Source organism: Mchenga conophoros, linkage group LG15 (assembly GCF_057382185.1).
Source record: "Mchenga conophoros isolate Kocher_MC1m ecotype Shallow Benthic linkage group LG15, M_conophoros_male_GT1.1, whole genome shotgun sequence".
In the NCBI taxonomy this organism is placed as follows: Eukaryota; Metazoa; Chordata; class Actinopteri; order Cichliformes; family Cichlidae; genus Mchenga; species Mchenga conophoros.
In genome coordinates, this window is record NC_140540.1 from 584763 (window position 1) to 656851 (window position 72089).

A 72089-nucleotide genomic window follows, 5' to 3' on the forward strand; every position below is an offset into this window, starting at 1 on the left:
GTTACCCAGCAAAACGCATTACTCATATCAGTTCAATTCAATTCAATTTTATTTACACAGCGCCAAATCACAACACAGTCGCCTCAAGGTGCTTTATATTGTAAGGTAGAGCCTAGAATAATAGATACAGAGAAAAACCCAACAATCATATGATCCCCTATGAGCAGCACTTTGGCGACAGTGGGAAGGAAAAACTCCCTTTTAACAGGAAGAAACCTCCGGCAGAAGCAGGCTCAGGGAGGGGCGGGGCCATCTGTTGTGACCGGTTAGGGGAGGGGAGGAAGACAGGATAAAGACATGCTGTGGAAGAGAGACAGAGATTAATAACAGATATGATTCAATGCAGAGAGGTCTGTTAACACATAGTGAGTGAAGAAGAAACACCCAGTGCATCATGGGAATCCCCAGCAGCCTATTGCAGCATAACTAAGGGAGGATTCAGGGTCACCTGGTCCAGCCCTAACTATATGCTTTAGCAAAAAGGAAAGTTTGAAGCCTAATCTTGAAAGTAGAGATAGTGTCTGTCTCCTGAATCCAAACTGGAAGCTGGTTCCACAGAAGAGGGGCCTGAAAACTGAAGGCTCTGCCTCCCATTCTACTTTTAAATACTCTAGGAACAACAAGTAGGCCTGCAGAGCGAGAGCGAAGTGCTCTAATAGGGTGATATGGTACTACAAGGTCATTAAGATAAGATGGGGCCTGATTATTTATTTATATTAAAAATGAAAAAGTAAAAACATTTGCTAATGTTTTGAACATGTTGTTAGAGTTCTGTGCCTGTTTATCTTTTACATAATATCTCAATGCATCATTGGCACCTGCTGATCCAGGAAATACTATTGGTAGGAATGTGTCAGATTGTGCACAAGCATACCTGGGGCTCATTATTTAAATGCATATGGTAAACAAACAGTTCCACACTGAAAAATACACAATACAGAGGTCCAAATGTTGCTTTAGTTCAGGAGAAAACAGATGAAAAGTCTGTTGTCTTTCCTGTGCAGCCAGATGCCCACAACTGGCCATAGTTTTCCACAGAGCTTTACTGATGCTCTGAGTAAAGGGTAAGCCGGCTGCTTTGTGTATAGTGCTTTTGTACCTGAGCACTCAAAGTGCTTTAAAGCCTGCATTCATTTTCTCAACAAAATCTTTACATACAGTAATCTGGCTAACATGCTGACTCCCTGACAAACCAGTCTACTAGTTCACTGGATTTTCAAGATCCAGAACATACATCTCAACTTCTTGTTAAATACACAGCTGCCCGCAGTCTTCCTTCACAGGCTCATGATGTGTTATTTGTCCTTTGGACAAGATCGAAGCCTTTCAGTCTGTGGCACCAGTGTTTTGGAATAGTTTTCCTTTCAGTCGACTCCTTCAAAAAGCAGTTCAAAACGTTTGTGCTCAACCAGGTCTTCTGTTGACCTTCTTTATTTATGTATTTTTATGTTATCTACTCTTTATTCTGTTTTAACGAGGTTTTGTGTTGCAACAATTGTGGTTTATTTTTGTTTTATATCTTTTGTAATAATTCGTTTTTACTTTCCTGGCTTTGTGTCTGTGAAAAGAGCTACATAAATCAGCTTTACCTACTTACTTACTTAAAGGGCATTTTTAAAATGCAGTCACTGCTGCTAAATTATTATAGCAAAATATTCATGAAAAAACAGTTTTTTACTTTTGAGGTGTTGTGAGCAAAAACGATCAGGCTGAGATTTACAAATATGGAGGAAACCCAAAAGCTTTTTTCACACAGGACAAACTGTCCAATAAGAGATAAATACGGTTAAATAAATGTTACGAAAGAAATAAAAAAGAGAAATAAATGTGAACTAGTATTTAGTATTTAGTATTTATTTATTTATTTATTGTCATTGTCAAGAACAATGAAATTGCGTTTGGGGCTTCCATACAACCCAAAAAAAAGAAGAAAATAATAAATACCCCTTAAAACCCAAGTGTACATATTTAACCCAGTGTGACTCCAATGCAATAAGACAATCCTTAGCAATAATGTTCGTAGAAATTCAGACAAAGACCTGAGAAACATGACAAAATACAACAATGCAACCCATTCAATATTATTGTACTGTGAGATATGATATCAGATATGATAGTTATCTATTTAAGAAAGAGGGGGGGGGGGGGCAGGAGGGGGAAGAGAATAAAGATATGATACTCTGGTTTAGCCAAGAAAAAATGCAAGCAGGTGAACATCAGCCTAACGGCACGCTTTGATCGAGACTCTGCTGACACTGAATGACTTCTTCTGTCCTCCTCTCCACCCAGTTCCTGACGGACAGAATTTACTTCTACTTAAACAGCAGATGTATGCTAAAATATTTCAGTTTTTGATTATAAAGGATCAATTTGTCCTCTCAATGTGTGTGTGGTGTTTACAGAAAGTCTAGCCACTCTCTGGAGAACAGGAAAAGTCTTCTGGGTGGTCATGGGCACCATATCTGCATGTGTGCTCCGCGGGGCAGACCATCACATAGCAGAGCTTAGTCAGTTCCTCGGGGTACTGACTAAGCTCTGGGTGTGGCTGGAACAGGACGACAGATAAATGAAAGTGGCATGTGTGTGTACACAAATATACACATTCACTGTCTCTCACACACACACAGTAAGTGACTATGTCCTTATGTTTAGATAAGATTACATGCATGTAGGTGTGGGTGAACTAACCTCAGCACTCCTTCCTTTCATCTTCATCCCGGACATGGAAACAGTTTCCTTTTCCTCTGCGATATGAGCGAGCAGCCACCCGCTGCCCACTCACACCTACTGAGTTGGGGATGAAAGTCTGGGAAGCAGTGTGCTGATGTTAAGATGAGGGCAGCCACTGTAGTGTGTGTGATCACTGGACAAGAAGATGAGCTTTGAAGGCAGACACAGGGTTTGAGTCAAGTATCATTAATGAAGTTGACATCCACGACCACTCAGGTGTGATAAAAGTGCAGGACAAAAAACTTTAAGTTTTTTGTCCTGCACTTTTAGTGTGTACTCTGATCCAAAGTCGGAGACAAAAAGTAGGTTTTATGACCTCTTGCTCATTTCATTTAGAAACTGGTTAGGTTCTTAGCTACTTTATCTGAACATTTTTAATTTTTGCATCACACTGAAATGATTGCACTCTTATTATGAGCTGCTTTACATATATTTACATATATTGTTAGGACTGTAAACCTTTATTTATTCCGTATAAATAAATAGGACCTGAGAAATGACCTGAGAAATGGTCAACCAGCGGCAGCTCAGGGTTAGTTGACCCCTTACACTGACCACAGGAGCCCCTTAAACAACTATGCCCCAAGTGTGGTCCTTTGCTGGGCCTGACAACCTTGTCAGTTTGAGAACCACGACTGACTTTTCTCAAAGCAGGCCCTTTTTGCTTTGAGTGCGCTTTCTGTTTGAGTTTCAGCTTCAAACAGTTAGCAACAAGGTGTCCAGGTTTGTGGCAGAAGAAACAAAGCTTCCTTTTGGGTCTTGAAACCACAACTTTTTCAGCCTTGTTAACTGGCCCACTCTTACCTCTCCAAGATGTATTATGGTGAGAAAGGATGTCTCATTCTACAGCATTTGTTTTATGAGTTAGGGTAAACTCATCTGCCAGCGTGGCAGCCTGCTGTAAAGTGATAGCCCTTTGTTCACTTAAATAAAGAGCAATACACTCAGGCACCGCGTTCTTGAAATCCTCCAACCGCACAAGCTCACGTAACGACCCCATATTGTTAACCTGGCTTGCAGAACACCACCTATCAAAAAGCTTTGCCTTCTCCCTATAGCAAAGTCAAGGTAGGACTGACCCTGCGCCAACTCCAAACCTCTAAAATGCTGCCTATAGGCTTCAGGTACAAGTTCATAGGCTTGGAGGACGGCACTGTTAAGCTTCTCATAAACTAAGCAGTCATTTATAAATGCATGTAAGAAATATCTTAAGAAATATCTGTAAGAAATACCTTGCAATTTCTGAAAGTATGGGTCTAAAGCAGTGGTCCCCAAACATTTTTGCCCCACGGACGGTTTAATATCAGACAATATTTTCATTTGAAGGTGTGGCGGATAAATGCAACAAAATAAAATCATCATCATCATCGTTTATTTATATAACACTTTAAAAACACACAAGGCTGACCAAAGTGCTGAACAACAGAAACATAATAGATACCATAAGAATAATAAATATGATAAAATAATAAACATAGCGAAAACAATAAAATACAGGTCAGTCAACCACTGAATCAAAACCCAGTGAATAAAAATGCGGTTTCAATCTGGATTTGAAAACCAGCACTGATGTCGATCGCCTAATGTGAAAAGGAAGATTATTCCAAAGCTCAGGAGCCATGATAGAAAACGTTCGGTCTCCTCTCAGTTTCAACCGTGATTTGGGGACTGAGAGCAACAGCTGCTCAGCTGACCGGAGCGAACGAGTGGGGACATAGGGCTTCAGCAAATCAGACAGATACGCAGGTGCCAGACCATTTAAAGATTTAAAAACCAATAAAAGAACTTTAAAATGAATCCTAAATTCAATTGGAAGCCAGTGCAGGGAGGCCAGGACCGGAGTAATGTGCTCAAATTTCCTTTTACCAGATAAAAACCGTGCCGCAGCATTCTGGACTAGTTGCAGGCGTGTCAGAGTGCCCAGTCCAACCCCTATTAAAAGGGAGTTACAATAATCCAAGCGTGAGGTTATAAAAGCGTGGATAACAGTCTCCAAGTCACGCCTTGAAAGAAAAGGTTTAACCTTCGACAGACGCCTGAGTTGATAGAATGATGATTTCACCACCGCATTCACGTGGCCATCAAAGGTAAGTGCAGAGTCGATTTTTAACCCAAGATTGGTAATCGAGCTCTTCAGGTGAGGGGTCAGAGCAGCAAGGTCATCATCAGGGATATCAGAGGAACGATTCGGGCCGAACAGAATTGCTTCCGTTTTACGTTCATTAAAATTTAAAGTTTTGAGCCATCCATGACTTAACATCACTAAGGCAATCAAGCAGGAGTCTAAGTGGGGAAGTATCAGAATGACTGAAAGGAAAATAAAGTTGGCAATCATCAGCATATAGATGAAATGAAACTTTATGTTTACGAAAGATCGCACCCAGTGGCAGGAGATGAAAACAGTAATGGCCCAAGAATAGATCCCTGTGGGACACCCCATGGCAGAGGGGCCACAGAGGACGTTGACGAGCCCAGCTTAACACAGAAGCTCCTGTTTGACAAATATGATTTTATCCACAGGAGTGCAAAGCCAGAAATGCCCACACAATGCTGTAAACGAGAGATCAGCAGGTCGTGATCCACTGTGTCAAATGCAGCAGTCATATCTAGTAAAATGATACGACCAAGACAAAAACTGTGGTATTTTGTTAATATAATGATAAACACGAATTCACTGTGCAACTTTATTAGCAGCGTCCTCCTGAAATGCACCAACAACACTGACAGTAACATCCTCCTCTCTGTCCCTTAATGCTCTCTGGTCGCTATGGTAACACGTAAATATTTCTTTCAAAATAAGACGCACAACTACAACACGGGAACGACCCAGGGAAACCGATTTAACCATAACAACCCCGAAAACCATAAATTTCACACCCGAATTGCAGAAGAACTCAAAGAATGAGTTTTGATAAAATCCATTAAGATTTACTTCATACCCACTTGAGGTCTTTAAGGCCAGTTTGATGATTGACTGGTGCTTTACACGTGTGGTGTGTCAACATAGAAAGCACTGAATCAAGATTTAAAATATCATATTTGACCTGTGACCTCTCATTCAGTGTCAGCAGATTAATCCTAATACCTTAGGTATTGTCACTTTGACCTTAAGATAATATAATATCTTGGTAGAGCCATTTAAAACTATGTTTCTTGTTGCCGTTATTTGCATTGACAGCACGCAGACGTAAGGGGGAATGATGTATGTGGATCTTAAATATCACATTATAGTTTGCATCCAAATATCATGAGCATATTTGACCCCTAACCTCACTTTTCCATTTCTCCAAAATACATTACATATTTAGAAATAACTAACTAATGTTTCTTTAACTAACTAGCCTAGTTAGTTGGAAATACACTGTAATATTAAACTGGATTATTAGTTTAAGTTTTTCATGTCCAGTTGTTTGCAAATCAGTTCCTGTGATTCATTACCTTCTCCTACATACTGTTCATTTGCAAAATACAACACTATTCCCTTAAAAGGAAAAACTGCACAGACACTGAGCTCGTAGTATCCAGGGACTGTTTTTTTCACCCCAGCCCTCGCCCCCATCACCCTCTCACCCCCTCAGGCATGCTCGTACCCATTAGTGCCTGTACCTATGTATGACCCTCTGTACCAGGCACTTGTTTGATCTGCACACCGTCGAGGTGGAGGATCATTGGTGAGCCGTCGGTGGTCAGGACTTTGGTCTTCTCGGCGTTAACCTTGAGGCCGTACAGTTTGGAGTAGAAAGTGGCATCATCAGTGGAGATACGCTCCAGAATTGGGCAGGCGGCGGCAGCATTCGCTTCCCTGCGCTGGTGCGTCTGGAAGAAGAATAACATCTCATTGGCGACAAAGATCCGCCTTTACCGAACCCTGATCCTGCCCATTCTACTTTACGGCGCGGAGACGTGGACAATGCTCAAACACGACCTGAGCAAGCTCGAAGTTTTCCAAATGCGTTGCCTTAGATGCATTCTCGGCGTTTCCCTTCGCGACCGTCATTTGAATGACACCATCCTCACCAGCTGCGGCAGCCAACCGACGATCGGCGACCTAATCCAGCACCGTTGGTTTGGCCACATTTGTCGAATGGACCCGAGCCACTACCCCCATGGCCTACTCTGGTTGACCCCCCCCCCCCCCACCAATTGGAGGGTGCATCAAAATGCATCAAAGAAGACATGGATGAAACAAATCCAGGATGATTTGAAGGCCCTTCGACTTGACCTCGAGCAGGCAAGAACCATCGCCTTAGATCGAAAAGCGTGGAAGATAATCGTTGGTCAAGCAAAAGAACCTGCGGCACCTACAGCAGCGTACTGGTTGCGCGGCAGACCACCGCCGCTGGTCGCCTGCTAAGGACAAGAAGAAGAAGAAGAAGAAGAAGAAGAAGTACCAGGCACTTTTCTAGTTCTCATGTGCTACCACCTTCTGGGAGGTAACGACTCCTCCTAGGGAGCAGGATTTACGGGATGAGCACAGGTTTACCTGACAGGTACCTGTCTGTGGGGTTTTTTACTATTTTTTTACTATTTACTATTTTCCTGAAATACCGACACATCAAACCTCAAATACACATCGTATCCAACCATGTTGGGCTTCCCTAACTTCACATCCGCCTCCGAAGCTCTAGGTAGACTGCAGGTAGTCTAGAGACTGTGGAGACTGAATTTAAGTTATGATATCAAGGCGTCTGTGGGTAGGTGTATACCGTTACATACAGTTATGGTAGGGTCACACTGAGTTTAGATTCTGGTGAGGAAGGGTTGGGGTATTAATGGAACACATTGTCTGTCTACAAAAACTGGAAACTGTTCCACACAGTTGTCTGTCCAGACTTGGATCAGCCCGGATGCTGTTTATGGGTTAGCCTCACCGGTTCTGAGCTGCGTCGTGTTGAAGCAGATGGTTTCAACGGGCCGTGTGATGATTTTATTTCTCTCAGTGTCTCTAAAGACAGGGAAAGTTTAACCGGAGGTCTTCATTGGACAGAAAGTATGCTGTGGTTTAAGGACTTGTTCTTTTATACAGTGGGGGTACTGGAGACCACTGTGATGTCTGTTTAGCGAGATTGATGAGGTCATCAAGAGAGACAGCATCAACGCTGTTTATATAATGGATCTGTCTGAGGATACAATAATTATAAGTGTAACAGGTCGCCTGCTATAAAACAACACAAGAGTAGAGGCTAGAAAGCAGCACCATGATGAATATTAAGTTGACTGCATATTGCTTTCCCACACACTTTGTAATATTCCATCACATTATGGCTTGTTTTCCTGCACTCCTCCGACAGGATGAAGAAGCTGACCTGGACATTTGACCGGCAGTGGGGAGCAGAAAGTCTGTCGCTGCCATCAGGAAACAAACAAGGCCTTAACGGTGCAGTTAAGGCCAAACTGCTCTCGCTAGTTTTAAATAGACTACTGGGCAGAGCAGCAATGGAAGAAGTGCTCACTTAATGAAAACTTTAGTACCACACACCATTCAGCAGTACAGTTTCTTATATTACTGGATGGATGCATCTAGAAGTGCATGAATGCTAATCTCTAACAATTTCAGACAGAAATGTCTTGAACTTTTGCAATGAGGGAATCAGGTTTTATTTATTAGACCCTGGATACACTGATGAACGTCCCTTTAATGTTGCAGCTGGTAAAGGTGGAGCTAAAGTATTGACTCAATACTGTGTAGTGCAGTGGCGGATCTAAGAGACTTTACATGGGGGGCAAAGGAGGGGCAAGAGGTCTAGGCACGATGGCACATACCTCTTCAGAGAAGTATGTGAAAATCCCCTACATGTAAATGGAGTCATCAAAATATCCACAAAATACTTAAAAATGATTTGTTGTATCATAACCAATTGGTTATCATGATCTGTCTATGATTTTCTTCCAGTGCATCACAGAATCATCCTGATAACACCATTATTATGGGAGATATATTGAGATGGAGCTGTATCGTGATTGTAATTATATGGGATTTAATATATGGGAATTACATAGAATATGGAAAACACCGACCTGTGAGCAGGACATTGGTCAACAAGGACAAACTGAAATGGTCAGACTGAGAAAACAAAATCAAAGCCAAGAGCTCCCTTTGATTGAGACAAAACAAAACAGGTTTCGGGCCATATCAGCTATCAACAGGGCTGAGTTCCCTGATTTTTCAAAGCTGACGGAGCGCCTACCTCTTGTTGGACTAAATGCCTGCTGCCCACTGCTGGCAAAGGTCAGCATCTGTGAATTAAATGTCCAGAACTTCAATGAAAATACTCCACAGGTTTTAATTTTTTTTCCTATGGTGTGAACAAAGAAGTTTGGTCACGTCCCCTCCACCCATCCCACCACACCCCTTTCACAGGGGAAATAAGGAGCCGCTGAAATAGCATTATGCTTACAACCTCTGTGGATTGCACATAGTTTTATAATGTGTCATATACTCCTCCTGCTGTCAGAACGATAAGTCAGAGCTCATGTTTCCACATTGATTTCCTCATAACTCTAAACTGTCCTGCACTGATATATATATCATCCATATTTGCATCAGCTAAATCACTCTGCATCGCTTCAGTGGGGGCATCATTCTAATCCCTGTGACTGATACTCCACCTAGAAACCAAGCAGCTCAACCAACAACATAGCGCATACATGTAATGCAGTCACATTTTGTTTCTGCATCCTGTCACAGTATGGGAAGTTTATTCAACCCTCCTGTTCCTATTTCCTCTGCAAGCACCATCCACTCTAAGGAAAAGCCTGCCTATCTGAGGGAATACCAGCTTACGACTGATGACTGATTTATTCTGACCATAAATAAGACAATTGCCTCTCAGCCTCTGAGGCTATTCTTGAACCTAAGGGTGTTCTCCTGGCTTCAAGGTGCATGAGTCAGTGTCTCTCCTGGAAGGTTTTTTTAAAGAGTATTCAATTGAATTGAATTCAATTTTATTTACACAGCGCCAAATCACAACATAAGTCGCCTCAAGGCACTTCATAGATACAGAGAAAAACCCAACAATCATATGACCCCCTATGAGCAAGCACTTTGGCAACAGTGGGAAGGAAAAACTCCCTTTTAACAGGAAGAAACCTCCAACAGAACCAGGCTCAGGGAGGGGCGGGGCCATCTGCTGCAACCGGTTGGGGTGAGAGAAGGAAGACAGGATAAAGACATGCTGTGGAAGAGAGACAGAGGTTAATAACAGGTATGATCCAATGCAGAGAGGTCTGTTAACACATAGTGAGTGAGAAAGGTGACTGGAAAGGAAAAACTCAATGCATCATGGGAATCCCCGGCAGCCTACGTCTATTGCAGCATAACTAAGGGAGGATTCAGGGTCACCTGGTCCAGCACTAACTATATGCTTTAGCAAAAAGGAAAGTTTGAAGCCTAATCTTGAAAGTAGAGATAGTGTCTGTCTCCTGAATCCAAACTGGAAGCTGGTTCCACAGAAGAGGGGCCTGAAAACTGAAGGCTCTGCCTCCCATTCTACTTTTAAATACTCTAGGAACAACAAGTAGGCCTGCAGAGCGAGAGCGAAGTGCTCTAATAGGGTGATATGGTACTACAAGGTCATTAAGATAAGATGGGGCCTGATTGTTTAAGACCTTGTATGTGAGGAGCAGGATTTTGAATTCTGGATTTAACAGGAAGCCAAAACAGGAGAAATCTGCTCTCTCTTTCTAGTCCCTGTCAGGACTCTTGCTGCAGCATTTTGGATTAGCTGAAGGCTTTTCAGGGAGTTTTTAGGACTTCCTGATAATAATGAATTACAGTCGTCCAGCCTGGAAGTAATAAATGCATGAACTAGTTTTTCAGCGTCACTCTGAGACAGGATATTTCTAATTTTAGAGATGTTGCGCAAATGGAAGAACGCAGTCTTACATATTTGTTTAATATGTGCATTGAAGGACATGTCCTGGTCAAAAATGACTCCAAGGTTCCTCACAGCGTTACTGGAGGCCAAGGTAATGCCATCCAGAGTAAGAATCTGGTTAGATACCATATTTCTAAGCTTTTCAGGGCCGAGTACAATAACCTCAGTTTTATCTGAATTAAGAAGCAGAAAGTTAGCGGCCATCCAGGTCTTTATGTCTTTAAGACATTCCTGCAGTTTAACTCATTGGTGTGTGTTATCTGGCTTCATGGACAGATAGAGCTGGGTGTCATCAGCATAGCAGTGTAAATGTATGCTATGTCTTCTGATGATGCTGCCTAAGGGAAGCATGTATAGTGTAAACAGAATTGGTCCTAGCACTGAACCCTGTGGAACTCCATAATTAACCGCTAACTTTCTGCTTCTTAATTCAGATCAAACTGAGGTTATTGTACTCGGCCCTGAAAAGCTTAGAAATATGGTATCTAAGCAGATTCTTACTCTGGATGGCATTACCTTGGCCTCCAGTAACGCTGTGAGGAACCTTGGAGTCATTTTTGACCAGGACATGTCCAGGTGACCCTGAATCCTCCCTTAGTTATGCTGCAATAGACATAGGCTGCCGGGGGATTCCCATGATGCATTGAGTTTTTCCTTTCCAGTCACCTTTCTCGTTCATTATGTATTAACAGACCTCTCTGCATTGAATCATATCTGTTATTAACCTCTGTCTCTCTTCCACAGCATGTCTTTATCCTGTCTTCCTTCTCTCACCCCAACCAATCACAGCAGATGGCCCCGCCCCTCCCTGAGCCTGGTTCTGCCGGAGGTTTCTTCCTGTTAAAAGGGAGTTTTTCCTTCCCACTGTTGCCAAAGTGCTTGCTCATAGGGGGTCATATGATTGTTGGGTTTTTCTCTGTATCTATGAAGCGCCTTGAGGCAACTTATGTTGTGATTTGGCGCTATATAAATAAAATTGAATTGAATTGAATTGTATATAATAACATCTTATAAAAAAACTGTAAGTTTGGATATTTACCATTAAATATCGTGGCGATTGTGGCTCAAAGAGTTGGGTGTTCGTCTTGTAACCGGAAGGTTGCCGGTTCGAGCCCCGGACAGTCTCGGTCGTTGTGTCCTTGGGCAAGACACTTCACCCATTGCCTACTGGTGGTGGTCAGAGGGCCCGGTGGCGCGATATGGCAGCCTCGCCTCTGTCAGTGCGACCCAGGGTGGCTGTGGCTACAATGTAGCTGCCATCACCAGTGTGTGAATATGTGTGTAAAGCGCTTTGGGGCCCTTAGGGACTAGTAAAGCGCTATACAAAATACAGGACATTTACTTCACCTACCGCCTACTGGTGATGGCCAGAGGGGCCGATGGCATGATATGGCAGCCTCGCCCCAGAGCAGCTGTGGCTACAACTGTAGCTGCCTCCACCAGTGTGTGACTGTGAGAGTGAATGAATAGTGGAATTGTAAAGCGCTTTGAGGGCCCTGAAAAGCGCTATATAAATCCAATCCATTATTATTATTATTATAAAATAGTTAAAGATCAGTTTATAAAGAAGTATCAATTATGTTGTTTTCTTTACATATTTATAAATATTTATTAAACTGACAGTATACTCAAAGCAGATGGAGGTAGATAAGGCTAATGCTTTTTCATTGGAAAACTGTCAACTTTTTTTTTCATGTGAATGTGATGGCCTTCTTTGAATTAATATTCATTTGTTTTTTATGTGTATTAAAACTTGTTACTTATATGTTGGAAATACAGATTTGATTGATTGATTGATTGATTGATTGATTGATTGATTGATTGATTGATTGATTGATTGATTGATTGATTGATTCTTCTTTCAGACGAACCAAATTCTGACAGCTGGATGTCTGTTACTGAAAAAAATCAGATAATGTGGGGGTGGCTGCGTTTCAGTCTGAGGTGGTCACGGCCACCTTCAGCTCTGGCCCTGTTCCTGTAGGAAATATCTGCTTCTTTAACAGCTACATGTACAACCACCAAGTCACTATTTTTTTCCTGTGCTACACTGTATGAGCCTCCTGTGTTGGAAGACCAGCTGCTGATGGGGTCTGCGATGACGCAGAAGCAGAAAAGTAAAGTAAAATATAATAATTAAGATTTGAATAACAATACTGTTTATCATTTACACTAATAAATCTCTATTTATCCTGAGTAAATAGCGTTTGAATGACTCATGTTGATTATAAGCCTTAATTCCATCGGTTCGTTTAGATTTCTTCAAATATATCGTGTTAAAATATTTAAGAACAATTTGCAATCAGCCTTTCTAAGACGCTTATTTTATTTTATTTTATTTTATTTTATTTTATTTTATTTTATTTTATTGATTGGTAAGGTACTGAGCCCAGGATCTCTTTATTTCGAACTTTTCTCTTGTTTTTTTGCCTTGGTACTTACTTTAACTGCCTCCACCTAAAGAATTCTTATTTAGATATCACACAATCATTTAAAATACAAACATGGCATTTTACGTTAAATTCAACATGCGTAATCGCAAATACAACATGTGATGTCCGTTTCTGAGGGGCAGATTTTCGAGTCGTTTCAGAGATTTAAACTTCCCGTTTTTGTACAAATCGAGAGAGAGAAGAGTCACCGGTGGGAGGAGAGTGCGGGGTTTAATTCACCTTATTCAAAGTTCGTGAGCGCGTGTTTTGATGGGCAAGCCTTTTGGAGAGCGTGGGGGCTGCGCAATCAGACGGACCCGACTGAACTTCCTTCCTCGCCTGGACCTGAGGGGAGGAAAAAAACGAAGGAGACGAGAAAAAAAGAGGTCGACGCTTTTATAAATGGGGACTATGCTCAGCTTTCAGCCGCTGTATCAGCTTCAGGTCGTCAAACACAGACGTTCACGCCACCGGAGTCACAATCGGAGGCCTTTTTAAGATCGGCACCATGATTCCGAGAATGCTTCTTTTCTCTCTGCTTTTCCTCTGCGGGCTGCAGGAAGCTCTCCTCTCTCCGCTCGTACGTTGTTCCAAGAATGCATTTTGTGCTTTCGACGTTCCCGTGGATCTTCGAGGCGCCAAAGAAACGTGTGAGAAATATTTTGGAAGCTTATATCAGTTCAACTCCAAGGAAGAACTTGGTGATTTAACGACTCTAACCAGACTCAGCGGTAAATACTGGCTCCAGAGCAGCGACGAGACGGGTCCGAACTGCCCCGTGGTCTCCATGATGGAGGGACAGGGCGCCACAGTGGTGAGGGTTCCGTGTCAAGACCAAAAGCTGGACGGATTTTTCTGCCAGATGACCCAGTATTGCAGTCCGTTGAATGCGTCGCCAGGCACAGCTGTGAACTACACCTTAGAGACCTTTAAGTTCGGTTATTCGGAGGTTTTTCCACTGGGAACCACGGCTGAAGAACGAAAGCTCGGTGGTAAATATCCAGACTCGAAGCACTTGTGCTACGACAAGTGGCTGAAAGCTCCGTGGAAATGTGAGGTGATGGGTGGAGGCTGCGAGCACGAGTGCGATTCTTCAGTACCCGGCTGCGTCTGTCCCACCGGGCTCGTCCTCCATCGTAATAACGTCTCTTGCTCCACGGGCCCGTGCACAGAGTGCGCGCAAGGATCCCAGCGGGAGGGTGACAGCTTCCAGTGCAAGTGCAACAAAGGCCACGACCTGGGCCAGGGGGGGAAGAGCTCCGTGGAGGCGGATGAATGTAAGGCATGCACAGCTGATCAGATGTGTGTGAGTACGCGCGAGGGCCATGAGTGCAGGTGCAGATTTCGCGGCTTCGTTTTGGAGGAGGGAGAGTGCCTAAATCTAACGATCTGTAAATCCTGCGAGCACGACTGCGCTAAAGTCAACGGGGAGTACCGGTGTGTGTGCCGGCGCGACTACATGGTGTCACCGTCAGACCCCACCAAGTGTACGCTGAACTGCACCGAGAGGGACTGCAGATGCAGCTCATCGGCAGGCTGCGAATGCCTCGATGGCTACGTTAAAGACAACGTGAACGGCACAGACTTTTGCACAGATATAGACGAATGCGAGGCTCAGCGTATGTGTGACCACGTGTGTGAAAACTTCTTCGGTGGTTACAGGTGTCGCTGCCGCGAAGGCTTCCAGCTGCGGGACAATGGCAAGTGCGTGAGCCTGTCCGAGGAGCAGGAGGAAGAAGACGATGGCTCAGGCTCTCCCTCTCTGAGCGTCACATCAACCGGTGAGCCGACCAGCGCTCACCCGGCTTCACTGCCCCCCTACATCAAAACCGGCAGCGTCCTGGGCATCGCCGTGTTCATCGTGCTGGTTGGCGTGCTGCTGGTTTTCCTGCTGAGGAACATCTTTAAACGTTGCGGCAGTCTTGAACTCCCACCCCTCAAACGACCAGATATAGATATCTTCTATCTGCAGCAGGTGACCACGGAGACCTACAAGAGGCTGTCCTTCGACAAGCAGATTAAAAATGACACCCAGAAACTTGAACTGAACCTGTGAAGTCGCACAGCTGAGCCTTCATTTCAAGTCAAACGCACTGGTTTCTCCGCGGAGAGGCTTCATAGCCCAGCACTGCAATAAATGGCACATAGTAAATTTAGAGTATAGACGCTGCACATTAAGATATTCATCTGAATGTTTTCTACATGGGAGCACAGTTACTGGCCTATGGTTTGTATTCCACTAAAACACATTCTGCTCAGTTTATGGGGTGTCATTTGTGCCAAAATTATGCTGACAAGCGTGGAGTCATTTATTTCTTGTCTACTTTGAGCAAAATTGTTTTCGCATGCAGGCTGTTTGAGTTAACCCTCACAGCACCTTTAATTTTGCTCTCCTGCATTGTTCAGCATGTGGGCCCGATGTGCCGCTTGAGCGTTATGTCTTTCTTCTAGTTATTTGTAAAGAAAACATATTTTTGAATTGTATGTAATAATATCCAGAATAAGAATTCATTTTTCAACAACTGCTCAAACAAAATCCAGAAAAATATACAAAAAAATAGTTTTCAATTAAATATTAGATGGAACTGCAAAAAGATGTTGGAAGATGTCGTGAAAAATCATCGCACAGTCTGTTTGTTAAAATAGTGTGGCACAGATTAATTCAGGATTCGATTCAAAGTTGAAAAGCAGAAACAAATGCTTCATCGGATATATTCAGACATCATTTTGGCACAGGTGGATAAATTACCGACAGTTTGCAGTAATGTATAAATGATACTATGATGGAAGAAATCTGACAGTAATGGTACTGAAAAGTTTATCTATAGCTAGAGTCCCATTCCAAATAAGCTCATAACAGCCATGCTGTTACAAGGCGATCCATCTTATTGGTCCTCAAGAAAATGCTTTTGTATTTGAGAAGTTAAACCTTGCGGTCACTCTCCAGTTTTGAAGGAGCTACTGTTGCTCTTTGTAGCCTTAACGACTTACCGTGACTGACGTTTGCTCACAAAATTGGCCCCAAACATAAGACATTTTGGAGTGAATCGCCAAATTCTCTTTATGTATGATTTCCCTGGATGTAAAACTTTGATTTTTATGTTTATTTTTTTGTGGACATGAGGAATGTCCATAAAAAAATTCCCTTGAATTCCCTTGAATAAAAGAGGGAAGAAATAGTATTCTAATGGAGACTCTTTGTGTATCAGAAACAAACATTTTGTCATGTCTGTGCAATCCTAATGCTCGCATCATACGAGGTTGAATGTTATGGTCTTTGCTGTGTAACAGAGCGATCTGGACTGATCATGAATGTAAATCTGTGCTGCTATGGTTTTGTATATAAAATACCACTCTGTGCAACTGTTAGCTTTCACTTGTTACTGTCTTTGCTAATTTTGGAGTCAATATTACCCTTTTTCTTTCCTCATATTTTATTTTTTTAGACAAACCTGGTGTAACACTGTTTAAATTGCTATTAAATGGTTAACTTTCAGAATCAGAAACTTTATTGTCATTGTCACAGGTACAACAAAATTAAGAATGGTCCCCGATCATTGCATCATCCCTAGTAATATCAAAATATAAATAAAACAATAAAATTCAATAAATAAAATACTTAAAATACTAATAAGACGTAACAGTAAACATTCCCACTGGTCCAAAGGCCACAGGACTCTTTGGGAACTCAAGAGTCCTTTAAAGTCACACAAGACGGGCTGATAAATGTGCACTTGTTTTGCATGTGATAAATCAGTGATCATGCAAACCAAAGTGAAATATTTTGATAAATGTGTTATCATTTCTCTGGTTTTACCATTTCTGCTGTCTGTGTCAGAGCTGGGGTCACACTCAGACACATTGTCAGTGTTAGCAGTGAAAAAAAAAGATGTACGCCTCTGGGTGTGAAAAGCAAAAGATAACACAAAGGGAACAAATGCAGGGGGATAAAGGTATGTTTCCATCAACAATTACTGTATTTTATGACCTCATTAAAGATAAGACTCAAACATGCAGACCAGAGAACATATGTGATGTTCATGTGTGAGTCATGTTCCTACATAGTCCTGATGCTTTCATCCTGTAATGTAAAAATGCTGCATTAGCTAAAGTTATACTATAAGGATAAGTTGTTACTGATTTGGCTGCTTTTTCTGGAATAAATGTAACCATGGATTCCTGACCCGACGGACTGTGCTAGTCACATAGTCAGAGGGATGTCCTCTGATCCTCAGCATATCCCACTGACGTGCTATGTAACCTGCATTGTGTCTTTATGAATCAGAACCTCTGATTTCTTTGCAGTTATAGTCCAAAATTGTTACACTTCCTTTAGCTGTTTCATTTAGTAAGACCGACTTTGGGTCTTGTTCCCTTGCAAAAGCTACAGTTTGCTATAAGTTTTTAAAATAAACTCAACTCATTCCATCACGTGTCCCCAGGAGCACTGTCAGAATATTTGGAAGCAACAAACAACAACAAAGCCGCCGTGATGCTCCCCCATGACGACAGAACAATGGGTGAGTGTTTCCTACAGATTAATATGGACTAGCCTGTGAGATATGTTTATCACTAACAAATGCATTTGCTTTTAATATGACATATTTGTTGTTTTTATTCCATCTCTGAAAAGTGAAGAGCTCTTTTCCCTACAAATATTTGGTCTTTCAATTTTTCTTCTCTATCCTTTTTATATAAGAAAATGATTTTTAGGTTTGTGTTAAATTGCATTTGATATATCCTCTTTGGTCAAGCTGACGGAAAAGCTTCAAATGAAACTATGCGCAGGGCTCCATAACAACTTGGGCCTGCTCTGAGGGCATCATAGAGCACACAACAACAGAGCCAAGCAAAAATGCATGGAATTCTGCTTTTAAAAGGCTTATCTCTTGTCTTACATGAAAGTCAACTCTTTACAGCTGTTAATTTCGTTCTTATTCTACCTTGTTGTGAGATAGTAATACTTGAATGCCCAAAAAAAACATGTAAAAACTGTAGAACCTGAGGGAAGCGGGGTTAAAACATCTGACCCCAGAAATGCTGCTCGATAACAGACATGCTACATAGAGAGAGATGGGAGGGGTTTATTGCAAACAGAGGGGAGGGGTCCGTTTGATGACCTCCGCCCCCCTTACGTGCACACGGCTTCGCTGCGTACGTGCGTAAAAGCCGTGCGTAATTGTGGGGATGTGGTCTAGCCCGCTCAGAGAGCTGAGGGGCAAAGTGAGGAGCAGCCGGCTGATTAAGAGCGACTTCCTTCCTCTGTCGGGACACTGACATGGAGTTGATGGGCTATAAATGCCAGCTAAAGGGTTCTTCACAAAAGCAGGCCCATACTCTGACGGGACGCACATAAACTTGAAGGAAGACAGCCGAGGGTCAAACATGAATCCTGTCCTGCAGTTGGCGGTCCTGCTGCTGCTCTCGCTGGTGAACAGAGTCGGCAGTATAGCCCCGAGTGGGGGGTACTGTATCAATAACCAGTGTTTTGCTGTGTTCAGAGACCCTAACGATTTCAGCAGAGCGCAAAATGAATGTAGAGATCAAGAGGGGCAACTAATGACCGTGCGCTCATCTGTAGCACACGATGTTCTTTCTGTTCTGCTGGGAAACTTTAAGGGGAGCTTCTGGATCGGTTTACATCGACCACTCCGCTGCCCAGACCCCGTTGCCAGGCTGAGGGGCTACGAGTGGGTAACTAAAGACGACGAGAGTGACTTCTCAAACTGGCTGCCAGACTTTAACATGAACTGCTCTTCTCAGCGCTGCGTCTCAGTTTCCCCAGAATTGGACTTCAGATGGAGCCAGAAACCGTGCCAGGATCAGGCCGCCGGGTTTCTCTGTGAGTACACCAGCGTTGGCATGTGCCAAAGTCAAGAAGAGTCACCGGGAGAGACTGTCATGTACACCACTCCGTATGGGTTTGTGGTCAGAGACTTGCTGTCTGCGCCTCCTGGAAGCACCGCTCTCCGGATGCCATCTGAGACCAAATATCTGTGCTACGCAGAGATGTGGCAGCCGGCGCCCTGGAACTGCGAGATTGACGAGGGCGGGTGTGAATATAAATGCACGGAGAGTCCTAACAAGATGCCTTCGTGCTACTGCCCACCAGGAAAAACCCTTAATCCTGCGAATAAAGTGACCTGCGAGCAGCAGCTCGTGGGAGACCCGTGTCTGGCGCTGAGCTGCGAGCAGATCTGCTACATGAACGGAGACTCCTACGCGTGCATGTGTGATCGTGGCTTTCAGCTGGCGGATGACGGCAGGTCGTGCGTGGACTTCAATGACTGCAACGACCCGCGGCAGTGTCCCGGGGAGAACTCCGTGTGCGTCAACAAACCCGGCGGGTTCGAATGCATCTGCAAGGCGGGATACTCCACGCGCAACGGCCAGTGCGTCGACGTGAACGAGTGCGTGTCTGGTCCGTGTGAGCATGAGTGTCACAACACCCACGGTAGCTACAAGTGCTCGTGTTATGATGGATACCGAGTGGACCCGAAGTCAGCGAATAAGTGCAAGCTGTTCTGCGGGAAGGAGGAATGCCCCGCGGAGTGTGACCCGAACAATAATTTCCAGTGTTACTGTCCCGACGGCTACGTAGTCGAGGAGAGAGTGGACAGTACCGTGTGCATAGACATGGACGAATGCAGTGACCTTTACTGCGAACAGAAATGTCAGAACACATTCGGGAGCTACGTGTGCTTCTGCTCTCTGGGATATGTGCTAGTGGACGGATACAAGTGCGTAGAAAGCGATGACGACAGCTCTGAAGGGACATCGGCACCAGACACTCCCACTACCGTATCGGTACCATATCCAGATCCAACCAGGCAGCCCTCGGGGGGAGTGCCACCGGGGGGTCTGGTGGGAATAATAATTTTCACTGCGGTTTTTATCGTTCTCGTGGTCTTTCTGGCGGATCGCGCCATCAGACGCAGGGCGAAGAGGACGAACAGCATTGCGCTCAAAGCTGAGGAGGGCGAGGATCACGGCTTCCATCAAGTGAAAGCTGAAAGCTGAGCCAAGCAGAGACGGTTTAAGCATGACACGTGAATGTACAGTGAGAGGTTTACCGGAACTTTGCAGATTGCATTAACAGTGGAAGGAAAAGGGAAAGTGTCCACAGCACTGCAGAAATATTACATGTTACAAACAGTTTTTTTTGTGGAAGGACATGCCCTTCATTTTATTTACCATTCAGGTACAGATGCCATGTGATGACAAAGGACTTCAAATTCTAAAATATTAATAAATGTTTTTGAAATGTAAATGTCTGGGGCTTCTTTTTCCCTTTTAACCTTTTTTCTGAATCGATAGAAAACAGCATGTCACCCTTTGAATGCACAGCACCCTAAACCCACCACTAAATCGATCACTTTGTTGGCAAAACCTTAAACACTTTTGCCTTGTTGGAAATAGTTTGCAGATCTTGTTTGATCTTACTGTAAACAGATTTTGCACAAAGCTGGCATCAGGAAGCAGAAGTTAAACATATCTACAGCACAGACGTCATTTACTAAATATAATGACCGGAAATACCTTCACTATAAGCCAGCAAGAGTGAGCTCACACTTGCTACCAATATTGAATGGGAACAATCTAAGAGGCAGATAAAGAAGAGTGCCACAGAAGGAGGGGAGAGATGAGAAGGGTCATTTCAGTGGAAATTTGAGCAACTGTGATAAATTGTGTTCTTGAGAATTGAATGCAACCCCACATGAATTTTTTTAAGGAAGTGTACAAATAAAAATAATTTCACCATTCTTTCCTGAAATAAGTGTTTGGCCTATTTAAACGAACTCACTGATGAAAGCGCTCATTGTCATATTTTCCTAATAAACTTTACAAAAGCATTAATCAGTTAGTTTCCCAACAAAACACTAGATCTAGCAACCACTCAACATACTCATGTTTCCAGTATCAGTATTATAACATCTGAAGGATTAACTTGTGAAGTCAAGCTTAGTGTTTTTAGGGACTACATTAAGAGTTAATGTCAGATAAATAACTGCATAAATATTTAGGCAGAATAACACACTTGTAAATTCACAATATCATTCTGACATTACATATCTGTGTCTTATTTATTCACATAGTTATTTATTTCATCTTGACCTATTTATTTATTTAATTTTGAACACTTTGGAGTTCCATAGTAAATATGCCACCATGATGAAAAGTAAGTGGTGAATATTTTGTTTAGCAAAATCTCCCAAAGCAGTTCTTCATCACGTAATACACTCAGTGCTGATGTGTGGTGTCTGTGTGCTTATTTCTTAGATAATGAATGATTGACACGGTCCTTTAATCATACAGAGATGTGTGATTATTTATATGAACAACATCTACGTGATGTGGAGGGAGAAAAGTTTGAAACTCGCCACCTTATAAGTAAATGATATAAAACATAAACATTTACTGTTGGGTTTTACCAAAAATACAAAAATAAACTGACAAAAATTACTGGAATATCTTATGATTGGTTAAGACGTTTGTCTTGGCAGTGGTGAAAAGAAGGGCAATGGCCTTCCTTGTTTTCACGCACAGCTTGACTGCGCCATCATGTGGAGAAAATGGTGACTTACAGCCTCAGGAAGGACCCAGCATAGTGTTTCCAGTGACGAGTCACACACAGGGAGGCTGCATAGGAGGATGGAGAGATGACGATTCTAAGGACTGACTGAATCGTCAGGGTCCCTGAGTCCCTGAGACATCTGGTTGAAGTTGTGTACCTCCAAAAGAGCAGCAGGTCAGCTGCTCACAGCCTGTACACAATAGACAATAAGCAATAGAAATTATTGTGAGTTATGAGTCTTTTCCCCCACACTGAGCCATTACAGCCAATTTTAATGTTCCCACATCTGCTGAATCCACTTTAACCTCTGACTGTACACATTTTCCACCCTCTACCATGTGGGCTAAATTTTTATTTTCCTTCTTTTTCTTCTGATTCAAGCTGAGCATAATTAGAATAAAAAAGTTAGACTAAGGTTTGTATTCCAATCTCCTGATATTATTTTACCATCATGTTAATATAGCACAGAGAAATAGAAACATCATGCAAAGAGCTACTTTATACTTTCTTGAGTACATTTCAGAGCCTGTACTTTTTTACTTTTACCCGAGTAAAGAATTTCAATCAGTACCTCAACTTTTAACAGTAGTATTTGTACTTCTACTTAAGTACCGAATGTTTGTACTTTTGTGACACTGTTGAGCTCATGTTATTCCATTATAAATATATTATGATTAACATATAAAATAAGCACAGTGCTGGTGTGTAGTGCTGTTACATTCATTTTTAAAAGAAATATTATTCATTTGATTTTTTTTTAACTTAAAAGTCAACAAGAGCAACACAAACCCCTGACCTATTAAAATGTCTTTTTGTTCCTCATTTCCTCTGAATAAATCCTGAGCAGGCTCAATGAGATGGAGGAACAACACAGTGACAAACCCGACTGCTGAAGTTCTGTATGAACTGGAAAAACTACGAACATCCAAGGAAAAGCTGAGTTTATTTTCCTCAAAGCTCAGATGGAACATGTGGCTCTTCCCCTAGCTTCTTGTGTCACTTTACAGTTTTGCCATATTATTGTGTTATTTGTTGAAATTTAGGGTCTGTGAGCAAAAGCAGAAGTTTTTGCTCGGGAAGTAACTGTGACCTCATTTTCAGAGGTTTCTTGGACATCTAATGGTTGTGAAATATGTCCAACTTTTCTCTTCTACTTAAACAACAGAGCACCTTGAGCACAGAGGAGAAAAAGGTGTGCACTGAGGATGATTTTGAATTTTGAGTGTTGTCAGACTGACAACAGTCTGGGGATTAACAGTATATAGAAAATGAACACAAGGATCAGATTGTACTTTGCTCCTCATTGTCTTTGAAAAAACAAGAGCAGACAAAACCAATTCAGTAAATGCACTTTTATGTGTTTGGTATAGTAATCTGTCTTAATCTGTTTTTATTTTAACGTTTTATTTCCTATATGGGGAAAGTCGTGTCAGCCTTGTGCTGAGAGGGCTCTGGTCGTCTGCGCACCGCTTTACAGTCAGGAAATCTTGTCTCACATCACTTTATACTGTAAGACAAAGACCCTACAGTGTTGCTCTAGGACAAATGTTTGCTCAGATTTACTGATGTAGTAAATGCAATTTGGTAATCAAAGGCGAGTTTGTGGCCATAACTGACTACATATACATGCTGTATCATGAGTGGGCAGACAAGGATGTAAATAAAGGAGAAGGAAAGCCAATATTACAGTATAGCAGACACTCTGCTTGGTAGCTTTGACGGGGCTCGGGTGGTCCTCTGGTGGTACTTTTCTGCATTCAAAATGACATAAATTTTAACATAAACTGACTGAGATTTTTCACAGTAAGTGTGATCAGTAGCCTTTTATATTTAAATACATACATGTTACATACTAATATAACCAGAACAGAGCATAACAGTGTTGCGTAAAAGAAGGCAAAGTTTACAAAGGAAGGAGAGATTTGTTCACTTGGGAAATTGCGAAATTGTCGTTTTGTCAGACTGGAGAAGATCAACTCTCAGTCCAGACAGAGCGAGGTGGTGCAGGTTTGAACGGGTTTGTCGCTTCGTCCGGTACAGGTAAGATTTTCACTTTATTATCAGCTAATTTGTGAGGAGAAAGCTCGGTACCGCCTCGCCCGCCTCCCCGACCGTCTAAGGAGAAGGTTAAAAAGTGTGTTTGTGTTTCCGACTCGGAATCAACCAGACAACGTTGTTAAAAAATAGTCGTACTGTTCAATAAGCCCGTCAGTGTAATGAGAGCTCGGACTGTAAACACAAAACAAACTCGGACTGTAAACAAACCGACAACAACTCCGAAGTGATTCACCTGCAGGCAAACGGCAGCAAACGGCTAACAAGTAATGCAACGTAAAAGGTTCAAACCTTTAGTAGGCTGTGCTGAAATGAAGATACTGAAATTTTACAGACTACAGCTTTATTATCAACAAACAAAATGTCAAATCTCGTTCGTGCTTGCCACCTCGCTAAACCCAGGGGCGTCACCAGGGGGTTAAATATTTCCAAACTTGGTATTTGTGCACAGGATTACGCTGATGTTCAAACTCCTACCATGTTTTCACCTTAACGCAACTGCAAGGTTATCTTTCATGCACAGAAATGATTTAGTGTATAATGAACTTCTAACGTATGGACAGAACAAATTAAGAGTTGTTGATTCTTATTATTTATTGTGCTTGTTGTAACTTTATGCAGTGTTGTTCCAACTGCTGGTTTAACGTGGGTTGCGGTCAAAGTCAACTTTAGATCAAGCACAGAGGACTGAGACGAGGCTATGGTGGAGGTCAGGTCTTTTACTCAGCTCGCTTTCAATCACATACAATACCCCAGTACCACCTACTGGTGGGAGGTAGTAATAGCTGCTGCTTATTACAATATACCACAGTGCTTTCGTTAAGTCGCAAACCCCTGTGTGTCTGAAGGGTTTGCAGATTCTAATGCAGGGCTGAGGAATAAACACGTTGCTGAGTCTAGCTAGCACTGGGTGCAGCCAGTAACTGTTAGCTGGGTTTCACCACAACTAAGTTAGTAGGTAACTAAACTGGATGCACAGCAGTTTTTGTGCTGTCCCTGCCTTTTGGCACCTTCTTCGGTTCCTCTTCTGGTGGGACACTGCACTGGGACCTTTTGTGTGCTTTGCTTCTGGGAACTTTCACAGTTACAGGAATGGCTGTACAGAAACTACCAGGCCCATTTTTTCTTTAGGGCTCAAATGTTTCAGCCAGGTTTCACAGGCTCTGTTGTACTTAACTTGAACAAAAATCTACTCCCAGCGATAGATAAAGGCAACTTTTGGACTGAATTGAGACAGAAAAAAACTAAAACTAAAGGTTTAAACATTTGACAGGCACAAACGTTAATATAATGAACTTATATCGGGAGTGGCAGGTGTAGCACCAGGATCAATCACTGCAATATGACACATTCTGCTGTCCGGTCCATATTAGCTCAGGCAAACACGCCAGCTAGTCAAAGGAGCTTTGTAGTCCGAGTTGACATCAGATATGAATTGCTGTGTTAAACACTTGTGCGAGTGAACCATCAACCTGCGTGTTTATGTTCTCACTTTATTGAATATTTCACATATTTGTTCAGCTACAACAATGAAACACGATTACCTAATCAAAGCTTTGCTGTTTGTGTCTGTACAGATTGAGGACAGAATGTGGATGTTGGTCCTTCAGTTGATTTGCACTGGTTTGTGCCTAAAGGTACGTTTATAATACTGACTTCATTCAGCTGATTGGTTTCAAACATAACAGGACCACAGAATATAATGACTAATCTCAAATCCATTCATCTATTAAGTTAGTCGTTTTGGATTTTTTAAGCAGTCTTCAGGAACAGTTCTCCAGGCTTCTTGAATGACATTCAAAACTTTTCTTTGGATGTTTCTTCTTTTGTTCTCTTCTCTGACAAGATCATCCCACATTGCTTCAACAATGTTGAGGTCTGAGCTCTGGGGAGGTCAACCATGACTGATGGTGTTCTGCTGTGTTTTTCTATCCATGTATGCTTTTCTGCATTGGCACTAGCAGTGTGTTTGGGATAACTGTCATGCAGAAAATGGACACCGTTCACTATCCAAATTCATGGTGGGTCTAAAATCTGACCTTTCCACTGAGACCATTTCTGATGAGGCTTCAGTGAACAGTAGATGGGTCAACTGAAGGCTCAGATGCATGTCTCAGGTTCTGTCAGGTCATTGTGGGAATTTTGAAGTGGGATTTCTTCTTTTCCCCTTCATTTGTCAAGTTTGTGCAGGACACACTGTCAACCATGATGGGAAAATAATATTTTTTTGCTAGTCAAACCTGTTACTTTGGCATTTTTGGTGCATTTAACTTCAGAAATTGGAACAAATGATGTGTTTGCTACAGGTTGCTGGTATAAAAGTGCCTAAAATACAATTTCAAATGGGTTCTTTGCTAAATAGAGAAGACACATGTTCAGCCCTTGGGTTAGGCACCTTTTTGTCTTTAGGCCAGTGTTAAGTGGCGTTACAAATGACAAAAACAAACATGTAAAGGTGTAAGTATCATACTGAAAATGAGTGAAACAGTAGCCAGAGAAACACTATCAGACTTTCAGAGGGCCTGGATAACTGTTGCTGAAGACCAGGTAAGTCTGCTTCCATGGAAGTAGGGCTGCCACGATTAGTTGACTATCAAAATCGTCGACGACTAATTTAATAGTCGATGCGTCGTTTGAAGCTTTGTAAGATCCCAAAAGACGCAGGAATAAGTAGCAGGATTTAAGAGTGTAATAACGGACTGAAACGGAAGATGGCAACACTGCATGTACAAGGATGCCAGCTGCCGTTAAACCCCGAAGAAGAAGTAGCTCTGTCCCAGAATAGACCCTGTCACTACCCGATCCGTACCGGAAACCCGATCGGTACCCCGCATGCGCGAAAGGTTTCTACTTCCGGTCGTAGCGTTTTACGATAGTTACAGGTCAGAGTATCTGTTAAGATGTTAAGAATAACAAGTATATCTTAAAATGTTTGCAATAATGAAGCATTTCAGTACAATGTAGACAAAAACGAAAAACAAAAAGATAATTACGGATCAGGACTCTCCGATCCTTACTGCGCATGTGTAAAGTCTGACCGTACAAATCGGGTCTACCCGATCCGTACCGCGCATGTGTAGATGTTTTCTTCTTCTTCTGTTCGTTTAATGGCAGTTTACTCCCCAGTGTACGAGGATACCGCCACCTGCTGACCGAGCGAATAAACCCTATTATAAACTGAATTATCGTCATTACAAACGTGTGTTAAATTTGATTTAGTGATAGTCGAGTGTGTTTATGCTTGTCTGTGAGGAGAGGATTGTTGGAATAGTGATGATGATGTGCGCTATCACTGTCAATTGTCAGTAAACACTTAATCTGGCTGATGAATCTACACGTGAGATATTACAAAGTCTGTATTATTAACTCTGTAATTAGGCGCCATTCTTCTTATTTTACGGCGCTGTTGCTCAATCGGGGGACGCTCTCTGTTGAGGAGAAAAGCATGAATTTCTTTGTAAACGGATTATCCATTGTTTAAATGTCCCGGGCAGTCGAAAAGGAGGCAGAGCTGTTGAGAAATGCTAGGAGCTAACTGGGCGCTAACTGTATCATTCAAATATATTGAATGTCGCAATGTTGGCAAAGAGAGGAAGTGACGTAAGATTTGCACATGCGGGGTACCGATCGGGTTTCCGGTACGGATCGGGTAGTGACAGACCCTGTGCACGAGAAAATGCTAACTTCCTGGTTTGAGACCGGATGTGGGGTAGTACATTTCCAGTAGCTTTACTTTGTGGTCAATCGCTACTGTGAAGATATACTCCATGTGCCAAAACTCGAAAACGGAAAGATGGCGTTAAGTTACAAAGAGCAGAAGGTGGGAACGCTCACCGCTGCTGTGTCATAAAAAATCTAATGATCAATTTTGACGTTTAAAGCGTTTAGATCGATCAGTTGTTTACATCACTCAACACAAGCAGAACTGCATCACTGCAGCAGAAGACACATCGTCCACATTCAGAAACACATCTCTGTATAGTGACTGGTCTTATGATTTAAACAGGCAAATGTTCAGCATTCAAACTACAGGTGACGAATAGTCAAACCAGATGTTTCCCCGTTATGTTGATATCAGCTTGTCAAGTACACACCTACACAGCATGTTAACAAACCGTGAAAAAAGCCACACAAAAAATGAATGATTGCTGGTAACGGTTTCTATACATTAGTATGTACAAAGGGTATGTTGTGACTTACCTTCAAAATTACAGCGGTCCCTCGCTATAACGCGGTTCACTTTTCACCTCGCTGTTTCGCAGATTTTTTAGTGCAAGTTTGCTTATTTTTACGTCACATTGTGTCCTGCGTCCTGATCGCTGCAGACGATCTCCTCCGTGACGTCTCTCCTGTACAGTACAGAATCGCTGCATCGATCGCTAGCAGTGTGACTGCAGTACTGTATGTCCACGAAACGTTTTGCATCGTCAAAAAATAAAATTGGCTACTTGATTTCACCTCTCGCTGGTTGTTTTTAGAACATAACACCCGCGATAAACGAGGGACAGCTGAGAAATATAACATTTGAATCCCTTTTCTCTTTTGCTCTGAGGCGCGTGGAAAAAATATCGACAAGTCGATGAACATCATTTACAGATACAGTGGGGCAAAAAAGTATTTAGTCAGCCACCGATTGTGCAAGTTCCCCCACTTAAAATGATGACAGAGGTCAGTAATTTGCACCAGAGGTACACTTCAACTGTGAGAGACAGAATGTGGAAAAAAAATCCATGAATCCACATGGTAGGATTTGTAAAGAATTTATTCCTAAATTAGGGTGGAAAATAAGTATTTGGTCACCTCAAACAAGGAAAATCTCTGGCTCTCACAGACCTGTAACGTCTTCTGTAAGAAGCTTTTCTGTCCCCCACTCGTTACCTGTATGACTGGCACCTGTTTGAACTCATCATCTGTACAAAAGACACCTGTCCACAGCCTCAAACAGTCAGACTCCAAACTCCGCCATGGCCAAGACCAAAGAGCTTTCGAAGGACACCAGGAAAAGTATTGTAGACCTGCACCAGACTGGGAAGAGTGAATCTACAATAGGCAAGCAGCTTGGTGTGAAAAAATCAACTGTGGGAGCAATCATCAGAAAATGGAAGACATACAAGACCACTGATAATCTCCCTCGATCTGGGGCTCCACACAAGATCTCATCCCGTGGGGTCAAAATGATCATGAGAACGGTGAGCAAAGATCCCAGAACCACACGGGGGGACCTGGTGAATGACCTGCAGAGAGCTGGGACCAAAGTAACAAAGGTCACCATCAGTAACACACTACAACGGCAGGGAATCAAATCCCGCAGTGCCAGACGTGTTCCGCTGCTGAAGCCAGTGCATGTCCAGGCCCGTCTGAAGTTTGCCAGAGAGCACATGGATGATACAGCAGAGGATTGGGAGAATGTCATGTGGTCAGATGAAACCAAAGTAGAACTTTTTGGTATAAACTCAACTCGTCGTGTTTGGAGGAAGAAGAATACTGAGTTGCATCCCAAGAACACCATACCTACTGTGAAGCATGGGGGTGGAAACATCATGCTATGGGGCTGTTTTTCTGCCAAGGGGACAGGACGACTGATCCGTGTTAAGGACAGAATGAATGGGGCCATGTATCGTGAGATTTTGAGCCAAAACCTCCTTCCATCAGTGAGAACTTTGAAGATGAAACGAGGCTGGGTCTTCCAACATGACAATGATCCAAAACACACCGCCCGGGCAACAAAGGAGTGGCTCCGTAAGAAGCATTTGAAAGTCCTGGAGTGGCCTAGCCAGTCTCCAGACCTCAACCCCATAGAAAATCTGTGGCGGGAGTTGAAAGTCCGTGTTGCTCGGCGACAGCCCCAAAACATCACTGCTCTCGAGAAGATCTGCATGGAGGAAAGGGCCAAAATACCAGCTACTGTGTGTGCAAACCTGGTAAAGACCTATAGTAAACGTTTGACCTCTGTTATTGCCAACAAAGGTTATGTTACAAAGTATTGAGTTGTATTTTTGTTATTGACCAAATACTTATTTTCCACCCTGATTTACGAATAAATTCTTTACAAATCCTACCATGTGGATTCATGGATTTTTTTTTCACATTCTGTCTCTCACAGTTGAAGTGTACCTCTGGTGCAAATTACTGACCTCTGTCATCATTTTAGGTGGGGGAACTTGCACAATCGGTGGCTGACTAAATACTTTTTTGCCCCACTGTATATTGGATAAATGCCCAAGACATCTATAGAAATGTAAATCGCCGCTTGATTCAATCATTTGCTTAACTTGGGGGAGCAGCACAGCAAAGAAGGACTCATCCAGGCTGGAGAAACTGATCAGGAGGGCTAGCTCTGTGGTCGGCATGAAGCTGGACACTCTGGTGACAGTGGCAGAGAAAAGGACATTAAAGAAACTGATGGACATTATGGACAATGCCAGGCATCCTCTGCACACGGCCATTAACAACCAGAAGAGTCTGTTCAGTGACAGGTTGCTTCTCCCAAAGACAAGAACTAACAGACTTAAAAACTCCTTTGTCCCACACGCCATCAGACTGTTTAACTCCTCTCTGGAGGGGAGAGGGAGGGGAAACAGGAGGACAAAGGAGGGAACAACTAAGCTGTAGTGCCTCTTCACCTCACTGTGCAATACCTTTTGTGCAATACTTTTGTAAATAGTCAACAGTGCAATAGACTCAATACTTGAAATGTGCAATTCACTTGTATTTTTATTTTTATTCCTATTTATTCTATTTATCCCCTTCGTATATTTTATTTATATTGTCTCTGTATTTATATATATGTGTGTGTGTGTATAACTCTGTAACTTCTGTCGGTGCTGTGCTTTTTTGGAAATCGAATTTCCCAGAGGAACCCACCCGAGGGATTAATAAAGTTCTATCTAATCTAATCTAATCTAATCTAACTTGGACCGTAAACCAGGCGCGAATAGGACACCGGAAACAAAGCTCCCCACAGGAGTTTCCGCACCGGAAGCAGCATATGCTAACGTGCTCATATCTATTCATAGCATTCATTCATAAAAATGCTGATAAACTCAATTTATTTGAGTTGTCTTAACTTAGAAAAACTAAGTCAGCTGGAAGTTTTGCTTCTCAGTGCGGAAGGATGAAAGATGTGGTTTGAAAATGCCACATCACTACCGTCCTCCTCCCTAGCACGGATCAGTCCGCATGTTCATGGTGCATTTGTTATGGAATATGTTGAGCAAACCTGGAGAAGCTTCAGCTCAAGATATTATTGTTGTCATTGCTGTGGATCTTTGCCTGATACACTGACTTGGTGAGTAAATGTTTACTCTTATTCAGCTGTTAGTGTGGGGGGTATTTTCAATCCATACCCATAACTAACTAACTAACTAACTAATTATATATATATCATGTTTAACATGAGTAGCAAAAGACTGCAAGGTTGAAAACGATATGCCGGCAGTTAGCTGTGCTCGTGGACTCTATCGAGCCTTGACCTCCCGGTCAGCTATCGCGCTGGTGGATAACAGAGCTCTCCGAAAACGTGGAAGCACTTTTGCAAATATGTGATATTTTTATAAATTAAGTAGATATTTGAGCTTTACACAGCTACATTCTCGCCTGAAAATATCTTAAAAGGTTATTTTGTGACCCAGAAAGGGTAATCTGGGGAAAAGGAGGATCGCATTTGTCGGCCACAGTTGTCGGAGTCTGTGCGTACTTGTAAGCGCTGCAATGGCGGAGGAGCACGGCTAAAAAACAACTTTTTCTGGGTCACAAAATAGACTTTTAAGATATTTTCAGGCGAGAATGTAGCTGTGTAAAGTTCAAGTATCTGCTCGATTTATCAAGACATCACATATTTGCAAAAATGCTCAGACGTTTTCGGAGACGTCCATTTGTTTTTTTTTTCATACTTTGTGGCAGCTTTTGAACATCTGTGGCATCTATTAATGTCAAATCTAGCCTTTGTTTAACAACATAAGCAAACTGCTACTGGAACTTTAACATTATGCACTCCATACTGTACAGTAATGCCACTGTTTTGCACATGTCTCACTCTGTATATTTTATTTTATATATTTTATTTATTGTTTACTCTATTTAATTTGTAAAACATGTGTACACACACACACACACACACACACGTAGAAAAATATTTAGTATACACATCCAGAAATGCATATACTGTTATATATTGTACATATATTTATTAGTTTCAGATGTAGCCATTCTTGTATTTTGCTTGTTTACATTATTGTATTTTGCACAACTCTGTTGCTTGTGAAGCTCGCACACAAGAATTTCACTCACATGTGCTGTACCAATGTACCTGCACATGTGATGTGACAATAAAAGTGATTTGATTTGCTTTTATATTTAACCACTTTTCTGTTTTATTACATTTTAAATAATAATAATAACAATAGTATTTGTTTTGTTAAAAATGTGTTTAAAAACAAGTTTTGTTGTGAAAGCTATAATCCAGATTAGTGGCCTGTTAAATGGTTAACATCTAGGTTGGCTTTATACTTGAGAATAAAGTAATACAGCTTTTCCTTCTAAAGAATTAAGTTAAATTCCACAGTTGAATCATAAGAAACATTATGTTACCGGTACATATAAACAGTGTTGGGTAAGTTACTTTAAATTAGTAACTTAGTTACATTACTAGTTACTTCTATCAAAAGTAACTCAGTTACTTCAAGTTACTCGTTACTTTCAAAGTAACTAGTTACTAGGGAAAGTAACTTTGGTTTTACTCAGAATTCTCTTGTTAATGTGCTGCTTCCATAACTTTGCCAGTCTTCTAGCTTGCTTACTTGCCACAGTGCACTGTGCCACCTACCAAAGGAAGAGATAATGTGCATATTTCCACGAGAGAAATCCCACGCCTGGGCCGTCGTTGACCGCCGCCATGATTCTAGCCTACGTCACAGCATCATGTGCGCCTTTTACATCCAACACAAAAACTGCAGTCGTGGTGCTTTCAATTGTACTCAGAACTCGGAAATTCTGCCTTCTGAATAGGAAGATGTAGGTAACACCAGACTGCAGATGAGCTGCATACAGGGCTGGACTGGGACAGAAAATCGTCCCGAGCATTTTGACTACAGACCGGCCGCCATTATAGGAAAAATCATAAAGCCTTTGAATGAAAACAAACGCTGTTGTGACAGTGATGTTCACTGTTCTGATGGTATATATGCATCAATCTATCAATCGTTTGTTGTAAGATTCAGATAATTATTTATTAAAAGTGAGATATTTTAAATGAGAATAAGAAAGAAAAGTATTTCTTTGTGCCCCCCTCTCCCTGTTAATGCCCTACCTGCCCCCCTGGCAACACTTTGCTAGACCCGCCCCTGCACAGTTACCAGCTGTCAGCTGCTTAGAAAAGGATCCTGGTGTTATTTGTCTCTCAGAAACAGTTCATAACTTCAACTCATCCATGTCACCTAAAAGGTAAACCTGTTTCTCCATCACCTGGTTTCATCTTCATGTTTCCCTCTCACCAGATATACAAACCATATCATGACCAGCAGCTTTACAGCTGTGGCTCCAGCAAACATCAGCTGATACTAGAAATTAATATGAAATAAATTATAACAACAGCTGATCAAGCTTAAACGTGCTGCTGTTGTTTAGCGCGACATCCGCTGGTTTCCTCTTTCTGGCGCAAAGTGGGCGATAAACAAACAAGAGAGCCGATCAGCTGATCATTGATCAGTTTCATGATTGAAGTAGAAACAGGAGAGGCAGGGGGAGAGAATGAGAGAAGAAGAGGCAGCTGTGCAGCAAAGACACAGAATAACTGCAGCTTTGTGTCTTTTTCATTGTAGCTGAATTACGGGACAAACTGTTCCTTTTCACCTCAATAAGAAACGCGTAATATTTTCTCTGAATACCAGACGGGACGGTTGGCAACTCTAATAACTTATGAACAAAATAAAGTTCAACATCAGTAACATAGCACCCACCCAGCTGTATAGAAACTCCGTCATGCTAGCTAGCACGGTGTACGGAAAAAGTCAGAATAACGAAAATAAACTCCACCTAAACTTGGTTCATATCTGACCCAGAGAGACTGCAGGTCATAACTTCTTACCTGGAGTTCAGTTCACACTTGGACCGGTGGTCGCCTCGGGTCTCTCTTCCTTCTGCGTCCCCTTTCCTTCCTCCACCTGCTGCCTCCACCACTTGCTAATGTTACTGAATCTGTGGAAGCTCCGCGATAGCCACCACACACGAAGTAACAAGTAACGAGCCTATCTAAATCCCAGTAACGACTAATGCGTTCCTGGTTTTGGCATAATAACTAGTTACCGTGCTCATTACCACAGTAATAACGTAGTTACTGTAACGCGTTACTTAAATCAGAGACGGCACTTGTGACAGAACAACAAATATTTTATTTTGATTATATAAGTAAGTACAAAACAAAGTTGTGGTAGGCCTAAACTTATTTTCAGAATAATTACATCTGAGACTTTGTTTCATTGTAAGATTATAACAGTGATGGCAATATAATTGTTTGTTGTTCAGCAGAACAGTGTCCAGTATGTTGGCTGTTATACTTTGTTGTGTTTGAAAATAAAAGTTGGGCTGATTTTAACATCATTACAAAAAGTGTTGCTAATTATTTTTAGTCATATTCAGGTTACCACACAGTTTTTTCATTTAGTTGAACTTGAAATGTTTGTCAGTAGGTAAACAATTTGTATTGTACAGTCAGAAATATCAAGTTATTCTTAATACTGCAGACTTGCGATGAATAAGTTGTCCTAACAGTCATCTTAAGTAAGCTTTACTTAGTTTTTTTGAGGCAACGAGTTTGCATATTTTTTTGAGTTCTGGAAACTACATAGGTATTTACTCTGTACTCTAAGTGAATAAGTTGCCTTAACTTAGTCATCTTAAGTAAAACTTTACTCTATTTTTTTGAGGCAACGAATTTACTTATTTTGAGTTCTGTGAACTAATTACATTTTACAGTGTGTTATATTTTAGGTAGCAAAGAGCAGACGGCTGAGTTTATTAAACTTCACCTAAACAATCTGTAGATTTCATTAAAATTTAATAAACTATCATCTTATCTTTATTTTTAGCTTTAAACACTTGAAGCTGCAAGCTAATGATAGTTATATAAGAGCAGATGCTGATGGTGCAATAAGCTGTACGTTTTACGTCCAGTGGATGATGATCTGATTAGTCGATTAATCGCAAAAATAATCGGTGACTAGTCGACAATCCAAATAATCGGTTGTGGCAGCCCTACATGGAAGTTATACATAAAGACATTTGGGGGGGCTTTTGGGGGGGCTACTAATCATGAAAATGAAGCTTTGACTTTGATTTTTTTTTCTTACTAAACAATTTCACATGTAATTTTGCTGACTTCATCGCTTGATTTTTGTTATGTAACCCTCCCATCTGCAGGTAACAGTATCCTACCAAACATGCCGTTTGAGGGGACAAAGAGCCTGGTGTGGCTTTCAGAACCACTACTGGGTTCCTGCTCTGCCCCACAACATCACCCACCTCTATCTGCAGAGTAACCACATCAGTGAGATTAACAGCACCTCGCTCAGAGACTTTAAGGAGTTGCAAGTATTAAATCTTGAAAGTCAGGATCAAACACTCGTCATATGGAACAACGCTTTCCTCGGGCAGAGAAAGTTAACAGAATTGATGCTCGGCTCTAATCTGGGCCTCAAACTGCAGCCGAGGGCATTTGCAGGACTGTTCAATTTACAAAACCTGTCTTTGTATTATTGTAGTCTGACAGACTCCATACTATCAGAAAGCTATCTGGAACCACTTTTGTCCTTGGAAGTCCTTGATCTCTCGTTCAACAACATAACGAGACTGCGGCCAGGTCCATTCTTTTCAAGATTCAGAAAGTTCACGCAGCTGAAACTCAAACTAAATAAGATCGAAAACATATGTGAAGAAGATCTTGTAAGTTTCAGGGGTAAAAGGTTTGAGCTCCTGAACTTGGACTCCAACAAGTTATTCCACAATGATGAATGGGGAAACTGTGGGAACCCTTTCAAAGAGCTAGCCTTCGATGTTCTCGATTTAACCTCCAGTGGACTAAATGTGAACGAAACAAGGCAGTTTTTCAAAGCATTAGAAGGGACTCCGATTTCTCATCTTAAATACTCTGGAATCTTGGGCAAAGGGTTTTCACATGAGAACTTCCCAGATCCAGATAAAAACACATTTGAAGGCCTGAAAAACAGTGCAGTGAAAAGTTTGGATGTCTCTAAGAACCGCATATTTGCTTTGCAGAGTGCCGTGTTCAGTCATCTAAGAGATGCAAAGAAGATCGATATTTCACTAAACAGAATCAATCAGATTAACAGAAATGCTTTTGATGGTCTTCAGGATCATTTACTAATACTCAACTTGTCATCCAACCTTTTAGGACAAATACATTCTCACACATTCACCAATCTGAGAGAACTTAGGATATTGGACTTGTCCCAAAACCACATTGGTGTTTTGGGATACAAAGCATTCAGCGGTCTCCCTAACTTACAGTATTTAGATCTGGCATCAAACTCACTGCGAGAACTGGGTTTTCCTACATCACTACCAAATTTAGAATATCTGTTTTTGAGAGATAATAAGTTGAAATCTCGCAATGGAATTGATGACTTGGCCATGAACAGTATCCATGTCGATATTTCAGAAAATAGATTAACAAATATGGAGGATGTATTTTTCATTTTAACTTATTTCCCGAGACTTCGGGTTTTATTCTATGGTGACAACATCATCAAGTGGTGCAAACGAAACTATGTGTTTGAACCTCTTAATAACAGTTTGAAAGTGCTAGATCTTCATGATAGTTCCCTGCAGATAATTTGGGCACAGGGGCAGTGCCTCGACTTGTTTGACCATCTTGAAAATCTGATCGGTTTAAATATAAGCCTTAATTCACTCGCGACCCTCCCAAATGGGATCTTCAGAGGTCTCAGCTCAATCATAGAGATGGACCTTTCGTACAATGCCTTGACCTTTTTGCAGCCAGATGTTTTTCCCATCAGCCTGAAATGGCTCCATATTTCAAACAACTTCCTAGCCTCCCCCGACCCTATGACATTTCAGTCTCTCAGCATTCTCAGTCTGTCAGCAACTCGCTTTCACTGTGACTGCAATCTGGGGAACTTCCTGGAGTGGCTGAACACGACTAATGTCACGTTTTTGAGCCCAATTGAAGACTTAAGATGCGAGTTTCCAGCTGCTTTCCAGGGCCTTCCTCTGCTGAATTACTCCACAATCATCGAACCATGTGAGACGGATCCCGAACAGGCAGTCCAAGGTCTAAAGTTTGCTGTCTTCCTTTTCTCTGCCTCACTCATCATTATTGTCCTTCTTACTGGAATCATTTACGCTCGTCTCCGAGGACAAATATTCATCATCTACAAAAAGATCATCAGCAGGGTTCTCAAGGGCCCCAAACTGATGCCTCTTGTGGATGAGATGAGGTATGATGCGTTTATCTGTTTTAGCAACAGGGACTACCGGTGGGTGGAGGCTGCTTTACTAAAGAAGCTGGATAACCAGTTTTCAGAAGAGAATCTTTTTCACTGTTGTTTCGAGGCCCGAGACTTCCTGCCAGGTGAGGATCACCTTTCAAACATCAGAGATGCCATCTGGAGCAGCAGGAAGACTTTGTGCATTGTCTCTAAGGATTTCCTTAAAGGTACTGGACTCTGATTAAGATGCTTTGCTATGCCCTTAAATAGGCCGTTACAGCAGGAAAACCCTGCAACGGGGTAGGGAACGTTGGTCCTCGAGGGCCGGTGTCCTGCAGGATTTAGAGCTCACCCTGGGTCTCCACACCTGAATCAAATCATTAGTTCATTACCAGGCCTCTGGAGAACTTCAAGACATGTTGAGGAGATAGTTTAACATTTAAATCAGCTGTGTTGGATCAAGGACACATCTAAAACCTGCAGGAAGCCTGGAGTTCCCTACCCCTACCCCCCAACAATGTAGCTGAATTAAAACAGTTCTAGAAAAAAAGAGTGGGACAAAATTCCCCCACAGCCGTGTAAAAAATAGTCTCATTGCTAATTATCACAAATGCTTGACTGCAGCCAAAGGTGGTACAACCAATTATTAGATTTAGGGGCAGACACTTTTTCTGCATAGAGCCAGGCAGGTTTGGATAGGTTTTTAAAAGATTTTAGCTTTAACAAATGAAATTATTTAAAAACTGCATTTCTGTATTTGCTCGGTTAACCTTTCTCTTATATAAAAATATGTGTCACCTAAAACATAAGTGTAATAATTAAATGGACTTCCCGATTCAAATCGAATTTCGTTTGACTAAAGCGATATCGACTCATTAAATCCTGAATCAATTTTTAAATATAAATGCATTTTGCCAGAAACGCCAGAAGCTCAAGTTAAAGCTTCTCAAAACAATTTAAACATCTGCCAAACAGTTAAAAATGCAAATGATTAAAGAGCAGGTAAACGGGAAAAGGTGTAAAGCACAAAGCGCAGATTTCCCCCGTTCACCCGCCATCCACCCACCCATATGTGGACACGCCGCCAAAAGGCGGTGTCTCACAGATTCTGAAGCTGCAGGTTTCGTCATGAAGTCCCTCTTATTCTGCAGTTTTGCTTCCAGTGTATTGATAAATGATCATAATTATAGTATTTCTGACTGTCTGAGTCAAAAAATGAGTGAAATAATGAATGAAACAGAATCTGGGATTGAATCGAATCAGTTATAGAAATCAGTGACGATGCCCAGCCATACTGGTTTAACATGAAGGATGCTCGGGAAAGATGGAGGTAGGCAATCTGCTACGGCGAGCCCTGAGAGGATCAGCAGAAAGAATGATTATTAATGCTAAGCTAACCATCTATTGTAATGTATACATGGCTGACGTTGTACTGATGGTAAGCTAACCACCTAGTCATTGTAACTCATGTTGTAAACAAATAGAAATGGAATCAGCACTGCTGTCTCTTCTTCCTGTATATAAAACAACAGACGTGTTGCATTTAATTTAAACTGCTAGCATGCTTAGTAGTGCCATAGCTAATAAGGCTTTTATTTTCACTTTCTTCATTACAGTAAAATAATTGCATGTGGGTTAAATACTTCCTTATTTTAAAAAAATGTAAGTTCATTAGATCATTTAAACATGAGCAAAATTACCACAGTAGTTTCTCTTTGCAGATGGCTGGTGCTTGGAAGCGTTTACTTTAGCCCAAGGCCGGATGCTGGAGGAACTGACGAATGTCTTAATTATGTTGGTGGTAGGGAAGGTGAGTATGAGCTGTTAACATAACAACAGCAATAATATATTATCCACTAAGTGTTTGTATGTTTTTATCGTGTAAAAAAGTGTTATTGTAATAGCTGAGTTAGTTTTGGTCACCTGTAAAATCTATTCAGTGTTCACTAAGCTGTAGCTCTAATTTCCAACGTGTTGAAATACAATATATTTTTTGCAACTAAATGATGATTTATATCACTGAGTGTGTAAATCAGTGCGAGCTGCCACGCTCACATATAAAGGTTATGTGACCAGTTTTCAATGTAAAATATAAATTACAGCAGATTTAAATAGTAACCAAAGTCATGCTTTAGGTCTGAGAACTGTGTGTGGCAACAGGTTAGCAGATAACTGAAAGTCCTGTACAAACCTGGTAGGTGTCGGACTGCATGCAGATTTCAATTAACCTCGCCTCTGCCAGCGCGCCCCATGGCGGCTTTGGCTACAGTGTAGCATCACCAGTGTGTGAATGGGTGGATGACTGAACGTGTAAAGCGCTTTGGAGTCCTCAGGGACCAAGTAAAGCGCTATACAAATACAGGCCATTTACCACTTTTTTTTTTGCTTTCCACAAAGCAGAAAACTGGTGATGTTGATTCTTACTGAATTCATCCCAAACATGTTTCAGTTTTTGACTTAAAACTCCTACATTGCATCCAAAGGTGGCTCACTACCAGCTGATGAAGTGCAATGCAGTCAGAGCTTTTGTCCAGAGGAAAGAGTACCTCACTTGGCCAGAGGACCCTCAGGATATGGAGTGGTTTTATGAACGTCTCATCTCAGATATACTCAAAGACAGTAAGGTGAAAAAGCTCAAAGAGGACAAGCCTGAGCCCGGGGGGCCTGAAGTTCAGCCGGAGAGCCACGACGGGATTAATGCCGAGAACATAAACGAAACTTCCATGTGAACTTTGTTTCTGCTGCTGTTTAGGAAGCCTACTGTCCTGTGAAAATGAAAACTGGTGGCTTTGTAAAACGCAGCAACAGATTCAGCAGACCTTGTGATGCAAAGAGAAGTCCAAGAATGCCTAAACAATGGTACAGTTCTTGGATTTAGAGCAGGTGCATCTATACCAAACATAAAGCCCATGGCTGGAATCAGCCCGGCAAAGACTCCAAGCTGACCCACTTGATTGCTTTGCAATTTATTAAGGAAGGCATAGACTTTGGACCTTTAACTTTTTCTCTACGTTTTACAACTTTTCCTGCTAATAAAAGGCCTAAAAGACTCAAAGTAATGGAAAAACTTTTACAGCTTGTACAAATAAATTTGTATTTCAGTGATTCCTGAGATTAGGGACAAAACGGGTTTTAATTTTCTAAAATATATTTTTTGATTTTTCAAAAACATATTTACATACAATTGTTACACAAAGTTTTGGCTGTCTAGCTGATATATATATATATATTTCCAGTCCTGTGGTCTCAGCCTCAGATACTCAACTAATCAAAGTGATGTCATGACAAAAATGAATGACCAACAAGACATTTTTTTTCTCCTTCATTTCTGTCACACAAAGCTGTATGAAACGTTTCTCGCGGTTAGTATCATGGTTGCTAGGCAACCTGAACAGCGCGACGCAGGCTAGACCGTCCCATTTCACAAGCCTCTCACTTCCGCACTTCTCGTACTTATAGTACGCACCGTACGTAGGACGCGTAGTGTGCGTACTTCAAGCGTGCAGACCCTGAATTGGGACACAGCCAGCCTGTTTGGTTTGATTCGTGGTCCAAGATGGCGCCGCGCTCCCACAATGCATTGCGGTGTGACGTCAACTCCAAAGCCCTATAGAATATGCTTACTTATTTAACCACTAGATGGCGAGCCATCTCTTCTTTTGCCTTTCTCATGCCTTCATTGAGTGACCAGCAGTTATTAGCACCGTGGGTGTTGAGATGTCACCACATCAATCCATCTTTCAATGGATGTGTCCTGTAGAAAGGCTGTTTAGGTTCAGCGGTGACTACAGATCATCTCTAAGCACTCGGGGTTTGTTGGACCGCAAGTTCGGAGCTGATCTTAAGAGGTCAGCCAGTTTCCTTTCATTTAGGCCATGTGCCTGAAAACAGGAAGCTACTGAGCAGAGGAAAGCTTCCGCCCCGGCTGCCTGCATCCTCCCAGCTTTTATGAGCCAGCTGTTCTGGACATTAGGGCCAGTCTGCTGGCTCCTGCTGCTTATTCACTGTGAACAGTCCATTAATCTGAACACAGTGCAGCATTAACATCTATTCATCACGGAGCTCTTTTTATTTCCTGATATTCTTTGTAAATGTTTTTTGGGGGGTACCAATGATGTTTCCGTTTTGTGCCCCCAAAAGAAGTTAATTTGAAAGACGAGGGAACCAAAGACTGTTTATTTTATTTCGTTTAAGAAAAATCATTTTGAACATTTTGACATGGAGTCAAAGTTCATGCAAACGGACACACTGCATGTCAGCACAAAGCCTTTGGGCACCACTGGTTGTTAAAATGACTCTTGAGCTTCAGTGAGAACAGCTGATTTTTCATCTGTTCAACATATAATACAACATAACATATAATAAGATATGTAGCCACCCGCTAATGCTCACTTGGCTTTTTTTTTTTGCCTGTCCTGTTTAATAATATTATTATTAATAATAATAATAATGCAGTTTATTTGAAAGCGCCTTTCAGAACACTCAAGGACACTGTACACAGTGGAATAATAAAAGCAACATAAAAGGAAGCATTTTACACAATCATAAAAGCATAAGACATGAAACAAATTTAAAATAGCAGAGTGGAGAGGTTATGTGGGATAAGCTATTTTGAACAAGTGAGTTTTGAGTTGGGACTTAAAGAGAGAGAAGGAAGAGATATTTCTCTTCCATGGGGAGTTTGGATCTTTAGCCATCAGAATTGTTGTCTGAAGGCTAAGAACGATGCCTAGCAGATTACTTTAACAAGTGGATCATCATGGCCTTGCCATATTAGTCCAGTTGATTGACCTTTATTATAATTATGTATTTATTTCATTTTATTTTCAGTTGTTACAGACGGGACAGACATGATGTGGGACAGGACAGGGAGACAGAAAGAATGAATGAAAGAGAGGGAGAGAAAGAAAAACAGAGGGGGAAAGAAATGGTGAGAAGGGGGGGAGAAAAACAAAACACCTGGATCACCTGTCGAGAGAAGAAAGAAAACAGAAATTAAAACAAACAAAAAAGAGCAACATAATAAATACAACACCATCACAATAAACTAGCTAACAGTAAATAACAGTATTTACTAAATATTAAATGTTATTGTGCAGCACGCAAGATCGACAGCGCACAATGTGCTTTGAGGTAGCAGCCAAGAAAGGTGAAGTTTGTGTCAGTGAGCACCCGTGTGCACACCTGTGTGGATCGGCACACTTTTATTCAAAAGGTTTCTCCATGTAACGATGTGCTAGCGAGTGTGGGGAGCCATAGCTCCGTCCCCCAGGGTATGAAGCAGGTATGGACTTGACATCATTTTTAGGTACACTTTATTAGGTGCAGTTGTTTAGCTACTCATGAAAAACAAATCTAATTAGTAAATCACATCGTTTAGACATGGTCTAAGCAACCAGTTGAAGTTCAAAACTGAGCACATGGGGATGAAAGGTGATTTAAATGACTCAGATGGGCCGCATCAGAACTCTTGGTGTTACTGTAACTGTGCTAAGAAGGATTAAGATCATTCTGAAAGGGTCCAACCTGATACTAGCAGGGTGTAACTAATTAAGGCTCACTGTCAGTCTGGACAGCGCTCAGCCACAAAGCACTTCAGTGTTTGTTGACACCAAAGTTGTTATAGTTTTGTATTTTTTAATTATTCATTATTTTGATTTCATTTTTGTTTGGTTTGGTTTTTATTTTTCTTTAAATTCAGTTTAGTTTCAATCTCCAGAGTGACTTTGTTATTTTCAGTTAAGAAATGATTATTGGAAATGTCTTTATTAATTATTATTGTATGAAGGACATATATAGAAGGCAAGATTGAGAAAAATCAGTGCATGCTTTTGTAATAAAACACAGAACCCTTTAAAAGCCGGTGATTCAGTCTCAAATACATCCATCGTAGCCTCACAAGGCAAGTTCTGATAGATTTTTACCATTTTCAGCTCTTTTTTTTCCACAGGTCTAGTTTTTATTTTTTATTGATTAATCAAATTAAAATGCTTTTTCACATTTAGTTTTAGTCGATTGTAAGCCTGTCACTTTGTTTCAGCCTCATGGTGGCACTGTGGAAAGCTAGGTAATCCACAAAGGCATTAACTCTTTACTCACTAATTTTTATTTGCTGATAATTGTGTGAGACTTTGACATATCGCAAAAGTCTGAAAAGATTCTACAAGGTGACCGTTACAGGGATGTTCAGTACTATTTACAGCCACTTCAGTCCACTGACTCTGTGAATGCTGGGATGGGCATACTTCCCTCAGAAGTGCTGATGTTTTTCCTTTTGTGTGAGGATGACTCGCATAGATGTCAGCAGTGATACTGATTGCAGAGGTCTGGACAGAAATATGTCAGTCAGAGGTGAAATATCATCCTGAGCTAATGAAGATGCTGTGTACTCTCACAGGAAATTCATGGATCCCATGTGAGAAAAGAGCAGTTATGTAATGTAGTAATAAGAAGCCAAACCTGGAGGAGAGGAGGACGGCAGCAAAGAGGAAGAAGCTGGATATAAGAAAGTGTTTTTCAAAGAAACCTGCAAGCCAAGTTCACTCATATAATGCATCATAATAACGTTACAGGCTATGCTAGGCTTTGGCCCACATCAGTCTAAAACTGTATGTAACCATGAATAACGTGTTTGGGAAACTACCTGCACAGCAGGCAGCACTGTTAGTTCTCTCAGCCTCAGAGCAGCGTTTCTAATTTTGATTGAAGCTGTCAGAGAAAACTGCAGCTTTGAGCAGCCATGATATTAGTTTACAGAGGCTGTTAGAATTATATGTCTAACGTTAACATGTTGGTGACACAATAATTTCATCCTAACGGCTCTGACGTATTCATAGGGTTAATCTTTGAGACAAAATATCACGAGGTCGTCATGATTTTGCAAATATTCCACCTTGTAGTGCAGTTTGCACAAATTGTTTTAAAAATGCACTCACACTACAAACATTACTGACGAGTCAAGATCTGCACAAAGTGACAGAAACACTGAAGCAGCTGCACATTTTATTCTTATTGTCATGTTTGTCCTGTTTGTCAGGTGACAGCAGAACCAACACAAAGCTCAGAGAGCAATGCTGACTCAAGATCACAGGTGAAACTGGATGATGACCTGGTGGTTTGTGACTGTATTTGAAGCACATGTGTGACTGCATGTATGTGGAGTGTCTCACTGTTATTCATCAGGTGACAGAGGCAGCTCTGCCATGTTGTAGCTCAGAGGTGGAGAGGTGAGCTCACAGGTGACTGACTGATGATTTGGTGCTATAGATTAACTAGTATTTATTATCATGACAATTGTCAGGCTGCTTTTAGTCATCCCAGTATCCTCAGTTGAGGCTGAAAGTAGCTTCAGTGCTCTCAGAAAACATGGCTAAGGTAGACAATGACTCAAATGAGATTAAACAATGCTGCTGTATGTCCACCAGGACAGACTGGACAGTATAGATGTAAAACCAATATGCCAGCAGTTTATCTCAGTTAACGAGAGGAGAAGGCATGTGTTTGGCTGCTTCACATAGTGGACATTGAGTTGTTGTGTGAGACACCAGTAGTATTAATGTCTGTTGCTGTAACAGTAGCTCATGCTTAGAATAGAAAATCCCAGCTCACTGATCTGATCGGGGCGATAGTGTGGCTAAAATGTTGCATAACGTTGCTGAGAGATCTTTTACTTTGTGGTAATCTTAGATGGACATAAAGCACCAGGTCATTCAGTGTTCCCTTAGTGCTAATGTATCAGAGATGTTGGTGTAACTGAAGTAATGTTGTTAAGTCCTTGAACTCATATTCGTTTACTGTCATGACTGTATTTCAGGGCTGGACTGGCCATCGGGCATACCGGGCATTTGCCCGGTGGGCCGCTCGTGATATTTCGTTTTTATGGGCCAATGAGGTTTTCTTCCTTTTCTTTTTTTAACGGTATAAATGAACAGTGGTGGATTGGCCAGTTGGTCATGATCAACTCTGGGCTGGACCAATTACAGCCGAGGAGGTCAAACTTTAAAGTTAAGGTGAAAAGGAACGCGATTTGTCCCGTACTACTTTAGCTAGAAAGTTGCTAATTCTATCATGAAACTGATCAATGATCAGCTGATCGGCTTTTCTCTCTGCGCCAGAAAGAGGAAACCAGCGGAGGTCACATTAAACAACAGCAGCACGTTTAAGCTTGATCAGCTGTTGTTAGCATTTATTTAATATTAATTTCTAGTATCAGCTGATGTTTGCTGGAGCCACAGCTGTAAAGCTGCTGGTCATGATATCGGTTTGGATATGTGGTGAGAGGGAAACATGAAGATGAAACCAGGAGATGTCCTTATGTAACCAGTGTGATTCTGCGTTGTGTCTCTCCCACAGGGGAATTGTAGAAAAGGGGAGAGGCAAAAGGGGTACTTTGTATTTATAGGGTTGCACCAAAGAAGAAGAAGAAAAGAATGAGGAGGGGCTCTAACTGATAATGAACATAACTACAGGCTTGGAGGTCCTAAAAGTCAGGTATAAAAGGAACAGTTTGGGGGTTTAGAACACATTTTGTGTAATTATAACAATGTGATTTATGACCCTGTTACATTCACCCCCCCAAGAATTACACAAAATCCTAAAGAGTACACAAAAAAAATAAAATAAAATGTATAAATACACCCACAACAACAGATACAGTGGCCTCAAACATATTCACATCACATATACAATGAATTAGATCAGCAACATAGCTTCCTCCAAGGAGGATAAGAGACCTGAGACCCGCTCGGCGCCTAGCAAGATCCCAGGACACACTATAGACAAAATGAGGTGCCATTTACACCACACAAAACAGGCCATAATATCTATGGGCGTCACCATCAGATAATTATTTTTTAAAAGTGAGACATTTTAAATGAGAATAAGAAAGAAAAGTATTTCTTTGTGCCCCCCTCCCCCTGTTAATGCCCTACCTGCCCCCCTGGCAAAACTTTGCTAGAGCCGTCCCTGCACAGTTACCAGCTGTCAGCTACCTAAAAAAGGATCCTGGTGTTATTTGTCTCTCAGAAACAGTTCATAACTTCAACTCATCCATGTCACCTAAAAGGTAAACCTGTTTCTCCATCACAGCTCTGATGATTCAGTAAGGACATCTCCTGGTTTCATCTTCATGTTTCCCTCTCACCACATATCCAAACCGACATCATGACCAGCAGCTTTACAGCTGTGGCTCCAGCAAACATCAGCTGATACTAGAAATTAATATTAAATAAATTCTAACAACAGCTGATCAAGCTTAAACGTGCTGCTGTTGTTTAGCGCGACATCTGCTGGTTTCCTCTTTCTGGCACAAAGTGGGCGATAAACAAGAGAGCCAATCAGCTGATCATTGATCAGTTTCATGATTGAAGTAGAAACAGGAGAGGCAGGGGGAGAGAATGAGAGAAGAAGAGGCAGCTGTGCAGCGTAACGACAGAATAACTCCAGCTTTGTGTCTTTTTCATTGTAGCTGAAGTCCGGGACAAACTGTTCCTTTTCACCTCAACACGAAACGCGTAATATTTTCTCTGAATACCAGACGATTAAGTTTTTTACGGGATGGTTGGCAGCTACTAACTAACCTTATGATTAAAATAAAGTTCACTATCAGTAACATCATACCACTCACCCAGATGTATAGAAACTCCGTCATGCTAGCTAGTACCCAGTACGAGTTATTGTAACTGACTGTAAAACGTCAGCACAACGAAAATAAACTCCACCTAAACTTAGTTTATATCTGACCCAGATACACTGCAGCTCATAACTTCTTACCTGAAGTTCAGTTCACCTGACACTCGCACCAGCGGCTGCCTCGGGGCTCTCCTACTGCCTCCCCTTTCTCTCATCCACCTGCTGGAGGCTCCACCATAGCCACCAACAAACAACTGAGTTATTTTTACACATTGGCCAGCATCTGGCCAATCCACCACCTTTCATTGTTTATACCTGTTAAGAAATAGAGAGATATTTTTAATGTGTATCTGCTCATTAGATTGTTTTATGTACTTTAATCATTTAAAAAAAACAAACCCATCGTCCCATAAAAATGAAAAATCACCATCGGCCAGCTATGCCTGCAGATTACACTTAGAAGATTCTGCCTAGAAGGGGGGATGTAATAAACCCCTCTACACAGCCTTAGCTAATATTTGACCTGCATTTAAACAAACAGAATTACAGGGATGCTCACACAAGCCTGAGGAGCGAGCCTCAGAGGGATGTGGGCTCACTGCAGGGACTGAGCTGTGGAGGAGAGAAACCACAGCCGTGGGGATCAGACACCTGAAGGAACACGAGCTGAGCTGTACGTGCCAAAATAGGATCTTTCCAGCAACACAGAACCATCACACAAAAGCTGTGGGTGGTTTTACTTGTGTAATGCACTTTAGCGCGCTTGTTTGTATGTGCGAGCTTGTTTCAGGGATGAGAGGAAAAAAGAAGCGAAAGCACGGCGGTATTTTTCCTGCCCGCCATGACGCTGCTGAGTGTGGCTGGTGGAGGGACGTGTTTTTGAATTAGGAGGATTTGGACATCAGCGTTTTGATATGAAGCTTTGTCAATGAGCCAAGACTGTGGTGGAAACACCACATGATGAGTTTATCATAATTCCACAGAAGCGCCACTTTTTTAATCACAAGGTGGCGGAAACACGTGTCTGACACTCAAAATAAAGCCTTTTAGGCTCTTTTGAAGAATAACGGCGGTCATAACAAATATTGACTTTCAAGCCCAGTAGAATTGTTCAAACTCTTTTCGCACCATATAGCTGGTTTCAGTAAATCGCTGCACCCATTTGTCATTTTCCTATCAAGACACAAAGACACGAGGGGTGGCTTGAGACTTTTGCACAGTACTGTATATAAAAGTCATGTATGGAAGTTTTTTCTACTATTGCCGAAGTATCATATCAGTGAATTTGCAAAGTGTTTAACTATCCTTCCCCCTTCAGCTTACTCGCCACGATTCATTTATTCTTTGGTAATACAAAAGCTACTGGTTGGCTAATGCGTGTTCTATATTAGATGAGTGAAACCACTGCTGATGGCAGCAGGGCTCCTTTTTGGTGTTTGTGTGCCAAAGTGATCTCTCCTGTAATTACAAGCCCTGAGGTGTAGCCCACCGCCGCCTTCTTCTTCATCGGGTTCAATGATGTCATGTAATGAATTTTCCCAAGATGAAAGATTTCTTTAAAAAAATGAAATAAAAATAAATAAATCTATATTTTTTACCAGTGCATGTTATTCTGAATCTTAGAAAAGCTGTAAGTGGACCCGTGTGAGAAAGCACACACCTACAAGCAATAAAATCAGATGGTTATTCTTGTGTAAATCACGTGTACATGTGCAGTTTAAATCCTGTGACCTCGAGCCGTGTAACAGAGCGCACCGAAGGCGCCAGCAGTCGAGACGATGAAACAGGTGCACACGTCACGACTCCTGATTGTGTGTCTGTCTGTCTCTGTGTGTTAATGTGTCTGTGTGCGTGCGTCTGTCTGTGTGTGTGTCTGTTAATGTGTGTCTCTGTCTGTGTGTGTGTCTGTTAATGTGTGTCTCTGTCTGTGTGTGTCTCTGTCTGTGTGTGTTAATGTGTGTCTCTGTCTGTGTGTGCATCCGTGTGTCTGTTAATGTGTCTGTCTGTGTGTGTTAATGTGTGTCTCTGTGTCTGTCTGTGTGTGCGTCTCTGTGTGTGTGTCCGTGTGTGTCTGTTAATGTGTGTCTCTGTCTGTGTGTGTTAATGTGTCTCTGTCTGTGTGTCTGTGTCTGTTAATGTGTGTCTGTGTCTGTGTGTGTCTGTGTGTTAATGTGTGTGTGTCTGTTAATGTCTGTAAATACACACAACAGCAGGACAATGTTTTTGTTTCTTAAAAACGACACTTTAATCACACAGTACAGCTTTTATCTGAGGCATGTGGCAACAAGAGTACACTGGGAAGTTAACACGGACTCCAGCACATACAAAGAAGTGATAGACATAAAGCAACAGAGGCGGCGCGATTTCATGTCGGTGCGACTGGCTGCTACGTATTTAACACACGACTTAAAAACATTTGTTGGCGACGCCGGTTTGAAAAGTAAAAAAAACGACCATTCGCGTCCCACAGTGATGACGCAGCTTCATCAGTAGTGTTTGTTTCACTGTTAAAAAAACAACAATCACATCTGAAACGCTGGTGAGTACAAAATGAAAACTGTAAACTGAATACATGTAGTGAGTCCGTGCTTCATGAAACACACCGAGGCACTTGGTCAACACATCCCACACCTTGTACGATTGCACAACATTTCTTGGACTTTTGGTTTGTGATACTTACTTCACTTATTGTCAGCATGAGCTTTCAGAAGAGGGATTAGTGGTGCTTATTGCAATAGGAGGCACGCTGGCTTCGCTTTTTGGCACGTCTGACGCTGAATTGCATTTCACTTTCAACGTCCTGTTAAAACAGTTGAGTTTCTTTGGAGAGGCAGAGGCCGCCCGCTCTCTTTTTGAGTTCCGCTTGCATGTCTTAACGATCTCTTCCCGTGTGACGGGAATACTGTCAGGTTTGTCCTGGTTGCCAGGGACTTCACAAACATCCATGTGCATTGCTGTTTCAGTTCTTGTGGTGGGTGTGTGGTTATCACCACGATAACGGCTGGTGTCCGTTGCACATTCATGGCAGCTTTTGTGTAAGGAGCCTGCAGAGGGGGAGGGGCTTTGAGGCTGTGCTGTGGTGCTGATATTTTGGCTACTGTCAGGTAATGACATTTCATGCCTATGAACTACGACTTCTCCAGCAGTCTCAGAATCAGAGCCAGGTCCTGGTCCTGGATCCGGGCCAGCGTCCTGCTTTGGGCTTGTGAATCTCTGGTCTCCTACTGAGGCCGCCTGCAGGGCCGCAGTATGAACACAGTGCTTCCTGAAGTGACAGGTGTGGGGAGCTCCTTGCCTGGGGGTCACCAATCTCCCCTGTGAGCAGTGGTGGAAATGAGTGAGTGGACAGTGGAAGTAGTGCATACAGCACTCCAACTGTGTGTAGACTGGGTCCAGGTTTGTTGGTAAAAGGGTCGCGTTTTGTTTGCTGAGGGGGCTTCCTGAGAGGGGGAAGAGCTGAGAGGTTGGAGGGCAGGAGCGAGAATCCGGCGCACAGGAATGTGGGTTCCACTGCTGAAGCAGATGAGGATCCCCACATGTGCAGTTGGTGTTTTGCGAGTACTGGCACCTGCACGGTGTGCTCAGCGTGGCTATGTGCCCATTCTCAGATCCTCTTTCACCGGCTTCTGTGTTCGAGTAATGAATGTTTGAAAAAGGAGCAGCGTGGTGGTGAGGAGGAATTCTGTTATAAAGCTGAGTGCTGGAATCATGCCCTTCGTGCACTTTATCCTCAGTTTTTTGACTGGATGCTAAAGGCTCCAGCTCATAATGTTCCACCTCACCGCCCTTGCAGTCCAGCTGGTATTTCGCCAGACCAGAACTCTTCCCCTGGGGCGAGGGGCTGCTGGATGTGGTTTCGGTGAAGGACTGACACTGCAGTTTTTTGGGCAGCGGTATCTGGCCACAGGTGCCCTGGGGCCCCAGGCAGCGGCACATGCACTGAAAAAAGAAGGTGGCAAAGGCCCAGCTGATGCACATGATCAGCATCATGAACATGCCCAGCTGCGTGTAGGCCAGGACAGTTGACGGCATCATCATTGCGCCGGCAACAAAGGTGGTTAGTGCTGCCATTGCAATAGCAGAACCCATCCGACTGAGGGAAAATATCACCTTTCCCTCACGGTCCGGCTCTGGGGCAAGTCGGTAGGCCACGCCGTAGTGGACAGCAAAGTCCACGGACAGTCCGACCGCCACTGAAATGGTCACAGACTCCAAGACATTGAGCTCCCAGCCCAGAAGCACCAGAGAGCCCACTGTGACAAATATGGTCCCTGCAATGGACAGGATGGCATACAGGCTGATGATGAAATTCCAGGTGGTCAGGAGCATGACGCTGAAAGCAACAGCCACTGACAGCGCCATAGCAATCAGAGTCCCATCTGACAGGCTGTCCTGGAGGTCATAAAACTCCAGGTTGCTCACAAACCAGCCATAGCTGAGGCCTGCTGGGGCATAGCGAAGCTCCTCCTCGATCCAAGCATCCACCTAAAACAGAAAGACATTGCTAACATTATAAAATATCTTGTTTCACCAGTGGAGATGTGTCCAGGTGATGCTGGGCTGCGCATACCTCACGGTAGAACTGGTACATCTTCTCATAGGCCAATGTGAAGAGGAAGGTGCTCTGGAACTCTAAAACAATGGCTCTGATGGTGTCGTTGATGTCAAATCGAGGTCCAGGGGTCTTGCTGTCAAGGTGGTAGTTAGTACTTCGATCCAGCTCCATGATGGCTCTTTTGATACACAACTCAAAGACATCCTGTTTGTATGGGAAGATGGACTGACTGCAGCAAGGGTAGACAGAGGCCTCGTCGCAGTCCTGGTTCTCCATCCACTGTTAAAAACAGAAGAGGTAAACCAGAATCGGTCGGGTTGCTTTCTGAAACTTTATGGCTTAATTCATTTATGGCCAATGTCTAAAAGGACTGCAACTGAAAAATGAAAAACTTCCATCCACACGGATGTCTTGAAATAGCCTGTGTAACGAATTCTAAGAGAAGGACTGAAGAATGTGACCTGTATGCTCACTCCTCACCAGCACTCTTCTCTGTGCTCATCATAAACAGTGCTAACAGTTCTCTGTGAAGGTTCTCAGTCATCCAGGTCATCGTAGTCTAAGGAGCTTGGAAAGAAAAACGTCTGGACTTGTTTAAGTTGTTTGAAGACGTTTTGCTTCTCATCCGAGAAGCTTCTTCAGTTCTAAGGGTGAAATGGTGGAGAGTCCCAGATTTAAACCCAGTGGAAGTATCTCCCCAAAGAGGGACAAAGGGACCCCCTGATGATCCTCTACGTTTTGTCCTTTTGTCCCTCTTTGGGGGGGATACTCCCACTAGGTTTAAATCTGGGACTTAAACAAGTCCAGATGCTTTTCTTTCCAAGCTCCTTTTCAAAGTGATCGCTAGCGATACAGCTTTGTTAGCATAGCATAAACACAGTGAAGCTGGAGGATGAACGCTAACTTTTTTCCACTTGATAAAAGTTAACATGAGGGTTCCCGATGGTTAGAGACAAATACAGTCGCATGGCAGGATGCTGTAAACAGACCAAACTTCAGTCAGGAGAACAACTGAGATAATCCATCCACAATATGAGGTTAGTCATTCATATACTGCTGCATGGGCTGTAGTTACACCGTAAGGTTTAAAAACTGAGCTTTGAAATGAACAGTGGTAATAAAAACCGAGCGAGGCCAACAGTGATCACTGACTGTTTTTAGGGGCTCGTTCAGGATACAAAGCATTAAAGCATGTTAAAAACACAACAGCCTTAATAAACGCAGAGTAGTTTGGACCTGGAAGCAGCGTTCACGCGTCATCACTTAAAGACCAGATAACAAGTCATTTTTCTATATAGCAGATAAGCTAATGCTAGCCGACTGTAAGAAAGTTTAATCTGATGAAGTCAATCAGTTCAAGTGAGAATTTAACAAACGGCAGGAGAACACCAACATCAGAAATGTGTTCAACTCTTAGAGTAATCGTTTTGGTTTTGGAGATCAATTGTGGTTTAATAACTTTATTTTTTTATTGATAAAAAGGTTCTTGAGGTTTGAGTTTGCTCCCTATATCACTATTACACATGCAGTACTGACCTGTTTGAACGTCTCGATGAAGCAGCTGGTGAAGTCCTGCTCTTCGGACTGAAAGACGAAGCTCTGGTTTCTCATTTTCTGGCAGAAGTTGAGGATCCAGACCTGAGATGCTGGACTGGCAATGTTGAAACTGCTATCCAGCATCAGCTTTCCTTTGTTTTTGGGGTTCAGGGGATCACCATTATCCACAGGGGTCACCCCCCAGATGATGGTAATGGGCATGTGGAGGTCCTCGCCATGATGGACTCTCTCAAACATGAAAAGCTTTTTGTACTCTGCATCATAGCGCTCAAATGGGTGAGAAGATCTGAAGACCTGAAACTCTGCCAGCTCCAAGGAGGGGAGCTTCATCTTTGGGTTTACACAAACCACATAGGCCCCACCCACGGTCATGGCAAGAAACCAGAAGAGCCAGAGGTAGCGGAGCTTGATGACGATACAGGGCAGCACCTTCTCAAAGAATATCCTCGACACCTCCGAAAATGTGAAGAGGCATTTGTTGGCCTTTTGGCAAAGACCGGCCCAGAACATCTGCGTGCAACAACCTGTCTGCTGGTGCTGAGGCTTAGTGCAGAGGAACATGTTCGGCAGGTAGCGTTCATGTAGCACCACCACGGCGGGCAGCCATGTCACCATTAAAATATAGTTGACCAATATGGCAGTGCCAGCGTAGACTCCAAAGCAGCGAATGGCAGTGATGTTGCTGACATAGTTGGCATAAAAAGCAGCAGCAGTGGTGAAGCTGGTGACAAACATAGAGAGGGCCGCGTGTTGAAGGGTCACGCCGACCGTCTCTGCCAGCTCAGCGTGAGGCTTATCGAACTTAGTGTAGTTCCACACGTCACAAAGCACAAAGGCGTCATCTGCACCGATACCTACCAGGATGATGAGGGCTGTGAGGTTCATGAAGGGGAAGAACTCAAAGTCGAAAACCATTCGGTAGAGAAAGTATGACACAATCAGCGAGCTGATGATGGCTATTATTGTCATGAGTGTGATGAAAACTGACCGCGTGTACACACACATGACCAGCAGGACTATCACTATGGCTATGGCAGGATACACCGTGTCTGTGAGGAGGTAGTCCTGAAAGAGGTCGTGTTTAATGCCAAACTCGATCCCTGTGACCGTGGTGATGCCGTCGGAGGCGTTCCAGTTCTCGAAATTGTCCAGGTAAATGTTCATCATAGACTCGCCTTTCTCCGTGGGGGAAAAGAGCATGCTGTACTTGAGCACAGGCGGAGGATACTCCAGGCTCTTGGGACTCAGGAAGTCTTTGTCTACCAGAAAGTGAAAGATTTGGTAGATGGCGTTGTATTTTGTACACTTGCGGGGCACACTGGCACACTTTAGCTGGTCTTTCCGCCGCAGGGTCATGTCCCAGCAGTCGGGTCCCAGAGTGCCGTTATGATAGTATTTGGCACACGAGCGCAGGATCTTGAGTGTGTGCGATACGTCTCGTTCTGTAATCTTCTGGCAGGATGACCTGTTGTTGAGGACAGCGATGTAGTTACCTAGCGTCCAGCTGGGGCAGCAGGAGTCAGCATTGGTGCGCTGACAAAGATTCCAGTAGTCCCGGTGGGAACGCACCTAAGGACGGAAAGAATGAATAAATAAGCGAAAACAAGCAGAAGTGTAACAGAAAAACATATTCACACGACTTGAATGATGCCAGCATACTCTTGCGTTGTCCAGATTGCACATGGATTTGATGGCCTGAATACTCCACAGGTTCTTCCCTTCAGCTGACGAGAACACCACTCTAGAATAACTGTCACCTGCAGAAAGGATGGCATAGCCAAGTAGGAGAGCAAGTTTCCCCATTTTATACAAGACAAAAAATTATTTGACCATCTGGCAAAGATCCTGTTCACGTCCATCAGCCACAGTAAAAAGCACAACTATCCTGCTCATCCTTATATAAAGCCATAAATCTGTCTGGGAGCTGTGTGGAATGTGGACTAGTATAATTCTTCCTGTTCTCCATTGTCCTGAATCTTACCTGGCACATCACAGAAGAACTCTTTACTGAAGTCCCACTCAGCTTGCCGTTTGTCTCTGTCAAAGTGGTCTTTGGGCCGCCTGGGCTCTTGGTGACTGGAAAACAGTAGAAGGAGAATAAGCAAACATCTGAAGCACTGAACTAAGGTGCTGAACAGGATGTGAATTTTACACAAAATACCTTGATTTCACTGGGAAGTGCTAGACCATTCTGTGTAATCTATAAAGCTTTGCGTGATTCATAGCTCATAGTATTATAAAATCATCAGCCCTTGGTTAAGTTTCCTTCCCCACCCCTTTGAACCAGATATGTGATTGGCTACTCTTCACAAACAGAAGCTTTGCACAGCGGGAGGGCAGCGTTTCTGCACTTTCAGCCAGAGTTGGGCATGAAATCACCTTTGGCATCAGAAAGAATCAAGAGTAGGAAAAAACAGACCCCCCCCCAAAACAAACTATCTGACTGTGTTTAGACCAGTCCGAGTTGTATGATCATCCACCACTGTAACAGTATACACTCAGTGGCCACCTTATTTGACACACCTTTGTGACTGGAAATTTGTATTAACAAGCAATCAATCACATGGCTGCAGCTCAGTGCATTAAGGCTTGTAGACTTGGAGAAGATGGTGATCATGGGATGAAACCAGATTTTGCAGAAGGCCATATGCAAATGATTTCATTTTGTTTCTTGAAAGAAACACTTCAAATTTAGCAAAATGCCTAAAAAACAAAAACAAACAAACAAAACAAATGATTCATTCAAGAAATTTCAGTTTCAGATCACAATAACAACATCTAAAGTATCCTGTCCTTCTTATGTTATCCTGAAACACACATTGACATTTGGTTTGAGGCTGCTGTTGTTGTAAAACTAACTGTATTTCATAGAGTTAATTCCTAACATTCCTATTATTGTTTTACATTGTTTTGTTTTTTTTAAATGGCATTTTTATATTGTTAAGTTTCCTCGGCACACTTTGGGCCACTTAGTGAGCAACAGCCAGAAGAAATATAGTATTTCTGAAGCTAAACGTGGCCCCAACCTGATACTAGCTAAATGTAACTAACAAAATGACCAGTGAGTCTATAATAACATAGCTAGCTAACATTACAGTTGAACTATTGGAAATACCATTTCTGTTAAGTTCTGTCAGAGCAGATAGCTCCTTCTGAACAATGAGAGCAAAAATGTGTCATTTGGTACTTAAATGTGTTCAATGACTGACAGAAAATGAGGAAAAGCTCTAAAAATATTTGTAGCACAAATGTGCTGCAAATATAATAATCAGTCAGTACCAAGTTGAAAACGATCCAGAAAGAATTCTTATTCATGACTTCATGAATCAAACAGATGCTGCTGTGTCAGAAAAGGCAGCAGTCATCGCAGCTCCCTACAAGAAATCAGATAAATGACTTTCTGCAGTACAGCGAGGTACTGCTGTCATTATTCTAATAATCATAATGGTAACTCTGACTGAGCAGGGCACCCGGGGGGAGACGTGCAGATCAGTTTTTTAAATGAGCCACATTTTTAGGAGGAAAAGAGGAAGGCAGGGTAATCAGGCGGCTGTCAGAGAGAGAGAGTGACAGACGGAGGGGATGAGCCAGGGGAGCTCGCTGACAGAAGCAGGAGCCACTTTCTGATAAGCACACAATTACATGAAGACAGACACGCGGCGCAAGACAGACAAAGGCGTCTACAGAGGGAGACGGAGAGAACAGACTTTATCTAATCAGCAGAACAGAGCTGTTTTAGAGGCTCTAATCTTAGCTACATGTTTCTACACAGCATCTGCTCATAAAAAATTTAAAATTAAATCTGAATCAAAGACGGTCTACTGATTTTTAATCACGCTAAAGTGACATGCCTGTGAATATGGTGATATGCATCAAATAAGCAAAACTGAGCAACAGTAAAATTTAAGAAAGCAGATATCTGCAGTCTGATGTGTGCACGAAGACCTGAAAGAGAGAGACATGCAAAGACTTGTTCTTGATTAGTGAGCAGACTCTGGCTGACGGGAGGCAGAGGCTGACCTCGTGGATGGACAAACCTCGACTATTCCCTCTCTTCTTTCAGGAGGAGATTCAGACAGGTCTGTCAGCAGTATCCTTCAACTCTACCTCTGACCCCCACGCCTTTAACTCTCGCTCCCCTGTGACCTCTCTTCTTGGCTGATAGCGGAAGCCAACGACATGAGTGCCAAACAAAGACACTATATAATGTCTTTGTTCAACCAGTAACAGTTTAATAATGTTCTCTACACTGTCACTTCAGTTTTACAGGCTCAAAAGTAATTAAACGTTTAATAATGTCTAAGAAAATTATGTAAATTTATTTGATTTAAAGATTTTTATTTTGGACCACTTGCTTTAAATGTTTCATATTTATAGTGTCCACCAGGTGGCACTAATTTTTACCACTAAAAGCAACATTTTACACTTTTTACCTTTTCCTGCAAGTTTGCCTAGTTACTCACACAATAAGTGGGTCTCACTATTGATGATTGATATTGGACAATGGTGTGTGTGTGTGTGTGTGTGTGTGTGTGTGTGTGTGTGTGTGTGTGCGTGTGTTTGTTTTTTCTGGGATTTGATACCCTGTCTATAAATATAGAGCTGTGTATAAAAATCTTTCTACATCGTAATTCTTGTTCCCGTTCAGCATGCTGTCCTGCAGTGGTATATGATGTTAAAAGAAAGAAAGCGCGTGTGTGTTTGTGTGTCTGTGTCTGTGTGTGCGTTTGTGTGTGTGTTTCACTTTCAAGTCTTCTCTCTTAGAAAGCCACACTCTGTGTTTAAACTAAGGCCGTGATAATAAACACTGATAGCTTTTCAGTGCTTCAAAGACACTGAAAACAAAATAGGGCTCTTTGGTTGTGGCTCAGGTAGTTTATGGTGGAGCAGTTACTTTGAAGAGGGCAACACTTTACAGCACACAGGAGGCTCTGGGAATGATCTTTTAGGGGGAACGAGAAACAGAGCAGTCTCCAACTCTGACCCATCTGAAGATGAGAGTGGAGGGGAGATGGATGAAGAAGCAGCAGGATAGACTTTTCCATTTCCATATTCTGGTCTCCCACAAAGACCAGAATATGGTCTGCAATGCTCTGCTATGTTCCAGCAGCCAGAGGTCTGATCCCTTGATCTACACGCTATGGAGGAAATCCTGCAGCTAATTGTGGCCGTGGCAAACGTGACAAAGAGACCCTCAATGGCAAAATGTGGACACAGAAAACTCAGATGTGCAGGGCAGTGCTGCTGCAGTTTACCTGGAGGTGACGTGGACAGAATCCTGCACTGCTGAGGCAAAAAGAAGTAAAAGGTCTGACTGGAAAACTATAACTAATGTCTGAGGAGGAAGCCAGAAAAGCTCGTATGATGCAGCAGGGACCTGCTGTCAAAGTTTACTGAGGTAGGCTGCTGCTCGTCCATGCAGGGCTCGAAAAGTCAAAACCATAATCTTAAAGTGAACACTGAAGTCGATGGGACACAACGATGTGACAATGAGAGTACTAAAGACTCAATGAGAAGACTCGCAGGTGCATTAAACTTGTAGGTGTTCGAAGGAGATTTTACACAGACAAGTGAACAAAAAAACTGTTGTGTGTATTTCAGAGTTTGCTGCCCATGTAATCAATCGACAGACTGCACATTTTAGCGTGGACTAAGGGTTACGACAAATATTTAACATGTGAATGTGAGATTTGTCCTCCTGCAGCGACACTTGTGCAACAAATCTTTGTTTTCTTCTGCTAAAGCAAACATCTGCAGATGAACCCACCGATGAGAGGTTTAATGTCAATCGCCTTTCAGACGGCTTGATGAGCAGACAGAGAAACTCTACAGCCTTTGGGGAAAAAAAAGCTGCTAAACCGGCTCTCGCATGTTCCTGCACGGAGCTTCAGAAAGCATCTCAGATGAGTGTAAACTCACATTTTGGCCTGCTCATCTGCATATTTGAATGGATAATTGGCCAGTGTGGCTTTATAGCCCGTGTTCTTCACCATATTGTTCCATGTGACTAGTCGCTGGCCAATGGCTGTTCCCCGTGGCTCGAAGCCCTTGTAGGAAAAAAAGATACCAGAAATAAAACAGCAGAAATTGACATGATTATGCTTGTAGAAATGTATTGTATTAAGGCAAACTGATCATTTTATTATCACACAGTTCTCATCACGCTCAGCCAATACAGGACGTTTAAGCCCGACACACATTTTTAGCGATTTAAAAATCAAATATATTCACTGATATTCCCCCAAAATCAAACCCTCAACTATTTAATCAAAATATGTATGGAAATTTAGAAATTATTAGAAATAACATGAATAACAGTCAAATTCATGTTTGCTTTCTTGGTACTCCTGTTATGTTTGAGTTTAGTTTGCTTTGGCAAACTAAACTCAAACATAACAGGACAACATAGAACCGATCAGCCTGCATGAGTGCGTCTCTATGTACAACATGAGTACCGCATTTTTCAGACCATAAGGCGCACAGGATTATAAGGCGCATTAAGCGAAACAAAACAGTCAGATAAGTCAAACTTTCCTCAACTCATTCTTCTTGCTTCCTCCACTTCTGTACCATTGATTCATTAATGTTGAATTCTCTATCAGCTGCTCTATTCCCATGTTGTTGCAGTATATGAATCACTAACCTCGTATTGTGGATGGATTATCTCAGTTGTTCTCCTGACTGAAGTTTACAGCATCCTGCCATGCGATTGCATTTGTCTCTAACCATCAGGAACCCTCACGTTAACTTTTATCGAGTGGAAAAAAAAGTTGGCGTTCATCCTCCAGCTTCACTGTGTTTATGCTAAAATAGCTGTGTTGCTAGAGGTCACGTAGCACATCATTATATACCAGCTAGTCCAACTTCAGTAACCCTACAAACGTCACTGCTGTTTAGTTTCCTGTCTTCAGTTATGTTGGAAGTGGTGGCAGAGCTGTATGTTTGAATGCTTCAGAAATCTCTCAGTCAGAACATGCAATATCGTGTTTAGGTGGAAACTAGCGAGCTAACTTCCTGCTAACTTCTAACTCTGTTAAATGTAATAAATCCTGTTTTCATGGATGCCTGGATGTTAAACTTAATTGTTACACCTGGTAAAGCAGCAACGCTGATCATTTTATTAAAGATGAAAGAATTTAGACAGTTTTTAACTCTCGGTGATGCCGCAGTGATCGTTTGACTTTGGGACCTGAAGCGGACGGAGTTTAGGACCCAGATTACTCCGCAAGGCTCCTGACTACGGCATCCGTAATGCTCCAACAATCCATCAAGCGGTGCGGCTTCGTAGCTTACCAAAGTTATACTGAAGCATTTATGACAGATTTTTGAGCGCCGTGCACCACATAAAATTGGTTTGAGGTCAATAAGCACAACCAGAATTCATACATAAGGGGCACTGTCAATTGCTGAGAAAATTAAAGGATTTTAAGTGTGCCTTATAGTGCGGAAAATACAGTACTACACACTGAAAAGAGGACGGCTACCGTCATCTACAAAGGCGACCAATGAGTAGTGTACTCACGAGCAGTGGGTCAGAGAAATCCGGCAGGTCAGGCACAAGTATGCCCACCAGGGCACAGATCACAATAAGCACCGTGCACACACCCAGCACCACCACTGGCCAATCAGCTATTAGCTCAGCATAGCTGTGAAAAAGACACATAAAAGTTGATGACAAGACGTCCTTTGACAGTTGATTTCAAACAGCATGTGCCTCTGATTACATACAGAGTAGGAGAAACAAGAAAAAGCACTTACTGAGGGAACAAACGGAGAAAACGAAAACATGTCTTGTCTTTAAGAGTTAGATTTTACTGTAGGTTAATGGATAAATGAGGACATCCAAGTTGCTAGTTACTGCAGGATAAGTGAATCAATAAGTCGTGACTCACTACTGAGGAATGATGGCTCCAGTAGAGCTCTGATGGATGGATGACAGAAATAAAGAAAGGAGGAGAAGTTTGAGCGTTTCTGGCAGGTCTTACCTTCTGGGAAATCGAAAAGGCATCGAAGGGCTGAAAACCAAAGAGAGGGAGATAAATCAGGTTTATATTTTGAAGTCAAAGCAACAACCAATCAAAAACATATTGGAGGAGACTTGAGAAAGAGTGGACATCTTTTCTCCATCATGTGCTGCTTATCTTTTTCCAGCAGGAGCGCGCAGCGTGGATATTGGACCGCTGAAGACATTAAAGCTGACATGGCTGTCAAAACCACTTTGTGCTGAACGTCTCATAATTCTCTGCTCCTTTTTCAAACTTTGTTCTGATTTGACAGACAAGCTTACAGGGATTTTCTTTCTAATATACACGAGCCACACGCCGAAATCTAACGACTCGAGCGAGGTACCAGCATCTAAACTGCAGGCCGACGCCGACCTGAGACTTGTGCTGGGCTCAAAATGATCCTGAATTTCTGGCTGATACTGACACAAACGGATGTCAGCGTGAAGCTAAATAAAGCCTCAAATGTTCCTGATAACTGCTAAACAGCATTTTTTAAATTTCATTGAAGCCAAGTGAAGCCTAGTGTGCCATGTGCTCGATAAATCAGCACTCCAACACACACCAGGCCCTCGCCGATAATCCGGAAGTCTCGGATTACAACTTGCACTTCCACACAAAGACATGTTATCACATTGTGAAATCAGGCTTCCTGTTGGTGGCTGACCCAAACACGCCCACAGACACATACTTCAGCTGCTCGGGATCTATCTGGAATTCTCGTCAGCTCCTTTTGGGAGCAGTGGGGGGAGCGTCCGGTATGCCAGAGAAGCAACAAACGCGCTGGGTGGAAGGGAAGAGGAAGTGGCAGAATCAGATACGACCACCTGATCACAGTGGGGCTACAGGAGATTAATGATCAAGGCTAAAGGGGTTCACGGGAGACAGACACATGTCTGTGTGGAGAAAACACACGGAACAGCCAGAGTTGGAGATTTTAGCTTCCCAAAAAACCTAAACTGAAGCTTCGCAGTTAAAAAAGATGCAGGGTTGGGTTTGGGTTTTTTTTGGGATGAACATACACAGCTGAGTGAATAAAAACGGGCAAACAGAACAAAGTCTGAACACTCAATAAATAAATGAATCACATGACATAAACAAGTAAACTGATACAGGTAAACGTCACGTTATCAGAGCTGGTTTCAGCTGATATTTACCATGGCTGACACTTGCAGATGTCGATATTCAATAAGAAGAAGAAACCGATATTACCCAAAGACACTAGGGGTGCAACAATACTCGTATCGATATTGAACCGTTCGATACAGTGCTTTCGGTTCGGTACGCATATGTATCGAACAATACAAAATTTTTAATTTATTTGATCAACTTTCCTTCTGACGATGCTGTCTGTGTTGAGCGCTCAGTGAATCTGCGCTCGACTACTCCGCCTAGGCTGCACTGTCGAGCGCAGATCCACTGAGCCCAGCGCAAGCTAGCGAGACAGAAGCTAAGCTCGTTGCAACATGGCAAATTGAACCTCCCCCACCCTCATTCAGATCTGGCGTTTGGAACTATTTTGGTTTTCATGTGACGTATGACCCTGAAGGTAAGCGCGTCATGGACTAAAGTAAAACAGTATGTTGGATGTGCCACGCAATGCTCAATTACATGGTGGGAGCTAGTGTGTTAGCGCAGTTAGCTCGTTAACGTGTTGGCCGTCCAGCCCCATGCACGGGGAGATCCGCGGTAGCTCGTTAACGGAGATTTGCCGTGTTGTGGCGTTAAGGTCATTTCAGATTAACGCTGACAGCACTAGTGGGAACACAACGAATATGACTGCACATTTACTCCGACACCATCCTAGTGCAAAGACAAGTGGAAGCAGACAAAACAACAAGCACCATGCTACAAACTTTACCCGAGTCATTTAGACAGCCGTTAGCACAGGATTCTCCTTATGGGGACCTGATATGTTTAATATGCTGCTGAGAATATAGCCCAGAAGAAGCTATAGTAGAGCTTTTATTTTGGAAAGAGACATTTCTCTGTAATAAACTCTTTTCCAAAGATGAGAGATTTCTCCATCAAATGGTTATTTTTTTATTACTTTATTGTTTCAGCAACATTCAATTTAAAAACTGTACTTTTGAGTTAAAATATATATTTAGAATTTTAATAAATGACAAATTAAAAAAGCATGAACATTTTTTTGTATCGAAAAAATATCGAACTGTGACACCAAAGTATCGAACCGAACCGTGAATTTTGTGTATCGTTGCACCCCTAAAAGACATGAAAATCAGTCGTTTTAAAAGAGCTGTTTATTGCACACTGATGCCAAATGAAGGCACATTCAGGCACAAGTTAAAATGATGACAAGTCGAGAGGAGATCAGGACCGTGACTACATCAATGAGCAGAGTCCTTATTGGAGGCCAGAGGGACTGGATTACCCATTCTGCCAGAAAAGTCTCTGGAAAGATCAATGCACGGCTTTAACCTGAAGCTTAAAGGATTGTAAATACATTTTTAGTGCATCATAGATTCACATCTTTACTGGAAGTTAAGTGGCCCTACTTTACTTCTCTAATGGTACAAAGAAACAGGAAGTGAGTTCTGAGGTAACCTTCTTGTGCAGCTAATCAAGTTGACAACACTCTGATTTTAGCGACATGGCCCCATGATCCAAGCAGGGTGTCTGTCCCCCCATCAAAGTCAGATAAGTCATAATGGGAACCACAAATGAACTCGCGGGACAGGTGAGGAATTTTACTCCACAGGGTTGTAAGGAGGTTGTAAATCCCCTTTAAAGCCCCACTGGGCCTTTTTATATGGCAGCCAAATGTCAAGTGGCACAAGCTGAGAGCACAGTTTGCCAACACAGGTATGCACAGACACAAACAGGCCATCACTCACGCTCGTCTGGGGAAAGAAATGTTACAATGCAGTGTTGTGCTCCAATGCTCCGGGCTCCCTGCAAACAGCACCACACAGAGCCCACGGCATCGAGCCGGCCTCTACACTCCTCAAATCCCAAACGGATCGAGCATGGATGAGTTGGAAGAGGTCCAATCCAGCAAGGCCTCACCGGATCTACTGCCTGTGTCACAATAGTGTTAACCAGGAAAAGTCCACTCACAGATGGACCTGAGTGTTTTCATAGCATTAAGCCATTTGAAGCAATGGCTTTAAATTAGCTCCTTTTAATTGATCAAATTAAAATGTGTTTTCCTCCCTTTGCTCTTCGCTCTCGTATATTAGAGACTTTTTCCCCTTCAGCTTTCAAAGTGACCTCTAACCCGGTTTAAACCAGCAGTACCTAATGAAAGACACGTTTCCCCAGCCCTTCTTTGAACACGCAGCCGAGGGAAAACTCTGTATTGCTAATGTAATTCATTTCACTGGGCGCCGTCTCTTGGCTTTCCATGTATGGACTTGAACTGGAGACCCCAGGACACAGATATGGCCCAAGATGGAGGAGTCGAGCTATCGGAAACACTTGGAGCAGATTCATAAAAGCGCTGTCAGGCTGTCTGTTTGTCTACTTAATGGACTATTTTGAATTTTGGCCTGCAACGCTCCAATCTGAATTCATTTCAGCCAATTGGAAAGCTGCACAGCATACTTGGATGCTTTTAAAGAAGACAAGAGATGATGGATTCTTGATCTATGCAGTTCACAGCAATAATTTATGCCATTGTTATAAAACTGAAACTGGCAAGCTGGGGTCAACATGATCTCAAGAACTGCAATCTGTAAAATGAACAAAAACCACCTAAATCCTTGACCTGCCACATCAGGCTTCCTCCACGACTCTCTGGTCCCTCCTGACCATGCCGCCTTCCCTTTCTTCCTTTGCTTGCTGCCTGCTCTCTTATTTTCCTTTTCCCTCTCCTCCGCCCGTGTAACCTTTCACTGTTATTCTATTTACCAGAGGGAGAGTGTTTCTGGATCACTGGGCTAATTAATAAGGTAAACACAGACGGCCCGCCGCTCACTCAGCACGGCGCTGACAGAGAAGCAGCTGGGGACCGAGGGACGGCTTTCTACACACCACGGCTCTGGCTCATCCCAGACGGAAGCAGACAATCGCGCGAGGAGGAGCATGGCGAAATCTTTTGGGGTTCGTCCAAAACGGAGATCTTGGAGCGCACTGTAACAGATGTGAGGCGATTGCTGGTTTTAAGCTCTAAGGGCCACGTTGTGCACTGCTGTTGTTGACATTTGTGCTCAAACTCGCTGCACTTCACAACTGGACAGGAACTAGCAAAATAATAAGTAAAGGGGTTAAGAGTTCAGAGGCAGAGGACGGAGTTAACTGTCAACAGACGGGTAGCTAAATATTTCACAAACATGGCCTTTAAGTTGGCGCAGGAACAATTAGTGTCAGCCATCAGGCTGCTGGGCCCGCCCTGCCCTGATTAGTGCCTCGCTGGAACGCTGCACTCAATTAGAGGCTCGATCTAGCCGTGAAATAGGCCCCGGCTACCAGTGCTCCTACTCAAATGACATCATGAGACTAGCTGGGCAGAAAAATACCACACTGTGCCCGATAACTCAGCCTAAAGAAGAATACTGTGTCAAGCCTTGGATTACATTAACACAACTGTAAACAGATACGAGGCTCAGAGGGCGTAAGGAATGGAAACTTTGTGACAGATAAATAATTGTAATGAGTGGAAATCAGTGCTTTAAGTCAGCCTGTATTTATATGCAAACACTAAAGTTCAGCTTTTAGAAAGCTCGGAAATGAGCGCGTGTGGAAATTAGCCCAGCAGTGTTGCAGTAAACAGATAATAAAATCCAAGACTGTAAACACTTGTAAAGCCATTACTCACATACATCAGAGAAATACCAAACAAGAGCAGCCAACTGTGTGCTATAAAGTGGACACATTGCTTTTACGTCTGCAAAGACAGACCGATAAGAAAGCAAGGAGAAAAAAAGGCATCAGTTAGCATCAGTGGTAACAAAGTGATTCATTGGGCATCATGTTTCTAACAGGCCTCCAATAAACACAGAAACAGGCCTGGGCTGTTTAAACTAAGTTTAGACTGAGGTCAGTCGGGGACACCTCGTCTCATCATCGCATGGTGGAAACGCAACCAGGCATGATGGGAGGAAAAAGTGCAGCAACCACAGGACAAGTGCCGTTATGGACTCACTTGGATGTAACAATAATAATAATAATAATAATGTATACTTTATTGATCCCCGTGGGGAAATTGCTCTCTGCATCTAACCCATTCACTGAGTGAAGCAGTAATAAGAGTGTCAGTAAAAAAAATAAATAAATAAAAAAAATAAAAAAAAGATGGAAGAAACATCCTTCAACCATGTCGAAGGGTTTTATCCACCAGAGGGCGCTCTATGATACCTGTGGCCCGTTGGCAGCACACGTCTGGAAGCATTGCTGTGGATTTGGCACATCCACAACAGCCAGCTGAGCATAACAGAGTTAGACAAAGCATCAACGAGTAGGTAAATATGTAAACAAATGTTTTGGAAAATCTGTTTATGATTTGAGTCACTGAAACAATAACAGAGCAAAAAAGATGTATGAGCCAATGAGGGTGGGCGATACAGCCTAAAGACCACACTGCGATATTCCAAGAAATTTGAAATAATATTTGTGATGATACAGTTGAAAATATAACAATTTATTGATGCGTTTGGTTTGCAGGCAGCAGGATTTTGCGGCACATTTTCCATTCTTCATTTTCCAGGCAATCATTTCAACACTGACACATCAGACTGTAATTCACTCTTTCCCCAACGCAGTGTGTATTCCTGCACGGAATAAAATAGTCCCAGTAAGAGGTTTTGCGTATAAGCCAACTAATAATCACACTGGGAATTTGAGCAAAAATTATTTAGTCAAGTAAATAAATGAAAAAAAAAAGCATTTTAATCCTAACTGATTGATCCTTTTGTGTCAGGGAACCGTTCAAATGTTCTTGACATAAAGTTGTTTTAGCACAGAGGCTCTGAATATTTATCCAGAGAAAAACCTGATGTGACACATAACAGGTGGCGTGGCTAACACGCTGAAATCGCTTGATGGAACCAGTTTGCACTGTCATTTTAAAAAGCCAAATATGCAGTATTCACTCGGTATTCAAAATATGAACAGACTGGGCGCTGCTGTAGTTCACCTGGTTGAGCAGGTGAGCTTTTTACCAACAGCTACTGCAGGTGCCTGGGCTGCAGCAGCATAACGGTGTTAGCGGTGAGTAGATGCCAGTGGTCATGGTGGAGTAGTTAGTGCCAGACATTTCTGAAAGCTGCACTTTAAAAACACCTACATAACTTTTCATGGTTTTTTTCAGTGGTTTCTGGTCGTGTGGGTAATGGGTTTAACTGTTGCCCTCTTACTGATTCTGATCCTGAGGACTTGAAGCAGACGTCCGTGTTCACATCTGCATGTGTGGATGCAGGATGACTGCTTCCACTGGTGAGCGTGGCCTTTTCTGGCTGCACCTGCCATTCCCTTGAATTCCTGGAGGTGAAATACTGGCGCACAAAAATTCCAAGCATACATGTGGGATTTAAGCACCGTGGCTGTAGTTAAGCTGTCAGTCAGTGCGACGTCTTTACTGTGGCTGCTCCTCGCCTCATTCTTATCACTTTAACCTCACACCCGGAGATGCACGTAGGCCTGTCTGTTGCACAGAGCTTCATATCCTACATGATTACCGTCATTCGTATTCTTTCTAATAAAAAGCAGAACCTGTCAATAGCTGGAGGGCAGTGCCAGGAGGAATCTGACAGTTTGAATCCACAAGTCCTTCCCAACCTGCCAACTTTACACCGCTCAGTTGTCTGCAGCTGAGAGGGTCTGTGTGGTCAGTGAGACCAGCAGGCTTTCCTATTAGTCCTCCAGAGGTGGAACCAATGCTTCCCACCAGCAACTCCTGATCCTCCAGCTTCTTACCACAGGCATCTGTTGAGTATGGCTTCCTGAATGAGTAGGCTGTGGGGGGGTGCAAACATGAGGAATGAAAATTATAATGAATCTTTATCAAAACACTTTGTCGCTGTGCAGCTAGATGAACTACAGATCTAGTCCTTTCAAAGAAAATCCTGAAGCCTCTCATTCACAGTGAGGAGAAGCTTTTTAAGGCAAACACGAGTCATTAATCTGCTGTCGTTTAATAGAAAGGCTGGTACAAACCAAGAACCTTAACAGGAAAGAGAGGACAGGCAAAGGCAATACAGTTCAGCATCTTATTTTACTATGGCTGCTGATGTAAAGACTCAAATCTGACTGCAGCATCGATACCTGGCAGCACGGCTAGTTTACTACACTGGTTTTCCAAGTAATTAAAGACACATTACAAGGGACAGATTATGGTTTTCCTTATTTTATGTGCACACTTTTTAAGATGCAAACATTTAAAATGATGAGATAAATGTAAAAGTAATCAAAGAATGGCTCATGCTCTACATTTGGATCCATCAGCTGCAGCCAGTAAGAACAAAACAAACTGAAAACAAAGTGAAGTGAGGAGGAGGAGGAGGAGGAGGGGGACCACGGCTCAGAGGAAGACGATTCAGAATGATGCAGACCTGGAGGTTGGAGAAACAGGCCCACCTTAATGACCCATGTGAATCACTCTGACATTGAATCTTACCTATGCCGATTCCTCCACTGCCCCTGAGATGTGATCTTATGCTGCCTCAGACACCGCCTGGAGCTTTGCTTTGACCTTCTTTGATCTCATTCATTAACAGACAAGGTAGTGAAAGAAAAAAGGGCGATGTCGAGATTTTTTTTTTTGTGGAGGTTCATTTTTCACTCTACACTGCTCTCCCTCTTCCATCATTACCTCACCGCACCATCAGTCTAGTTTCCCCTGTGCTTTTGTCGCCATCCTTTTGTGTCCCGGGCCGTCTGAGGACGCGGTAGCTCCAGGGTCGCCATTTGTTTGAGTGCCTCCTCTCAAGCATTCCTGTCTCCATCAATCACTCTTCTCGCTTCATCATTTCCTAACCGTTGTCTGGTAGGGTTTTTTTTTTTTTTTTTTGGGGGGGGGGGGGGGGGGGGTTGCTCTTCTGGAGCTTTGCTGCGATATCTCGTGTTGCTGGGAAGTGCAACGTGGCAAACAAGTGCTCTAGTTGTGTTCATTAGCTCTGTTTTACATTGGTCAAAGATGACACATGGAAGCGTAATAAGTCAAATTCTGTTCCTTGAGCTCCTTCACACAGAGACACTGTGCTTTTGCGAGTGTGCATTCACATTAGGAGAGTGTTGCGACGCGGGGAGGGAGTCTGGAAAATTCCAAGCAAAAGTTCAAAAATGCAGGAGAGGAAACATGAGCAAGAAACGGGCTGTTCATCTCCACATGGGTGTTGCCTGTTTCAAACACACTTTATTATGAAGGAAAAACAAGAGTAAATCAACACATCTGGTATGTATATTTGCACACGGTATACTCTCCTTTTGGTGTAAATGTAAAATGGCCTGCATTTGTATAGCGCTTTACTTAGCCCCTATGGACCCCAAAGTGCTTTACACTACATTCAGACACACACACACACACACTAGCCACAGCTGCCCTGGGGCGCACTGGCAGAGGCGAGGGGTATACATGTATAATGTATACCGAGGTATAAATGTATACATAGATATTTGTGTGGGTGTGAGAGCGACAACAACATCAGGAAGAAGGAACACGAGAAGCTTAAGAAATATCAAGAGCTGAGAGAGGATATGGTGAAGGTAACAGTGGTTGCCGTGGTAACAGCAACACCAGAGCTTATGACCCCCGAGCTGGAGACAGGCTCTGGAATGACATCCTAGATGTCTGTCCTGCTCCCAGAGCCTGAAGACAAAAACCTAAATACAAGGTTTTGAATGATAATGGATTTGCTTTTTCTAATGTCACACGTGCGTCTGTCCGGTATATGATGTCCAATTTGTCTTTGATTTTGATTTTATTGATTAGCATTCAAATATCTCAATGAATACAGAACAAAGATCTACCACAAAGCAAGAAAGCAGGAGACAAGGCTAATCAAAAGGTATTGGCTGAAGCCTTTGCTTATTATGCCAACTCTTCATTTGTCAGTCTTTGTTCGTTCAAATCTTCAAAGCAGTCCCATATTTAATCAAACCTGTATCTTCCCATTTCTCAAATCGACTATCAGTTTTATTTGGGATGAATTCAGGGTTGTAGGATCTCCACCTTATCAGTCTTTCCCTGGTTTGGTTTTCTCCAAGATGTTTGTAGCGGTCCAGTCCAGGGCTTGGATCATGAAGCTGTGTGGTTCTGACGCTTATATTCACCTACTGTAGGTGAATATGAGCTGATATTTGGCATTCCAGCTCCTTCCATTGTGCTGTGCAGGCCCAGTTACATATAGGTCTACCAAGGTTTTGATTTGTGCTGCCCTAAAGTAGTCTAATGTTTGGCAGGGGAAGACCTCACAATGTCACACGTCCACGTTACATGCAGTGAAATTGGACCCCTGTGTGATTAGCTACGTGAAGGTCTAAACTGTAATTCTAGCTCTAGGCCGCGTTGATATTGTTTGAAATAATATAAATTATTCATATATAATTTGTAACCTGACACATTGTCAGACATGAAGTGCTAGAAAAGATCATTCAGGCTGTTGCAAATATGTTTAATATTTCACCTGCAAATATGGCCTCTACCTTCGAGTGGGAAGGTCTGCTATGCTTTCCTTTAGGCGAGCTAAGACTGTCCATGACGTTCAGCAGTTCGTTAGAATAGGTTTGCATTTATGACCCCCTCCTGCTATTGGATGAAGAGCTAGAACCTTATGGTCCTACCATAACAGCATCTTGGTTTGTTGTGTGTGTGTGTGTGTGTGTGTGTGTGTGTGTGTGTGTGTGTGTGTGTGTGTGTGTGTGTGTGTGTGTGTGTGTGTGTGTGTTGTCGTCATTATACTAACATCTGCAGTAGGGCTGGGCCATATCATACCAGTATAATGTTGGGCATCGATAGGAAAATGAAATATGGCGATAGAATATGGGTAAAACGCGCGTGCACAGCGCCTTTGTTTTCATACGCACATGGCAGAAAAAGCATGGCGGCGACGGAGAATGAGAAGGGCGACAACAGATCGTTGAATGAAACAGATGAACCTGAACTGGTTTGTAAAAATGCTGCAGCTTCACTGGTGTGGAACTGTTTTAGCTTTCGCCCGTCAGATACACAACAAAGCACTATTTTTGGTAGCGCATGCTAGCGGGCCGTCGTTATTACCGTGTTGTTTGGAAAATACGGCGCACTTAAAATCAGACAGTGTCCCTTATAATCCCGTGTGCCTTATGTATGAACTCTGGTTGTGTTTACTGACCTCGAGACGATTTTATGTACACGGTGCTCGAAAATCTGTCAGATGTTTCAGTACGACTTTGCTAAGCTACGAAGCCGCACCGCTTGATGGATTGTCGGAGCATTACGGCTATCGTAGGCGGAGCCTCGCAGAGTGATACATGCTGTGCAAGGTAACTTTGTGTAACTTTAATGCACATAAAAAACAGCTGCTTGTTTAAGTGAAAATACATAGATGGTTTTTTTGCACTAATAAAATTGTGGAGTTGTAAAGTATTTTGTCTCGTGTCAATTATATCGTCAGTTATATCGTTATCGCAAGTTTTCAAATGTATATCGTGATAAATATTTTTGGTCATATCGGCCTGCTCTGCACTGAGGTTTACTGTGTACAGTCCTGATATGTCACACATGTATCCTGGGATAAGCTCGTAGCTCCGCTGCAGTACAGAGAGGATTAGACACACAGGATGCCCGGAAATCTCCCCCATCCATCACAGAGCTTTCAGAAACGCCCCAGGAGCCACAAAATGTACACACATGCCAAGCAATCGTCTCATTTGAAATGGGTGTATCATGTACCATGGGCTAATAACTTAATATTGAGTGAATAAAACAAAGCCAAAAACAGCCAAAATAGTTACAACTGCACGATCCAGCTTCTTAGTTCTTGCACATTAAGGTTGAGGGTAAAAGGCTTATGTGAAGACTGAATAAAAAGGCTGACACACAGTGTTCAAACACAAAAACAGGATACATTCCCACAAACGCGCCTTATTTGGTGAGGCAGCTGACAAAGCTCGGGAACAGGCACCACAAAGGCCTTACAAACACTTGTTCTTCTTGATAATGTGCTAATCCTCATCAAGCTGACACCCTGAAATACCAAGAAAATGGATCACTTTCAAACAGACCTTTGCTGGTTGAGGCTTGCAGCTGTCTGACAGAAAAACACAGGAAGAG

General features: G+C 42.5%; 4 protein-coding genes across 12 annotated transcripts in view; 3 read left to right on the plus strand and 1 right to left on the minus strand.

The window, feature by feature from the left end:
• The first annotated feature begins 13177 nt into the window (after positions 1-13177).
• On the plus strand, positions 13178-17182 carry LOC146557423 (thrombomodulin-like). Its single transcript, XM_085247697.1, has one exon. It carries the CDS (start codon positions 13548-13550, stop codon positions 15093-15095), a length of 1548 nt encoding a protein of 515 aa, XP_085103823.1. The 5' UTR covers positions 13178-13547; the 3' UTR covers positions 15096-17182.
• Positions 17183-18237: 1055 nt separating this feature from the next.
• On the plus strand, positions 18238-20309 carry thbd (thrombomodulin). The gene has a single exon (XM_085248058.1). The coding sequence runs from the start codon at positions 18338-18340 to the stop codon at positions 20057-20059; it is 1722 nt and encodes a 573-aa protein (XP_085104184.1). The 5' UTR covers positions 18238-18337; the 3' UTR covers positions 20060-20309.
• Positions 20310-23521: 3212 nt separating this feature from the next.
• LOC146557425 (toll-like receptor 5) lies at positions 23522-42991 on the plus strand. Of its 3 annotated transcripts, XR_014888756.1 has the most exons (6): positions 23522-23654; positions 25247-25306; positions 35085-37141; positions 37257-37359; positions 38854-38942; positions 39616-39753. XR_014888756.1 is itself a non-coding variant. In XM_085248056.1 (5 exons), exons 2-5 carry the CDS (start codon positions 25259-25261, stop codon positions 39859-39861), a joined length of 2658 nt encoding a protein of 885 aa, XP_085104182.1. In that variant the 5' UTR covers positions 23522-23654; positions 25247-25258; the 3' UTR covers positions 39862-42991. The 3 variants fall into 3 exon arrangements, 2 of the variants coding, with proteins under 2 accessions (XP_085104182.1, XP_085104183.1); XM_085248056.1 differs by having other exon boundaries at positions 35085-37359; positions 39616-42991; XM_085248057.1 differs by lacking the exon at positions 35085-37141 and having other exon boundaries at positions 39616-42991.
• A 5991-nt stretch (positions 42992-48982) lies between these two features.
• disp1 (dispatched homolog 1 (Drosophila)) overlaps positions 48983-72089 on the minus strand; it is a 118501-nt gene continuing 95394 nt past the window's right edge. For all 7 annotated transcript variants that reach the window (XM_085246323.1, XM_085246327.1, XM_085246322.1 and 4 more), the window contains 8 exons: positions 60860-60889; positions 60397-60520; positions 58794-58921; positions 54856-54950; positions 54534-54631; positions 52854-54443; positions 51333-51596; positions 48983-51247 (listed from right to left, as the gene is read on the minus strand). In XM_085246323.1, the coding sequence (XP_085102449.1) occupies positions 49454-51247; positions 51333-51596; positions 52854-54443; positions 54534-54631; positions 54856-54950; positions 58794-58921; positions 60397-60520; positions 60860-60889 (4123 nt within the window). In that variant the 3' untranslated portion in view covers positions 48983-49453. The remainder of the gene's footprint in view (positions 51248-51332; positions 51597-52853; positions 54444-54533; positions 54632-54855; positions 54951-58793; positions 58922-60396; positions 60521-60859; positions 60890-72089) is intronic.

Excerpts from the sequence above, each read along its gene's own strand:
- LOC146557423 (XM_085247697.1), top strand. The coding sequence starts at position 13,548 with ATGATTCCGAGAATGCTTCTTTTCTCTCTGCTTTTCCTCTGCGGGCTG.
- thbd (XM_085248058.1), top strand. The coding sequence starts at position 18,338 with ATGCCAGCTAAAGGGTTCTTCACAAAAGCAGGCCCATACTCTGACGGG.
- LOC146557425 (XM_085248056.1), top strand. The coding sequence starts at position 25,259 with ATGTGGATGTTGGTCCTTCAGTTGATTTGCACTGGTTTGTGCCTAAAG. Across the intron at positions 25,307-35,084 it reads GCACTGGTTTGTGCCTAAAG|GTAACAGTATCCTACCAAAC; the intron begins GTACGTTTATAA and ends TCCCATCTGCAG. Across the intron at positions 38,943-39,615 it reads TTATGTTGGTGGTAGGGAAG|GTGGCTCACTACCAGCTGAT; the intron begins GTGAGTATGAGC and ends TTGCATCCAAAG.